The sequence below is a fragment of the Phyllobates terribilis genome, unplaced genomic scaffold, assembly GCF_046119375.1.
Source record: "Phyllobates terribilis strain yellow unplaced genomic scaffold, ASM4611937v1 Scaffold_30__1_contigs__length_15301838, whole genome shotgun sequence".
In the NCBI taxonomy this organism is placed as follows: Eukaryota; Metazoa; Chordata; class Amphibia; order Anura; family Dendrobatidae; genus Phyllobates; species Phyllobates terribilis.
In genome coordinates this window covers 5,537,974-5,610,062 of record NW_027362790.1, presented here as the reverse complement: position 1 = coordinate 5,610,062, position 72,089 = coordinate 5,537,974, and the positions used below count along the sequence as shown (strand labels likewise).

Here is a 72,089-nt window from a genome sequence, read left to right as displayed (position 1 = left end):
AACATTTGGAATGCTTTAGACATTGCTTTTCAGACATTTGTTAAACACCCCCATAGCTGTTGGAACAAACGATCTCCTGTATTTTTCCTTTTTACACCTTAGTTGTATTAGGCGATTGCTGAATTTGCTCTTCTGTTTCGCAAACAGTTCATAAAGCGGGTGTGTGTTGTTGCCCATTATAGCTCTGCACTTCTTCTTAATCCTATCCTCTACCACCTCTTCAAAAGTCCCAAGCTGTAGGCCCACCGTCGCGCTAGCCTTCTTTATAAGTTTGTTGAGCTTGTTGGCGTCAGCAACACGCACACTGTTACCCCAGCATTATGCCCCTTATGCAGAATGTATGATGTCCCCACAGTGTAATGTCCCCATTATACCCCTTATGCCGGATGTATGATGCCCCACACAGTGTAATGCCCCCATTATGCCCCTTATGCAGGATGTATGATGCCCCCCACACAGTGTGATGCCCCCATTATGCCCCTTATGCAGGATGTATGATGCCCCCACACAGTGTAATGCCCCCATTATGCCCCTTATGCTGTATGTATGATGCCCCCACACAGTGTAATACCCCCATTTTGCCCCTTATACAGGATGTGTAATGCCCCCATTATGCCCCTTATACAGGATGTGTAATGCCCCCATTATGCCCCTTATGCAGTATGTATGATGCCCCCACACAGTGTAATACCCCCATTATGCCCCTTATACAGGATGTTTTATGCCCCCACACAGTGTAATGCCCCCATTATGCCCCTTATACAGGATGTATGATGCCCCCACACAGTGTAATGCCCCCATTATGCCCCTTATGCTGTATGTATGATGCCCCCACACAGTGTAATGCCCCCATTATGCCCCTTATGCAGTATGTATGATGCCCCCCACACAGTGTAATGCCCCCATTATGCCCCTAATACATTATGTATGATGCCTCCACACAGTGTAATGCCCCCATTATGCCCCTTAAGCAGTATGTATGATTCCCCCACACAGTGTAATGCCCCCATTACGCCCATTATGCTGGATGTACGATTCCCCCATTATGCCCCTTATGCAGGATGTATGATGCCCTCACACAGTGTAATGTCCCCATTATCCCCCTTATGCAGTATGTATGTTGCCCCCACACAGTGTAATGCCCCCATTATGCCCCTTATACAGGATGTATGATGCCCCCACACATTGTAATGCCCCCATTATGCCCTTTATGCAGAATATATGATGTCCGCAGTGTAATGCCCCCATTATACCCCTTATGCAGTATGTATGATGCCCCCACACAGTGTAATGCCTCTATTATGCCCCTTATGCAGTATGTATGATGCCCCCACACAGTGTAATGCCTCTATTATACCCCTTATGCAGGATGTATGATGCCCCCACACAGTGTAATGCCCCCATTATGCCCCTTATGCAGGATGTATGATGCCCCCACACAGTGCAATGCCCCCATTACGCCACTTATGCAGAATGTATGATGTCCCCACAGTGTAATGCCCCCATTATACCCCTTATGCCGGATGTATGATGCCCCACACAGTGTAATGCCCCCATTATGCTCCTTACGCAGGATGTATGATGCCCCACACAGTGTAATGTTCCCATTATGCCCCTTATACAGTATGTATGATGCCCCCACACAGTGTAATGCCCCCATTATGCTCCTAATGCAGGATATAAGATGCCCCCCACACATTGTAATGCCCCCATTATGCCCTTTATGCAGAATGTATGATATCCCCACAGTGTAATGCCCCCATTATACCCCTTATGCAGTATGTATGATGCCCCCACACAGTGTAATGCCTCTATTATGCCCCTTATGCAGTATGTATGATGCCCCCACACAGTGTAATGCCTCTATTATCCCCTTATGCAGTATGTATGATGCCCCCACACAGTGTAATGCCCCCATTATGCCCCTTATGCAGGATGTATGATGCCCCCACACAGTGTAATGCCCCCATTATGCCCCTTATGCAGGATGTATGATGCCCCCACACAGTGTAATGCCCCCATTATGCCCCTTATACAGGATGTATGATGCCCCCTACAGTGTAATGCCCCCATTATGCCCCTTATGCAGGATGTATGATGCCCCCACACAGTGTAATGCCCCCATTATGCCCCTTATGCAGGATGTATGATGCCCCCACACAGTGTAATGCCCCCATTATGCCCCTTATACAGTATGTATGATGCCCCCACACAGTGTAATGCCCCCATTATGCCCCTTATTCAGGATGTATGATGCCCCCACACAGTGTAATGCCCCCATTATGCCCCTTATGCAGGATGTATGATGCCCCCACACAGTGTAATGCCCCCATTATGCCCCTTATGCAGGATGTATGTTGCCCCCACACAGTGTAATGCCCCCATTATGCCCCTTATGCAGGATGTATGTTGCCCCCACACAGTGTAATGCCCCCATTATGCCCCTTATACAGGATGTATGATGCCCCCACACATTGTAATGCCCCCATTATGCCCTTTATGCAGAATGTATGATGTCCGCACAGTGTAATGCCCCCATTATACCCCTTATGCAGTATGTATGATGCCCCCACACAGTGTAATGCCTCTATTATGCCCCTTATGCAGTATGTATGATGCCCCCACACAGTGTAATGCCTCTATTATACCCCTTATGCAGGATGTATGATGCCCCCACACAGTGTAATGCCCCCATTATGCCCCTTATGCAGGATGTATGATGCCCCCACACAGTGCAATGCCCCCATTATGCCCCTTATGCAGGATGTATGATGCCCCCTCACAGTGCAATGCCCCCATTATGCCCCTTATGCAGAATGTATGATGTCCCCACAGTGTAATGCCCCCATTATACCCCTTATGCCGGATGTATGATGCCCCACACAGTATAATGCCCCCATTATGCTCCTTATGCAGGATGTATGATGCCCCACACAGTGTAATGTTCCCATTATGCCCCTTATACAGTATGTATGATGCCCCCATTATGCTCCTAATGCAGGATATAAGATGCCCCCCACACATTGTAATGCCCCCATTATGCCCTTTATGCAGAATGTATGATATCCCCACAGTGTAATGCCCCCATTATACCCCTTATGCAGTATGTATGATGCCCCCACACAGTGTAATGCCTCTATTATGCCCCTTATGCAGTATGTATGATGCCCCCACACAGTGTAATGCCTCTTTTATCCCCTTATGCAGTATGTATGATGCCCCCACACAGTGTAATGCCCCCATTATGCCCCTTATGCAGGATGTATGATGCCCCCACACAGTGTAATGCCCCCATTATGCCCCTTATGCAGGATGTATGTTGCCCCCACACAGTGTAATGCCCCCATTATGCCCCTTATACAGGATGTATGATGCCCCCACACAGTGTAATGCCCCCATTATGCCCCTTATGCAGGATGTATGATGCCACCACACAGTGTAATGCCCCCATTATGCTCCTTATGCAGTATGTATGATGCCCCCACACAGTGTAATGCCCCCATTATGCCCCTTATGCAGTATGTATGATGCCCCCCACACAGTGTAATGCCCCCATTATGCCCCTAATACATTATGTATGATGCCCCCACACAGTGTAATGCCCCCATTATGCCCCTTATGCAGTATGTATGATTCCCCCACACAGTGTAATGCCCCCATTACGCCCATTATGCACGATGTACGATTCCCCCATTATGACCCTAATACATTATGTATGATGCCCCCACACAGTGTAATGCCCCCATTATGCCCCTTATGCAGGATGTATGATGCCCCCCACACAGTGTGATGCCCCCATTATGCCCCTTATGCAGGATGTATGATGCCCCCACACAGTGTAATGCCCCCATTATGCCCCTTATGCTGTATGTATGATGCCCCCACACAGTGTAATACCCCCATTTTGCCCCTTATACAGGATGTGTAATGCCCCCATTATGCCCCTTATACAGGATGTGTAATGCCCCCATTATGCCCCTTATGCAGTATGTATGATGCCCCCACACAGTGTAATACCCCCATTATGCCCCTTATACAGGATGTATTATGCCCCCACACAGTGTAATGCCCCCATTATGCCCCTTATACAGGATGTATGATGCCCCCACACAGTGTAATGCCCCCATTATGCCCCTTATGCAGTATGTATGATGCCCCCCACACAGTGTAATGCCCCCATTATGCCCCTAATACATTATGTATGATGCCTCCACACAGTGTAATGCCCCCATTATGCCCCTTATGCAGTATGTATGATTCCCCCACACAGTGTAATGCCCCCATTACGCCCATTATGCTGGATGTACGATTCCACCATTATGCCCCTTATGCAGGATGTATGATGCCCTCACACATTGTAATGCCCCCATTATCCCCCTTATGCAGTATGTATGATTCCCCCACACAGTGTAATGCCCCCATTACGCCCATTATGCTGGATGTACGATTCCCCCATTATGCCCCTTGTGCAGGATGTATGATGCCCCCACACAGTGTAATGCCCCCATTATGCCCCTTATGCAGGATGTATGATGCCCCCACACAGTGCAATGCCCCCATTATGCCCCTTATGCAGAATGTATGATGTCCCCACAGTGTAATGCCCCCATTATACCCCTTATGCAGGATGTATGATGCCCCACACAGTGTAATGCCCCCATTATGCTCCTTATGCAGGATGTATGATGCCCCACACAGTGTAATGTTCCCATTGTGCCCCTTATACAGTATGTATGATGCCCCCACACAGTGTAATGCCCCTTATGCAGTATGTATGATTCCCCCACACAGTGTAATGCCCCCATTATGCTCCTAATGCAGGATATAAGATGCCCCCCACACATTGTAATGCCCCCATTATGCCCTTTATGCAGTATGTATGATGCCCCCACACAGTGTAATGCCTCTATTATGCCCCTTATGCAGTATGTATGATGCCCCCACACAGTGTAATGCCTCTATTATGCCCCTTATGCAGGATGTATGATGCTCCCACAAAGTGCAATGCCCCCATTATGCTCCTTATGCAGGATGTATGATGCCCCACACAGTGTAATGTTCCCATTATGCCCCTTATACAGTATGTATGATGCCCCCACACAGTGTAATGCTCCTAATGCAGGATATAAGATGCCCCCCACACATTGTAATGCCCCCATTATGCCCTTTATGCAGGATGTATGATATCCCCACAGTGTAATGCCCCCATCATACCCCTTATGCAGTATGTATGATGCCCCCACACAGTGTAATGCCTCTATTATGCCCCTTATGCAGTATATATGATGCCCCCACACAGTGTAATGCCCCCATTATGCCCCTTATGCAGGATGTATGATGCCCCCACACAGTGTAATGCCCCCATTATGCCCTTTATGCAGGATGTATGATGCCCCCATACAGTGCAATGCCCCCATTATGCCCCTTATGCAGAATGTATGATGTCCCCACAGTGTAATGCCCCCATTATGCCCCTTATGCAGTATGTATGATTCCCCCACACAGTGTAATTCCCCCATTATGCTCCTAATGCAGGATATAAGATGCCCCCCACACATTGTAATGCCCCCATTATGCCCCTTATGCAGTATGTATGATGCCCCCACATAGTGTAATGACCCCATTATGCCCTTTATGCAGAATGTATGATGTCCCCACACAGTGTAATGCCCCCATTATGCCCCTTATGCAGTATGTATGATGCCCCCACACAGTGTAATGCCCCCATTATGCTCCTAATGCAGGATATAAGATGCCCCCCACACAGTGTATTGCCCCCATTATGCCCCTTATGGAGGATGTATGATGCCCCCACACAGTGTAATGCCCCCATTATGCCCCTTATGCAGTATGTATGATGTCCCCACACAGTGTAATGCCCCCATTATGCCCTTTATGCAGTATGTATGATGCCCCCCACACAGTGTAATGCCCCCATTATGCCCCTTATGCAGTATGTATGATGCCCCCCACACAGTGTAATGCCCCCATTATGCCCCTTATGCAAGATGTATGATGCCCCCACACAGTGTAATGCCCCCATTATGCCCCTTATGCAGTATGTATGATGCCCCCCCACACAGTGTAATGCCCCCATTATGCCCCTTATGCAGTATGCATCATGCCCCCCCACACAGTGTAATGCCCCCATTATGCCCCTTAGGCAGGGCGGCTCCATGCTGTGTTCTTCAGACAAGGTGCATTAAATAAACAGTGAGCTGACCTCCCTCTCCATTTTCTCATTATATGCATGTTTTCCTTATAGTGACAAATATTTATTTTTGCTAAAACTGATATTTTCACTTTAAAACTTTTTTTAAACCTTTTTTATAAACTTTTTAAAATAATTCTCATTAGTGCGATGATACAACACCGAAGCCTTTGATTGCTCAGGTGATGCACTATACTACTGTAGTGCCGTGTATTATCACTGCCTGTCAGTGTAATACTAACTGCCCCATACACATGAGATAAGTGTTGGCTGAAGGATCATTTGGCAGATGGCTATCTCTCCAGACTCCCCCATACACAAATATTCCAGCTTTCCTGTGGTTTGTATGACTGACTGCATCTGTAGGGAGGTCCCCAAATACATTATATAGTCGACCAAAATCAGTGCTTCCATGTAACTTTAGTCTAATGTTTATGGAGGCGTTAAAAAGTAAGTTATGGAACTCTGCCTCTGGCCCGGCCTAATAGACTTTTGTACATTACAGGCCCAGTACTTGGGGGAGGAGGGCATTCAGCTGAACTCTGTCACACCTTCTTAGATGCCTTGTTTGCTTTTTGCAGGAGCAAGTGGTTAAACTGCCAGGGATTTTATTGCAGCCGCACCTGTGCCATCCCTGAGGTGTACATCTATGTTCTGGTGCCCAAAAGAGTTCATAACATGTTAAAAAATTACAAAATGTGTCTTCTACTTTTTGCATGTTTTTTCTTTTTACAAGAATTGTTGGTGCAAATTTTCTTTTGAAACCTTTTAATATCTGCTTTTTTTCTGTTTTTTTTCTTGTATTATAAGAAAGCCTAAGGCTAGAAATAGAACCCATAATACACTGTACATGTAGACTTTAGTATCAAATAATTTCTGTCCGCGGCATTTGTGCAAACAAAACAGCTCTTATAAAAGCCTCAAACTTCTGTGTGTGAATCAGACATGAGATCTAACTTGATAGAAGATTACAGTCTGGGGAAGACGGGAAATATTCATACAGACGGCCAGTGGAGATGTAGTCAGTGACGGACTGTCTCCAAATATGGTTTTAGATCCGTAGTAGAAGATGTTGCCTCATCATGAATTAGTTATTTCTCATGTCACGTGAAATAAATATCTCCTGCATTATTGCTAATGCCAATTCCAGTGACGGAAAATGAGACGAGAATTATGGAAGGTGAGTCTATGAGAAACATATTCAGCTGCAGACTTCGAGGAAGAAATCTCTTGTTGTCTGTGGCCTAAAATATATAGGTTTTATTACTAGATGTAAAGAAAAAACTAAATAAAAAATAATAAATCTCCTCATATGTTTCCCTTATTATCTCCAGTAATTGTATTATTATACAGGATTTTTATGATGTTACATCGGCTCATCTTCTTCTCGTTCAGGTGTCTACAATACCGGATCCTCTCAGTGAAGATCGTCTATATAAGAAAATTTTCCTGATTTACCTATCAAAGATGGATATAGACAGGGACAAGATGGTGGAGAGGATATTACACCTCACCCTAGAGATCCTCTTCCGGCTTACTGGAGACGTGAGAGATTCTGATGACGTCACATTACATCATTCTTATCTATGGGAATTACAGATGAACAGAACTGGAGAGGTGAGGACTCTGGAAATGTCTGTAGTGAGATTTATTAATGTGTCTCTCCATAACCAGAGATTAATCACGGGGCCTCCACCTCACCCCCTGATACATGAGGACATCAATGACCAGATCCTAGAACTCACCTACAAGATGATTGAGCTGCTGACTGGAGAGGTGACACTGCTGGGAATGCTGGGACATTATACAGTAACACTATGAAGGGATCGGGGAGATGACGGTATCATTGTATGTGTCAGGTTCCTATAAGGTGTCAGGATGTCGCTGTCTATTTCTCCATGGAGGAGTGGGAGTATTTAGAAGGACACAAAGATGTGTACAAGGACGTCATGATGGAGGTTCCCCAGCCCCTCACATCACCAGGTAATAGACAGGACTAAATACACATGGCCTATAATTATCTGTATGGAAAGAATGAATTCAGTCCCTGTATGTGTTTCCTCCAGATCTATCCAGTAAGAGGACAACACCAGAGAGATGTCCCCGTCCTCTTCTTCCACAGGACTGTAAACAAGAAGATCCCAATGCTCCTCAGGATCATCAGGTAGGTGGAGAGAAGGTGTCATGAGATCTCCCCTATGATGTGTAGACGGCTGTGAAGGTCTTGTGCTCAGTCTTGTTTTATCCACCAGGATTATATGTTCTATACTTGTGTAATGAGACCGGTGGAGATGGCAGGATTAGAGCTGATCATAGATGGGACTTCTCCATCTGTCTGTGAGTTTTACAATATTTGTTTCAGGGTGAAGATCTGACCCATATTAATTCTACAGAAACATATATGAGGGGTGATGAGCGGTGTAAAGAGGAGATTCCTACATATGACTACCCAGGTGAGTAGTAACCACTAAATGCAGAGATGTCACAGATTCTTCTGTCACCGGCTGTGGCTGCTTTATCAGTCGTGTAGTCCGGCCGTATCACAGTCGTGTGATCACCATTTTGCCGCTAGACCTCAACATTCTCCTCCATCCAAAAATATTCAATTTACTTTGTGTAATTGTGAAAGCCCTTTTCTATAGAACTTACAACCTGGAGGATCCACCTGCCCCCTGGGATTAGAAGACGCTGCCCCAATCTGTAAACTACAAAGCCAAATGACAGCGTACGTAGAAAGTGCTGACAAGTGAGAAAATCACTTGAAGAAATGTTCTGATGGGTCTGTAAGAGAAAGCGGAGGGTAATGATGCTGTTGGCTTCCTAGATCCCTGATATCTTATTGGATAAATCTACCTTCTCTCCCTTCTGTGCTGCTGAATATTACCTGCTGTTACCTGCTATTCTGTGGAGTGAGATGGGAAGAAGAATAATCAGGTAGCCGGATCAGAACCAAGAGGGCAGAGAAAATACAAAATCAGAAGACACGAGAGTAGTCAGTAAACTGGCCGAGGTCACAACCGGAAACAAATACACAAGCCTTGAGCTGAGCACAGAGGACTGGACCAGAGGAGAACAAGGCTGGATCTGGCAGCTTCCGGCAATATGCTTCCAGCTTTAATAGGCTTCGGTGCTTTCCATATGGCTGAAACAGGGAGCAGATTACTCCAGCTGGACAGCACACACACCCAGACTGCCAGACTGGATGGTACTACCGGTCCCAGGCTCCCTAATCTTGGTGGCTGGACAGAGCCTGCGCCTTTTACTCCATATTTGGGAGGCAGAATGAACAAACAGCTGAACACGACGCTCTACTGGTTCATCCTATGAGGTTTTCTATTAGATGGTCATTGTCCTGGTGAATAAGTGATTTTTTTTTATATAACTTGCCTTTATTTACAGACAGTTTAAGTAGAAATGTTCAAAAATATAAAATTCAAGTGTTTTTTATTAAAAAATAATAATTGGTTTTATTCTTGGCAGATAACTGTACCAGGAGATCAGAGGGACAGCTGACATCTTCAATTTTCAAATCAGACGGTTTTCAGATCCCACAGGATATAATTGAAGTGAATGACATTTCCCCAGATATACCATCATCCCTTCACAGCAAAGATCTGTCATCTGACCCTATGAAACAGGTCCTGTCTTCTGATTCATTACCGACTACTAAGGAAAATCAAAGTCACAAAATAAGCATTAAAAAACAAACTGCTCCTAATGCAAAGAAGCCATTTTCACATTCAGAATATAGAAATAGTTTTCCTCTCAAAAAGTCTGTTCTTAAACATCAAAAAATTCACACAGCGAAGAATAGATTTTCTTGCTCCAAGTGTGGGAGATGTTTTAACAACATTTGATTTCTGATTAGGCACCAGAGAACTCACACATGAGAGAAACCATTTTCCTGTTCAGAATGTGGGAAATGTTATACAGAGAAATCAACTCTTATTGCACATCAGAGAACCCACACAGCAGAGAAGCCATTTTCATGTTCAGAATGTGGGAAATGTTTTACAGAGAAATCAACTCTTATTGCACATCAGAGAACTCACACAGGGGAGAAGCCATTTTCATGTTCAGATTGTGGGAAATGTTTTGTACAGAAATCATATCTTAATATACATCAGAGAACTCACACAGGGGAGAAGCCATTTTCATGTTCAGAATGTGTGAAATATTTTACAGAGAAATCAACTCTTATTGCTCATCAGAGAACTCACACAGGGGAGAAGACATTTTCTTGTTCAGAATGTGGGAAGTGTTTTGCAAAGAAATCAACTCTTATCACTCATCAGAGAACTCACACAGGGGCGAAGCCTTTTTCCTGTTCAGATTGTGGGAAATGTTTTGTACAGAAATCGTATCTTAATATACATCAGAGAACTCACACAGGGGAGAAGCCATTTTCATGTTCAGAATGTGTGAAATATTTTACAGAGAAATCAACTCTTATTGCACATCAGAGAACTCACACAGGGGAGAAGCCTTTTCCATGTTCAGAATGTGGAAAATGTTTTACAGAGAAATCAACTCTTATCAACCATCAGAGAACTCACACAGGAGAGAAGCCATTTTCATGTTCAGAATGTGGGAAATGTTTTACAGCGATATCAACTCTTATCAAACATCACAAAACTCACACAGTGTAGAAGCCTTTTACATGTTCAGAATGTGGGAAATGTTTTACAGAGAAATCAACTCTTATCAAACATCACAAAACTCACACAGGGGAGAAGCCTTTTCCATGTTCAGAATATGGAAAATATTTTAACCAGAAATCTGATTTTGATAAGCACCAGAGAAGCAACACAGGGGAGAAGCCTTGTTCATGTTCAGATTGTGGGAAATGTTTTGTACAGAAATCACATCTTAATAAACATCAGAGAATTCGCACAGGGTAGAAGCCTTTTTCATGTTCAAAATGTGGGAAATGTTTTATCCAAAAGCACATCTTGATAACCACCGGAGAACCCACACAGGGGAGAATGCCACAACTACACCCAACTAGTCTCTGTACAGACAAGAAAGGCCCTAGCTGCCCAACTAAAAACACCACCACAGACCTAACTCCTTAATAAGCCGTTGAGGAGTTTCTCGTACCTCCTGAGGAACCAGAGGGGAGGCTGCAACACACTGTCAACAAGGGGAAAGAAAAGTATGAAGTACATTACGAAAACCTTGAATGAGAAACAAAAACACATTCATATAGGGCAAAGAAGGCAAGCTAAGGAGAACAAAAAATAGAAGGAACAAGTATAATCTCTCAAAAACCTAACATTATTAGAATGAAAAGGTACTGGGAGAGAAAGCAAACTGACCGGGAGGATAGTTTCACCTTTGTGGTGAAACTTACAAAATTCATCCTCATCCGCTGTATATGTAAAACCTGTCCATTTATAATGACCACGGACAAGATAAAGATCCCAACTTACGCCAGGACCACAATATCCCAGGTACTTTCAGCTTCATCACATCTAATGTACTTAATTATATGTACCAAATGTCCAACTGGGGGTCTGTATGTAGGGGAGACAGGGCAAAAACTTAGAACAAGGATGAATTCTCATCGCCACACAAAAAAAGACAAAAAGAATAGATCTACTTGTGGCCACACATTTTTACGGCCACAACTGCTTCTCCCTTTCCAAAACTGATATTTCTGCTTCACATCACTTGTGTTATCTATTGCATTATTCCTGTGCCATGTTGTGTATAAATATGTGACTCTTCAGATTTTGTGTTATACTATGTCTGATGAAGAGACCTGAGTAGTCTCGAAAGCTTACTGACTAATGGCTAACTGAAAAGATGGCATCAAAAACTGAGGACTCTCAAACTGTAATATTTGTCTCCGTACAGCAATTGTAAGATCTCTCCACAGGTGTTCAATGGGATTTAGATTCAGACTCCTTGCTGGTCAGAACTCTCCAGCACTTTGTTTCCATCCATTTTCTGGGGGCTTCTTGAAGTATGTTTGGGGTCATTGTCATGCTGGAAGACCCATGACCTAGGACGCAAACCCAGCTTTCTGACACTAGGCACTACATTGTGACCCAAAATCCTTTGCTAATCTTCAGATTTCATGATGTCTTGCACACAGTCAAGGCACCTAGTGCCAGAGGCAGCGAACCAACCCCAAAACACCTTTGAACCTCCACCATATTTGACTGTATGGGTTGTAAATTTATTGATTATGCTGCGTACCTTGGACAAAGGAACATGCGGATCCCTAAAGATGGACTTATAACCTTGAAATTGTTGATATTTTTCAACAATTTTGGTTCTCAAATCCTCAGACAGTTCTCCTTTTTCTGTTTTCTCCATGCTTAGTGTGGCACACATATGCACACAATGCAAAGATTGAATCAACTTCTCCCTTTTTTATCTAGTTTTAGTTGTGATTTTCATATTGCCCACACCTGTTACTTGCCACAATTGCGTGTGAACAAGCTTCACATGCTTGAAACAAAGTTGTTTACCTACAATTTTTTCCGGCCTATTTTGTGTGAAATTATGTTCAATTTGCCTTATTTTCTCTGTTTTCTTGTGTTGTTCCAGTACACGCAAAGGAAATAAACGTGTATAACAAAACATGTAATTGCAATAATTTTCTGGGAGAATTACTTCATTTTCTGGAACAATTTCAAGGGATCCAACACTTTTCACCATGACTTGTTTTTGTTGCCTTTTTAATTTGTTGCAGCATTTCATCCTCTACGTGTTCAGCTATATTAGGAGGCTTGTAGCAAACTCCAATTAGCAGCTTTCCATTATTGCCATGTCCATGTACATTTACCCAGACTGATTCTACATCAGGAATGTAAAACTCAAAACATGAAAACTTTGACAAAGTCGTGGGCCAACCAGTATACAGTATAATGGGCCCCACATCCTCCTCCATACATAAGAAACAAGAGGAAAAAACTTCAAGTCAGAGTCCCATATAATAGTGAAAAAATTACAAAATGTTATTAATTATAATTTATACAGGAAAAAATATGAATCGCAGAAACAGAGACAGTTAATAGTAAAACAATGGAGGAGCACTAATGAGGAGCATGAGACAAATTAACATGATTCTTTTCTGATGTAAGTACATAATTGGGCTGCCAAAAATAAAAATATATTGTTAAAATGCAGTGAAGCATTCAATAAAAGTGCAGGTGCTTGTGAGGTAGGTCAGAAGTAGTTGCTATATAAGAGGTTAGTCACACCGCTGTCTATATATAGGTACTAATATAGATAGCTCATACCGGGGACAGCAGATCTTTATAAGTGGTATCAGTGCCCTGACTCTTAGGCTACAGGGTAAAAGTTTATCCAAATACATATTAAAGCCTAGAAAATGCACCTAAGTAGGAAAAAAGATTAAAGAACGGCAGCAAAAAGAGTGTAGCATGAATCCTATAGAATACTTACAGCCACAGTGGATGTGAACGCGCCCCTCAATTGCGCTCACCCTGATGCGTGTTTCGGCACGGCTGTCTTCGTCAGGAGGTGGCGTCAATAAAGGTGGGTAAGGTTTAAAAAGGGCCCTTGAGCTAATAGAAAAGGGGGGGTGTAGTCTCTCTGCCAATGGGTGTGGGGAGGGCGTGGCATGACACATGGCAATCACCGCTACACCGCTGCATCCATGGCAACCGCGTCATATGATCCATCACGCCGCAAGCACGTGGGGAACCACATGATCACGCGTCATGGAGCACAGATTGATACGACCAGCGAGGACACCACAGAGAACAGTGAAGCCATGCATACCGCCCAGTCCACAGACATATAGTCAAATACAACCGGAGAGAAAAAGAAACAAGCATAATGGGGTAAACTGTCAATAATAGCATAGCCCAAATGTATATATGTATCTAAGGGGTATAGGCGATAGCCAGTTCTGTATAAGTCAGAGAAGTTAATTGGCCATGACAAAACAAAGTATATATTTAAGAAAAGCATGAAGTATAACATGATTATATGAGATCATAGTATAAATGCATAATAAGATATAAGAAAATATCTCTCAAAATATCGATCTATAAATGCGAAATATATACAATAATAACTGGACAAAATGCGCACACAGGAAAAAAGTTACAGATCTTGAGAGACAATACAGTGCCAGCAATTATGTCCATATTATCCAATAGCAGAATGGAAGTCCTCAACGTCATTGACAGATAGAAATTATTAACTACTACCCAACCATACTAGATAAAAAGGTAAGACAAATAAAATAGCTAAAACAATGTGGATATAGGTGATCAAAGTCCAAATCCATCGGCTCTCTTTCTGGGCTAATAGTTGGCTCACTCGACCTTCCCTAATATTAGTGGTGATCATGTCAATACCCCGAACTTTAAGTTTAGATGCGTCACACTTATGGTGTATTCTAAAATGCTTGGGAATAGTTTTAACGTAGAAATATCCGTTTCATTTACCGCCGCTTCAATACCTAGGACGTGTTCACGTGTTCTTGTCTTAAGTTATCTAGTTGTGAGCCTTCCATAGATTTTAGGACAGCGGCATGTCGCATAATAGACCACCGCTTTAGAGGTACAAGTTATCAGTTTGGTGATGTAATAGGTCCTAGAGCCCTGGGAATCTGTGAAAGAGTTAGCATGTTCGACATTAGGACACACCACAGATCTACCACATGGTACACATCTATTTACTGGAGGTGGTCTTTTAAAAAAATTAGGGGGAGTGGTAGGATAATAGTGGCTTCTCATAAGATGATCACAGAGATTTTTTGCCTTTCTGAAGGTGATTTGCTATCTCTCTGGTAGATATTTTGCCAATATGGGGTCAGCCATTAAGATGGGCCATGATTTGTTAAGACAGTCACGTAGTTCTGTAGCTTTAGAGTGGAATGTTGTAATGAACCGCAACTAGTAATGAGCCAGCATGCTCGCAACTGCTCGGCGCTCGCCCGAGCATCTCACTGCTCGCAACTGCTCCCCCGAGCTTCTCACTGCTCGCAACTGCTTGCCCGAGCATCTCACTGCTCTCAACTGCTCGGCGCTCGCCCGAGCATCTCACTGCTCGCAACTGCTCGGCGCTCGCCGAGTATTTCCGGGGTTGCTCGGTGGGAGCTCGGGTCCCCTCCCTGCATGTTTGGCGCTCTTTAGAGTGCCAGTCAACATGCAGAGATTGTCTGCCACACACTGTAAAGCCACAGCCATGTTGGTTGTGGCATTACAGTGATTGGCTGGCCACACAGGGTTATCAGGTCTATATCAGACCTAGCGCCCCCATGCTAGGCAGGCAGGGTATATATCAGACTGCAGTGCACATAGCAAAAGGCTCCTTTGCAGTTCTGTCTGCTGGTGCTTTTACAGATATTTGTAGAAATCTCCCCAGGTATTAGGGGCCAGGAATCATTTTTTTATCTTTATCCTGACTATTTGCTTAAAAGTCAATCCAGAGAACACCGTTTTTCTGCGCCATTTGCTTGTTGGCACTGCAGAATACAGCCATATTACAGTGCTAAAAATCCTGCTATTTAAACGGTGGTTTGTCCATCACATGGATCACATATAATTGCGCTCCATTGGCCTCCATTGAAATTTTGTTTCAGTGAGTCAGTGAACTTACTGACACAAGGTCGGTGCTGTTAAAAATAGTTACCTACAGGCCAGCTATTTAAAACTGTGGTTTGTCCGTCACACGGATCACATATAAGTTCGCTCCAAATTCAGCCATTTGTAGTGAGCGTGGAAGATATTGTCCTCCATTTAAAATGGGCAAGGCATGTGGCAACGGACGGGGAACTGGACATGATGGTGCATGCAGAGTGTAATGCACACGTTCGGACTGACTGGCGTGTGCTTGTTTAGTGATTCCACTGTGCCATAAACCGGAGAGTGCCTGGAGGGGCGTAACTAAGTATCTGCCCGATCCGACCAAGGTCGCACGACGGCATACGATGCCAGTGCACCAGGGAGGAACCGAGCAGAGGGACCAGGGTCTACTCCAGGTCAGACTCCGGACACGGCTGTTGACCCACACCGGGGAATACAGGAACAGGCAGGCTAGAGCGCAGGCTGGGTAGGGTCCAGTACAGACTGGGAGATGGGTTCACAGCCGCAGATGCGGTAATCAAGCAGAGTAAAGCAAAACCGCAGACAAGGCTGAGCAGAGCGAAACCGCAGACGCTGTAGACAAGGCTGAGCAGTGCGAAACCGCAGACGCGGTAGACAAGGCTGAGCAGAGCAAAACCCCAGACGCGGTAGACAAGGCTGAGCAGAGCAAAACCGCAGACGCAGTAGACAAGGCTGAGCAGAGCAAAACCGCAGACGTGGTAGACAAGGCTGAGCAGAGCGAAACTGCTGACGCTGTAGACAAGGCTGAGCAGAGCGAAACCGCAGACGCGGTAGACAAGGCTGAGCAGAAGGAAACCGCAGACGCGGTAGACAAGGCTGAGCAGAGCGAAACTGCAGACGCGGTAGACAAGGCTAAGCAGAGCAAAACCGCAGACGTGGTGGACAAAGCTGAGCAGAGCGAAACCGCAGACGCGGTGGACAAGGCTGAGCAAAGCAAAACCGCAGACGCGGTGGACAGGGCTGAGCAGAGCAAAACCGCAGACGCGGTGGACAGGGCTGAGCAGAGCAAAACCGCAGACGCGGTGGACAGGGCTGAGCAGAGCGAAACCGCAGACGCGGTGGACAGGGCTGAGCAGAGCAAAACCGCAGACGCGGTGGACAGGGCTGAGCAGAGCGAAACCGCAGACGCGGTAGACAAAGCTGAGCAGAGCAAAACCGCAGACGCGGTGGACAGGGCTGAACAGAGCGAAACCGCAGATGCGGTAGACAAAGCTGAGCAGAGCAAATCCGCAGACGCGGTGGACAGGGCTGAACAGAGCGAAACCGCAGATGCGGTAGACAAGGCTGAGCAGAGCAAAACCGCAGACGCGGTGGACAGAGCTGAGCAGAGCAAAACCGCAAACGCGGTGGACAAGGCTGAGCGGGCAGGAACCGCCGGAGCGGTAAATAAGACAGGACAAAGATAAATCGCCGAAGCTGTAAACAAAGACAAAGCAAAGGGGACAGGGCTCTGTTCACACAGAACAGACAGGAAGGGAAAGGCAGAACCAGATACACACAAGATAGCTTGTTCAGACTGGCCTGGAAATACAGCCTCCCGGAAGGCGGACAGACAACCGGCTAGGAGATAATTCAGACAGGACCTGGCACAACAGGGGGCAAGAAGCCCTCTGAAGGAACGAGATGCTCCGGCATGGATTCCAAGGAGGAGCTGGTTTAAATACCAGGTGACAGACAGCAATAGGCTGAGGACGCATTAGGGGTGTGTCTGCAGCAGCTACAAGAAACAGGAAATTCAGCGGGCGTCGCCCTAAGCAGCCAGAGCAGAGCAAAGCAGACAGCATGGAAAGAAGCCAGAGTGGCAGTCTGGACTGGAAATCAATGCGCGCTCTTGCACAGTGGGAGATGGACCACTATGCAAGGACGCTGCCAGGTATGTTACACAGAGGCTGAGACCGTGGGCAAGCTGAAATTGTGCCGCAAAAACACCCACATCTTCTCGCTCAACCTTCCTGTCCCAATTAATAGAGGACACCACTATTGAACACAGAGCAGTGTGAAAAGGTTATTGGTTGGATAGCAGATAATGCTTCCAGTCACTTAGCCACCACCACCACCCTGTCTTCCACACGGTCAAGTCTCAGTAGCCATTAGTCTGGACCGCATATTCCTCACCCTGATCCTCCTTCATCCCACCATGCCGATTGCCCAGAGACAACTGATCCCACACTTGGACACTCCGAAGAGCTGTTCACTTTTTCATTTATAAATTCGGGCCTTTTGCCTGGTCCACTTGAAGCAGGGTGTAGCGCCGGCGTCCCTGCCCTCTGCTAGGCAGGGACGCTGTTCCCCTCACCTCTCTACTCCGTGCCCGGCGTCCTCCTCCCGCTCTGCTGGCAGCGCGCGCTCCTTCCCGGCCACTGTGCTTAGGGCGCGCGCGCGCGCTCTCCCTCCCTCTTAAAGGGGCCGCGCGCGCCGTCCTAAGGAGTCCCCGGCCAATGGCTGGAGGACTTCACCATATATAGGGCACCTCCTCCAAAATGGAGGTGCCCGAGCAATGTTGTTGCACTGTTCACTACTCTGCTTCAGCCCTCAGGTCCCGTTGCCAGTTACCTGCCAGTTACCTGCCAGATTCCTGCCTGATTATCTGCTACCTGCCTGCTAGTCTGTGGTCCGACGGTCTGCCTTACTACTCCTGTCAGTCTGTCTAAGGACCAGCCTGTCCGCTCACCTGGGAGCGCACATCAGTTACCTGCCTGCTTGCCTGAGGTCCGACGGTCTGCCTTCCAACTCCTGTCAGTCTGTCTATGGACCAGCTTGCCCGCTCACCTGGGAGCACACATCTGCTACCAGTCTGCTAGCCTACCTGGAGGCCCCGCCGTCACGTGCTGTGACCACCTGCCTGTCCAGTGACTCCTGCCCGCTCACCTGGGAGCGCTCATCTGCTGCCTGTCTGCTAGCCTACCTGGAGGCTCTGCCGTCACGTGCTGTGACCACCCGCCTGTCCAGAGACTTCTGCCCGCTCACCTGGGAGCGCTCATCTGCCGCCTGTCTGTTGGTCTTCCTGGAGGCTCCACCGTCACATGCTGTGACCACCCGTTCATCCTGAGACTCTCGCCTGCTCACCTGGGAGCTCACGTCTATCATCAGCCGCCACAGGTCGTACCAACCCCTTACCTAGAGACTGCCCCGGTTACTTGCCGTGACCATCTGCCCGTTCATTCAGAGACTGCCCCGGCCACTTGCCGTGACCATCTGCCCGTTCATTTAGAGACTGCCCCGGTCACTTGCCGTGACCATCAGCCCGTTCATCCAGAGACTGCCCCGGTCACTTGCCGTGACCTCCAGCCCGTTCACTCAGAGACTGTCCCGGTCACCTGCTGTGACTTCCTGCCCGTCTTCCCTGGTCGCCACCCGCTCCCTTACAAGGACCGCCCCCTTGTATAGTAGCTCAGAGGTTCCGCCTCCCAGACCCGTTACAGTTTGCTCGGGCCATGGAACCCGGTGGCACCCAAGCTCCCTCGCTCTCGGACCTGTGTCATGAACTGTCCCGTCAAAGGTCCCAACAGGAGTCCATCCTGGGTCACCTGCGGAATGTCAATACTCGCCTGGACACTCTGACTGCTCCACCAGCAACCTCCGCCAGTGCCATGTCTCGCAATCCGGCAGCTCCGCTGGCCACTAATACCATGGTATCTTACCCCGGACCCCGGCTTTCCGCACCTCCTCGCTTCGGAGGCGACTCCGCCCAGGCTCGGGGCTTCATAAATCAGTGCACCCTGCACTTTGAACTATTGTCTCACCAGTTTAACTCCGACCGGGCCAAAATTGCATTCATCATGTCCCATCTCACCGGGGAGGCCCTGGCCTGGCTAAATCCTCTATGGGAGAGAGGAGACCCCCTGGTATCCAACTTGCCTGCTTTTCTCACGGCTTTCCGGAAAGTCTTCGACGAACCCGGACGGAAGACCTCATCCGCATCATCACTCCTACGCCTCTGTCAGGGAAGTCTCACCGTGGGCCAATATGCCATACGGTTCCGTACCCTTGCCTCGGAGCTGGCCTGGGATAACGACGCTCTGGTATCCGTCTTCTGGGAGGGTCTGTCCGGCCGTATTAAAGATGAACTTGCCGGTCGGGACATTCCTACCACTCTCGATGACCTAATAACTCTTGCCACCCGGATTGACCTACGGTTCCAGGAGCGTGCCAAAGAGGTCACCCGTGAGAGGAGGTTACCATGTCTAGCTCCTACTTTTCAGAAACCCGTCACTCCTTCCGTCTCTACCCAGGTACACTCTCCTGAGCCTATGCAGGTCGACCAGACCAAGATGCTCAAAACCCGTCAGGACTTACGCCGTGCCGAGGGGAGCTGCTTCTACTGTGGCAGTAAGGAGCACCGGATCCGTGCATGCCCGGAGAGGTCGGGAAACGCCTGTGTCTAGGTTCGCTCAGAGAGGTCGACCTAGACAAGAATAAATCCTCTCCATCTCTGCTGTTGTCAGTCTCAATCGTCTGCGGGGAGAACCGTTATTTCGAACTAGCCCAACTTGACTCTGGAGCAGCCGGGAATCTTATTTCACAGTCCCTGGTAGAGAAATACCGCATCCCCACCAAACCTCTGGCTGTACCCTTGTCTGTTGCTGCCGTGGATGGGGGTCTCTTACCACGCCCCATCCAACTCATCACCGAATCCATTACTCTGCAGGTGGGAATGCTGCATTCTGAGAGCATCTCCTTTCATGTTCTGCCTGGACTCTCTCACGCCCTCTTGCTAGGCCTACCTTGGCTCCAGAGACATGCACCCGTGCTTGACTGGCAGACCGGAGAAGTCCTTCGCTGGGGACAGGACTGCCATAAGACCTGTCTGGTTCCCGTCCATCCCGTCCGTCCTTCTCCTACCCCAGCTAATCTACCTGGACTTCCGATTCCTTATTGGTCTTATGCTGATGTCTTTAATAAAAAGGAGGCAGAGACACTACCCCCTCATAGACCATACGACTGCCCTATCGACCTGTTACCTGGTACTTCTCCTCCCCGTGGGCGTATTTATCCATTATCCGCTGCTGAGACCCGGTCGATGTCCGAATATATTGAGGAGAATCTGGCCAGGGGATTCATCCGGAAATCTAGCTCCCCGGCGGGAGCAGGCTTCTTTTTCGTCAAAAAGAAGGATGGCTCTCTCCGTCCCTGTATAGACTATAGAGGCCTTAACCAGATCACAGTGAAGAATAAGTACCCCCTTCCGCTCATTCCGGAGTTATTTGATCGTCTGAGGGGGGCTAGAATCTTCACCAAACTGGACCTCCGTGGGGCGTACAACCTGGTTCGTATCCGTCAGGGGGATGAATGGAAGACGGCATTCATCACCCGGGACGGCCACTATGAATATCTGGTAATGCCCTTTGGTCTCTGTAACGCTCCTGCCGTCTTTCAAGAGTTGGTCAATGACATCTTCCGGGACCTTCTCTACTCCTGCGTAGTGGTGTACCTGGACGACATCTTGGTCTTCTCTCCGGATCTCCAGACTCACCGGAGGGACGTTCGTCAGGTCCTGCTCAGGCTCAGGCAGAATCACCTCTTCGCTAAATACGAGAAGTGCCTCTTTGAGCAGACCTCGCTTCCGTTTTTGGGCTACATTATTTCTCAGACCGGCCTACGAATGGATCCAGAGAAACTGTCTGCCATCGAGAAATGGCCTCGACCGGAGGGGTTGAAGGCCATTCAGCGATTCCTGGGCTTCGCCAACTACTACCGCCTCTTCATACCACACTTCTCTTCCCGGACTGCCCCAATTTCCGCGCTCACCCGTAAAGGAACTAATCCCAAAGAGTGGCCGCCCGAAGCAGAGGAGGCCTTTCTTTCCCTAAAACAGGCCTTCTCTTCCGCCCCGGTGCTGCATTGCCCAGATGGCAACAAGCAGTTCTTCCTGGAAGTTGACGCCTCCTCCTCTGGAGTCGGAGCGGTACTTACTCAAAAATCATCTTCCGGGAGAATGGTAACTTGTGGCTTCTTCTCTAAACTCTTCTCCTCCTCAGAGCGCAATTATTCCATAGGAGACCGAGAGTTATTGGCCATCAAACTGGCATTGGAGGAGTGGCGTTACCTGCTCGAGGGGGCTCTTCACCCGGTAATAATTTACACTGACCACAAGAACTTGGCTTACCTCCAGCATGCCCAGAGACTTAACCCGCGCCAAGCCCGGTGGTCCTTGTTTTTTGCTCGCTTTGATTTTGTTCTTCATTTTCGCCCGGCTGACAAAAACGTCAAAGCAGACGCCTTGTCCCGATCCTTTCTGGTGTCCGATCTCGAGGAAGAACCTAAACATATCATCGATCCCGCCAGAGTAATGCAGGTGGCTCCCATGAGTCTAAATCGTCTCCCTCCCGGTAAGACGTTTGTTTCAGTACCTGATCGGGAGAAGATCCTACACTGGGGCCATTCGTCTAAACTAGCTGGCCACGCCGGTCAGAAAAAGACCTTCCAGCTTATTGCCCGGCACTACTGGTGGCCTACCCTGCACAAGGACGTAATAGACTTTGTTTCTACCTGTGTGTCCTGCGCCCGCAACAAAGTCCCGAGACACCTGCCAGCCGGTCGCCTCCTTCCGCTTCCTGTGCCTGCTGCCCCCTGGCAGCATATTGCTATGGACTTCATAACTGATCTCCCCGTCTCTGCCGGTTGTACGGTCATTTGGGTGGTCGCTGACCGCTTTTCCAAGATGGCTCACTTTATTCCCCTGCCAGGCCTCCCGTCTGCACCCGAGCTGGCTAAAGACTTTATCCGCCACATCTTCCGTCTTCATGGCCTGCCCCTCCACATCGTGTCGGATCGTGGGGTACAGTTCACCTCACGTTTCTGGAGAGCCACTTGTAAACTGCTAGACGTCACCCTGGACTTCTCTTCCGCTTACCACCCACAGTCCAATGGTCAAGTGGAGCGGATCAATCAGAACCTGACCAGTTACCTCCGGCACTTCGTTAATGCCCATCATTCAGACTGGGTGGACCTCCTACCATGGGCCGAGTTCTCTTATAATAATCACCAGAGCGAATCCTCCTCCAAATCCCCGTTTTTTGTAGTCTTCGGTCAGCATCCTCGGATTCCTTTTCCTGTCTCCACCTCTGTGGACAACCCGGCTGCGGAATCTCTCGTTAGCAAATTTTCCTCCATTTGGGAGAGTACCCGATCCGCACTCCTTCAGTCGTCCGAACGGATGAAAAGACACGCTGACAAAAACCGCCTGGATCCTCCACAATTTCGTCCTGGAGATAAAGTCTGGCTCTCATCTAAATATGTCCGACTCAAGATACCTTCTTACAAGTTAGGGCCTCGGTTCATCGGTCCTCTGGAGGTCATCAGTCAGATCAACCCGGTGGCCTATAAATTGAAACTCCCGGCCAACTTACGGATCCCTAACTCCTTCCATGTATCTCTCCTCAAACCTGTGGTTCTTAACTCTTTTTCCAAGTCTACAGGTACGCCTCCTGCTCCGGTTTCTGCTGAGGACGAGTTTGAGGTAGAGAACATTCTTGCCACCAAAAGGGTAAGAGGAAAGACCTTTTTTCTAGTAGATTGGAAGGGGTTTGGTCCTGAGGAGAGAACGTGGGAGCCCCGGGAGAACATCCATGCCCCTCTTATCCTTGCTAAATTTCTGTCTGGCCTAAAAAAGGGGGGGCCTAAAGGGGGGGGTACTGTAGCGCCGGCGTCCCTGCCCTCTGCTAGGCAGGGACGCTGTTCCCCTCACCTCTCTACTCCGTGCCCGGCGTCCTCCTCCCGCTCTGCTGGCAGCGCGCGCTCCTTCCCGGCCACTGTGCTTAGGGCGCGCGCGCTCTCCCTCCCTCTTAAAGGGGCCGCGCGCGCCGTCCTAAGGAGTCCCCGGCCAATGGCTGGAGGACTTCACCATATATAAGGCACCTCCTCCAAAATGGAGGTGCCCGAGCAATGTTGTTGCACTGTTCACTACTCTGCTTCAGCCCTCAGGTCCCGTTGCCAGTTACCTGCCAGTTACCTGCCAGATTCCTGCCTGATTATCTGCTACCTGCCTGTTAGTCTGTGGTCCGACGGTCTGCCTTACTACTCCTGTCAGTCTGTCTAAGGACCAGCCTGTCCGCTCACCTGGGAGCGCACATCAGCTACCTGCCTGCTTGCCTGAGGTCCGACGGTCTGCCTTCCAACTCCTGTCAGTCTGTCTATGGACCAGCTTGCCCGCTCACCTGGGAGCACACATCTGCTACCAGTCTGCTAGCCTACCTGGAGGCCCCGCCGTCACGTGCTGTGACCACCTGCCTGTCCAGTGACTCCTGCCCGCTCACCTGGGAGCGCTCATCTGCTGCCTGTCTGCTAGCCTACCTGGAGGCTCTGCCGTCACGTGCTGTGACCACCCGCCTGTCCAGAGACTTCTGCCCGCTCACCTGGGAGCGCTCATCTGCCGCCTGTCTGTTGGTCTTCCTGGAGGCTCCACCGTCACATGCTGTGACCACCCGTTCATCCTGAGACTCTCGCCTGCTCACCTGGGAGCTCACGTCTATCATCAGCCGCCACAGGTCGTACCAACCCCTTACCTAGAGACTGCCCCGGTTACTTGCCGTGACCATCTGCCCGTTCATTCAGAGACTGCCCCGGCCACTTGCCGTGACCATCTGCCCGTTCATTTAGAGACTGCCCCGGTCACTTGCCGTGACCATCAGCCCGTTCATCCAGAGACTGCCCCGGTCACTTGCCGTGACCTCCAGCCCGTTCACTCAGAGACTGTCCCGGTCACCTGCTGTGACTTCCTGCCCGTCTTCCCTGGTCGCCACCCGCTCCCTTACAAGGACCGCCCCCTTGTATAGTAGCTCAGAGGTTCCGCCTCCCAGACCCGTTACACAGGGCAAGAGGAGATCGCATGTAGTGATGCCCAAATATTTGAGCAGCCAAGGTCACATGAAGGCGACGGTGGGAAAGTGTCACAAGAGGTGGACAATGATGAGACACAATTGCCAGAAAGTCAGGAGGTGGACCAGGGTGCGGAAGTGGAAGACAAGGCGGTGCATGATATAGTAACTGACCCAACTTGGCAGGAGGACACACAGGGGGAGGGAGGCAGAGCACCCCAACAGGCAGGAAGAAGCAGTGTGGTGGCCACAGACAGAAGGCGGGCAACTGTTCCTCGTAACACCAACACGACGGAAGTTGCCAGTACAACTGTTAGGTCTTCCCGAGTCTGGTTGTTTTTTAAAGATTCTGCCGATAACCCCAAAAAGGCCATTTGCACCACCTGCCAGGCCAGCATCGGCAAGGGTAGCAAAACTACCAGCCTGACCACCACCAACATGATCAGGCACATGGCAGCAAAGCACCCGACTTTGTGGGCCGAACCCCAGGGTCCAGGAACACTGTCTGCGGGTGGCACCATTGCTTTTTCTGCTGTTGTGCGTGCAAGCCAATCCCCTGTCCATAGTGAATGTGAAGATGCCTCCTGCCCTACACCTGTCGTTGCACACTCAGCTAGCACCATCAGCAAACATGTCCTTGTCCCAGCGCAGTGTTCAGTTGTCCATACCCCAATCCTTGGAACGCAAGCGCAAATACGTAGCCAACGCCCCACAGGCCACACTACTATGTTTCCACATTTCGCGACTGGTTTCGCTCGAAATGTTGCCTTTTAGGCTCGTGGAGATGGAAGCTTTCCACAACCTGATGGTGGTGGCCGTCCCTCAGTACTCTGTCCCCAGCCACCACTATTTCTCCCGGTGTGCCATCCGCATTACACCAGCACGTGTCCCACAACATTAGCCGTGCCCTCAACAATGCAGTTACAGGGAAAGTCCACCTAACCATGGACACGTGGACAAGTGCTTGTGGGCAAAGACGGTACATCTTGCTGACGGCACACTGGGTTAACATAGTGGAAGCCGGGACCCAGTCGGACCTTGGGATTGAACACATCCTCCCGATGCCGAGGATTGGGGGCCAAAGGTCAATCAGGGTTGCCCCCACAGTGTACAGCTCCTGCACCTCATCCTCCTCAGCCTCCTTCTACTCTTCAGCCTCCATCTCCAAAATGACCACATCAGTCACAAGCTGGAAGCACTGCCTCGGCCAAGCGGCAACAGGTTGTGCTGAAGCTAATATGCTTAAGTGACAAACCGCACAATGCTGAAGAGTTGTGGGCAGCTCTGGAAGAGCAGGCAGATCTGTGGCTGACACCGCTGAACCTACAGCCAGACATGGTAATGTGTGACAATGGCCGAAACCTGGTGGCAGCACTGAGGCGAGGCGAGCTCACACATGTACCATGCCTGGCCCATGTGTTTAACCTCGGTTCAGCGGTTTCTCAAAAGCTACCCGGAGGTGCCGGATCTGCTTGTCAAAGTACACCACCTGTGTGCCCATTTTAGAAAGTCAGCTACAGCTTCCACCGCCCTTGCCGTGCTTCAGCAGCGTTTGCAGCTTACGGCTCACTGACTGGTGTGTGATGTCCCAACGCATTGGAACTCTACATTGCAGATGTTGGGAAGGATTTGTGACCAGAAGAGTGCAGTTGTTGGGTATACGCTTCCTGATTTGGGCTAATTGCTCTTGTTGTCCTCCTTCTCATCCTCCACCACCATATCACCAGGGTGACCGGTGCAACACCCACATAATTTTTTTAAAGGGTGTTTATGATGCCCGTAAAAAAAAATTTTTGTACAGTCATGGCCAAAAGTTTTGAGAATGACACCAAAATTATATTTTCACATGATCTGCTGGCCTCTGGTTTTTAGTAGTGTTTGTCTGATGTTTATATCACATACAGAAATATAATTGCAATCATATTATGAGTACCAATAGGTTATATTGACAGTTAGAATGAGTTAATGCAGCAAGTCAATATTTGCAGTGTTGCCCCTTCTTCTTCAAGACCTCTGTAATTCTCCCTGGCATGCTCTCAATCAACTTTTGGACCAAATCCTGACTGATAGCAGTCCATTCTTGCATAATCAATGCTTGCATTTTGCCAGAATTTGTTGGTTTTTGTTTGTCCACCCGTCTCTTGATGATTGACCACAAGTTCTCAATGGGATTAAGATCTGGGGAGTTTCCAGGCCATGGACCCAAAATCTCTATGTTTTGTTCCATGAGCCATTTAGTTATCACCTTTGCTTTATGGCAAGGTGCTCCATCATGCTGGAAAAGGCATTGTTGGGCGCCAAACTGCTCTTGGATGGTTGGGAGAAGTTGCTCTTGGAGGACATTCTGGTAACATTCTTTATTCATGGCTGTGTTTTTAGGCAAGACTGTGAGTAAGCCGATTCCCTTGGCTGAGAAGCAACCCCACACATGAATGGTTTCAGGATGCTTTACAGTTGGCATGAGACAAGACTGGTGGTAGCGCTCACCTCTTCTTCTCCGAATAAGCTGTTTTCCAGATGTCCCAAACAATCGAAAAGGGGATTCATCAGAGAAAATGACTTTGCCCCAGTCCTCAGCAGTCCACTCCCTGTACCTTTTGCAGAATATCAGTCGGTCCCTGATGTTTTTTCTGGAGATAAGTGGCTTCTTTGCTGCCCTCCTTGAAACCAGCCCTTGCTCAAAGAGTCTCCGCCTCACAGTGCGTGCAGAAGCACTCACACCAGCCTGCTGCCATTCCTGAGCAAGCTCGGCACTGCTGGTAGTCCGATCCCGCAGCTGAAACAGTTTTAAGATACGGTCCTGGCGCTTGCTGGTCTTTCTTGGGCGCCCTGGAGCCTTTTTGACAACAATGGAAGCTCTCTCCTTGAAGTTCTTGATGATGCGATAGATTGTTGACTGAGGTGCAATCTTTCTAGCTGCGATACTCTTCCCTGTTAGGCCATTTTTGTGCAGTGCAATGATGGCTGCACGTGTTTCTTTAGAGATAACCATGGTTAACTGAAGAGAAACAATGATACCAAGAACCAGCCTCCTTTTAAAGTGTCGAGTGATGTCATTCTTACTTAATCATGACTGATTGATCGCCAGCCCTGTCCTCATCAACACCCACACCTGTGTTAATGGATCAATCACTAAAACGATGTTAGCTGCTCCTTTTAAGGCAGGACTGCAATGATGTTGAAATGTGTTTTGGGGGTTAAAGTTCATTTTCTGGGCAAATATTGACTTTGCAAGTACAGTAATTGCTGTTAAGCTGATCACGCTTTGACATTCAGGAGTATATGGAAATTGCCATTACAAAAAATGAAGCAGTAAACTTTGGAAAAATTACTATTTGTCTCATTCTCAATACTTTTGGCCATGACTGTACAGTATGTTCATGTATACCCCCCAGGGGTAAATGTTTGTCAGCCCATACACTTAGTGCATGGTCATTACAAGTATAGGAGACCAGCTCCTTTCTAATGGGAACATTTTTTTATGATACCCTCCTCCACGCATCTTCCAAGCTGCATTGGAGTGCCTCCCAATTTTTGGCAGCCCTTACATTCACTGCATATGCCAACACTATGGGAGATCCAGTTGCTAATAATGGGAACATTTTTTCATGAGACCCTCCTCTAAGTCTCTTCAAAGAGGTACTGGGGTGCATCCAAAATTTCAAAGGGGTATTGGGGTGCGTCCATCTTTTGCGCAGCCTTGCCACTCACTGCATACGCAATAACAGTATAGGAAACCCACTCTTTAGTAATGGGAACAGCAAAGCATAGCAGGCTGATGGCTCTCTAAGAATAGTGAGGGCCGACTGCTGGCCCTTTAAGAATAGTAAAGGCCGCCTGATGGCCCTATAAAAATAGGCTTTGTGACTTTCAGAGTCCCTCCTTCTTAAATGAAACAGGATGTGTCTGATCATGTCTCACACAGCACATGGCCAGATAATGTTGTAAAATGTTAAAATTACATTTCCCAGTGAATGCATTTGTCACGGTTGAAAGCAATACAAAAGTGCAAAAACGCATCATTATTTTGCCTTATATACAAGTCATTACCCTAGAAAGGATGTTCCTTATCATATTTCCCAGGAAAATCCATTTTGGTTTCGTTTTTTGTATGTTTTATTGTGAGTCCGTAAAAGTGGTGTAATACTCTGACAAAGTTGTTGACAGCAGTGACCTGGCAGTCAGAAATGCTTCCAGGGGTCTTCCCCATGCTGTTCCCATGTCATTTGAGCATTGTTCCCATCGATTTGGGCAATTCCAATGTGCTCGACCTGAGCATCGAGCACCAGAGCATTTTAGTGCTCACCCATCACTAATATTCATGTCTATTAATTCCACATTTTAACTTTAACCCCTTAACAACATTTGACGTACTAATACGCGTCTGTGCCCTGGGACTTAAGAGCCAGACCCGTATTAGTACGTCATGACCATCGCGCGTGCACACAGGCTGTGCAGGCGCGATAACTGCCGGGTGTCAGCTGATTGTCACAGCTGACACCCGATACTATGTGCAGGGAGCGATCCTGCACCGCTCCCAGCACATTAACCCCCGCGATGCTGCGATCGAAGTCGATCGCAGCATTGCGGGGGCAAGGGGAGGTGATCGCAGATACTCACCTCCTCTTCCGGCTTCCAGCTCTGTCTGACGCGGCTTCCCCGGTGTTGAGCCGACAATTTGTTAGCGGACACCATGTTGCATTTGAAGAGTCCCTGTGTGCCCAAACATTGGAGCTCCCCCACAAGTGACCCCATTTTGGAAACTAGACCCCCCAAGGCACCTATCTAGATGCATAGTGAGCACTTGGAATCCCCAGGTGCTTCACAAATTGATTCATAAAAATGAAAAAGTGTTTTTTTTTTCACTTTTTCATTTTTTCGAATCAATTTGTGAAGCACCTGGGGGTTCCAAGTGCTCACTATGCATCTAGATAGGTGCCTTGGGGGGTCTAGTTTCCAAAATGGGGTCACTTGTGGGGGAGCTCCAATGTTTGGGCACACAGGGGCTCTCCAAACGCAACATGGCTTCCGCTAATTATTCAAGCAAATTTTACAATCAAAAAGTCAAATGGCGCTCCTTCCCTTCCGAGCCCTGCCGTGCGCCCAAACAGTGTTTTTTCCCCACATATTGGGTATTTGCATGCTCAGGGGAAATTGCACAACAAATTTTGGGGTCCATTTTTTCTTGTTACCCCTGTGAAAATAAAAAAAATTGGGTCTAAAGTAACATTTTTGTGAAAAAAGTTAAATGTTCATTTTTTTCTTCCACATTCCAAAAATTCCTGTGAAGCACCTGAAGGGTTAATAAAGTTCTTGAATATGGTTTTGAGCACCTTGAGGGGTGCAGTTTTTAGAATGGTGTCACTTTTGGGTATTTTCTGTCATAAAGACCTCTCAAAGTGACTTCAAATGTGATGTGGTCCCTAAAAAAATGGTTTTGTAAATTTTGTTGGAAAAATGAGAAATCACTGGTCAACTTTTAACCCTTATAGCTCCCTAACAAAATAAAATTTTGGTTCCAAAATTGTGCTGATGTAAAGTAGACATGTGGGAAATGTTATTTATTAACTCTTTTGTGTGACATATCTCTCTGATTTAAGGGCATAAAAATTCAAATTTTGAAAATTGCAAAATTTTCAAAATTTTTGCCAAATTTCCATTTTTTTCACAAATAAACGCAAGTGATATCGAAGAAATTTTACCACAATCATGAAGTACAATATGTCATGAAAAAACATTCTCAGAATCAGGGGAATCCGTTGAAGCGTTCCAGAGTAATTACCTCATAAAGTGAAAGTGGTCAGAATTGTAAAAATTGGCCTGGTCATTAACGTGCAAACCACCTTGGGTTGTAAAGGGGTTAAAGGGACCGGTCAGGATCTCCTATTTGTAACCACTTATTTATTGATCCCTTTATACCTTTCTTACAAGGCTTTTTTTTTTACTTATTAATTGCTGCCTATGCATAAAATCAGTTTTATAACAGGGCTTGCAATTTGCTAAGTAGTGGGGGACTAGTTGTGGGGGGCGTTGTTTTCCCCCGACTAATTGCCCCACTAATGACGTTATACCCCTGTGAGCATGAGTCACGTTATTTACAAGAGCGTTGTTACCACTGGCTCTTTGACATTGCGCAGTAAGTCCGGCGTACGCACCCCAAGTTTATCGCCGCACTGTGTATTAACTAGAGGCAGTGATGACAGGACACAGTCCGCCTTCACAGATGGTTCTCTGCAAATTCCGCAGCTGGCTGTGTCCTGCGTCCATGCTGTATACCCGGCCATGCACAGTGTACCTGGCTTACTGTGCATTATCAGAGATGCTGAAATTTACAAAGAGCTGTTAGTGGCACCGCTCTTGCAAATAATGTCACTCAAACCCACAGGGCATGATAACATGATTAGTGGGACTGTGGAACAATTAGTCTAAGGAAAACAAACCCCACCAGACCAGTCACCCATTAGTTATCATATTTCAAGCCCAGTTACAAAACTGATTTCTTGGGTATGCAGCAGCAGATAAAAGATATAAAAGTGTCATTGGATTTAGTTTTCAAGGATCTGCATGTCTATATATGTGGTTTGGGCCAGGTTCATATTATTAAACGATTCCCTTTAAAGAGGAACTGGTTACTTTACATTCAGGTGCCTGAAGATATGAATAAAACACGGTTTCTTTTATTTCTCATCTCCATTGCAGAGATATTAACTTGTAAACTTTTACGCCAATTTCCCCTTCAACTAAGGGGGCATTTACTTTTCCCCTGTATGACGTTGTCCAATAATATGCAGGAGGTGTCAGGCAGAGGATAAAGAGCACACCCCCAGAGAATATCAGAACTGGCTTTCTTTGTATCTGATATAATACTTATGTCTCACTTCCAGGGATTACTATGCAGAGATGTGTGATTCCATATACTGCTCTGCATCCGTCCCAGGCTTTGGGGAATAACTTCCCGGTACCTGGGATAAATGCTGATCGCACACTGCAGCTCTAGTCTCACAGCAGCAGGGCAGCACTGGGATGAGAGCTGCAGTGTCCGATCAGCATTTACTCCAGGTCCCAGGACATTATTCCACAATTTGAAGGTCAAATTAACCAATAAAATGTAACAAGTAACAAGCCCAAAACTATCTGGTGTGCTTGAGTTTAGGTTTAGAGAGAGGACACTTTGCTTCTACAGTTTATGGTTCTGGCAGCTTTTGAAATATATATATGTTTATTTTAAGTTCTACATTTTGACACTTTGTTATTGATATAATGACTGATGTTTCTATTGCAATGGAAATGTGATACTCTAAATGTTTTCTACAGTATTCTGTGTTTGTGCTGCACTATTGATAGGAAAACCTTGTGAAAATTGGAAAGTGACTTGTTTACATATTAAAATTGATCTGCTCAATACTGTAGCTTAAAGTCTTTTTAACTGAAGGTAAATTGTAGTTTAATGGATTTTTTTTAGGTTATAGTTTTTCAGAAATAATCTGTTTCAGGTATATGGTGACCCGTCGGGGGTCCAAACTATTTTTGTGATGAAGTTGTTCATTTTTCCTGTCTTTTCCATCTTGTCTGGGCCAATATCACGCCTTCTCCAGCCAAGACTCGTCTGCAGAGGTTACAACAAAGACACATATGACTTCTTACATTTCCTGTCCCGTCCCCATCTGTTCCCAACCTGCACAAACTCCTCATCCTGCTGTCACCCCAATACCGAGCCACTGTGTCCCTATTTCTGATTCTCTTAATACCCCACATAATAATGACACCACTGTGCCACTTACAAAGTAAGACACCTCCTTTCCGCCCTTAGATGGTAAAATTGTGCCCTAGAAATCACTGCCCACACTTTTCCCCTAGAAAGTAATAATTCCTCCACTAAACCCATCTGACAATCACAATACCCTGAGTGCCCTTATAACAGTTATGCATCTTAAGGTCCTCCTTAAAATGTAATAATGTCCCGAGTCCCCCCATATATAGTTCTCCTGTATACAGCATGATACCCCACACCTCTCACATACCCGCAACTCCTTATACACAGTATGATGGGCCCCACAGTAGCCCCTCCCACACTGTATGATGGCCCCCAGTAGTACCAACACACTGTAAATGGCCCCCAGTAATCCCCCACACTGTATGAAGGTCTCCTATAGTCCTCCCACACCGTATATTGGCCCCCAGTAGTTCCCCCACACTGTAAATGGCCCCCAGTGTTTCCCCTACACTGTATGGATAGTACCCAGTAGTCCGGTAGCCTCCCTTCACTATGGATGGCCCCCAGTCTTCCCCCACATTGCATGGATGGCCCCCAGCAGTCCAGTTGCCCCTACACTGTGTGGATAGCCCCCAGTCTTCCCCCACACACTGTATGATGGCCCCAGTAGTCCCCTCACACTGTGTGGATGGTCCCCAGTAGTCCCCCATGAGCGCTATTAAAATAAAAAGAAACATGTTATACTCACCTAAATATGGATCCTGAGAAGTCCGCCGACAGAAAGGACAAGGCATGGGAGGACCAACGCGGTGATATCATGGGAGGCACAGTGAGGGCATCATACATATTACATGGGAGGCACAGTGGGGACATCATACATATTACATGGGAGGCACAGTGGGGGCATCATACATATTACACGGGAGGCACAGTGGGGGCATCATACATATTACACAGGAGGCACAGTGGGGGCATCATACATATTACATGGGAGGCACAGTGGGGGCATCATACATATTTCACGGGAGGCACAGTGGGGGAGCATCATAGATATTACATGGGAGGCACAGTGGGGGCATCATACATATTACACGGGAGGCACAGTGGGGGCATCATACATATTACATGGGAGGCACAGTGGGGGCATCATACATATTACACAGGAGGCACAGTGGGGGGGCATCATACATATTACACGGGAGGCACAGTGGGGGCATCATACATATTACACGAGAGGCACAGTGGGGGCATCATACACATTACACGGGAGGCACAGTGGGGGCATCATACATATTACCCGGGAGGCACAGTGGGGGCATCATACAGTGGGTACGGAAAGTATTCAGACCCCTTTAAATTTTTCACTCTTTGTTTCATTGCAGCCATTTGGTAAATCCTAAAAAGTTCATTTTTTTTCTTATTAAAGTACACTCTACACCCCATCTTGACTGGAAAAAAACAGAAATGTAGAAATGTTTGCAAATTTATTAAAAAAGAAAAACTGAAATATCACATGGTCATAAGTATTCAGACCCTTTGCTCAGACACTCATATTTAAGTCACATGCTGTCCATTTCCTTGTGATCCTCCTTGAGATGGTTCTCCTCCTTCATTGGAGTCCAGCTGTGTTTAATTAAACTGATAGGACTTGATTTGGAAAGGCACACACCTGTCTATATAAGACCTCACAGCTCACAGTGCATGTCAGACCAAATGACAATCATGAGCTCAAAGGAACTGCCCAAGGCGCTCAGAGACAGAATTGTGGCAAGGCACAGATCTGGCCAAGGTTACAAAAGAATTTCTGCATTACTCAAGGTTCCTAAGAGCACAGTAGCCTCCATAATCCTTAAATGGAAGAAGTTTGGGACCACCAGAAGTCTTCCTAGACCTGGCTGTCCAGCCAAACTGAGCAATCATGGGAGAAGAGCCTTGGCGAGAGAGGTAAAAAAGAACCCCAAGATCACTGTGGCTGAGCTCCAGCGATGCAGTAGGGAGATGGGAGAAAGTTCCACAAAGTCAACTATCACTGCTGCCCTCCACCAGTCGGGCCTTTATGGCAGAGTGACTCGACGGAAGTCTCTCCTCAGTGCAAGACATATGAAAGCCCGCATAGAGTTTGCTCAAAAATACATGAAGGACTCCCAGACTATGAGAAATAAGATTCTCTGGTCTGATGAGACGAAGATAGAACTTTTTGGTGATAATTCTAAGCGGTATGTGTGGAGAAAACCAGGCACTGCTCATCACCTGCCCAATACAATCCCAACAGTGAAACATGGTGGTGGCAGCATCATGCTATGGGGGTGTTTTCAGCTGCAGGGACAGAACGACTTGTTGCAATTGAAGGAAACATGAATGCGGCCAAGTACAGAGATATCCTGGATGAAAACCTCTTCCAGAGTGCTGTGGACCTCAGACTTGTCCGAAGGTTAACCTTCCAACAAGACAATGACCCTAAGCACAGAGCTAAAATAACAAAGGAGTGGCTTCAGAACAACTCTGTGACCATTCTTGACTGGCCCAGCCAGAGCCCTGACCTAAACCCAATTGAACATCTCTGGAGAGACCTGAAAATGGCTGTCCACCAACGTTCACCATCCAACCTGATGGAGCTGGAGAGGATCTGCAAGGAAGAATGGCAGAGGATCCCCAAATCCAGGTGTGAGAAACTTGTATCATTCCCAAGAAGACTCATGGCTGTACTAGCTCAAAAGGGGGCTTCTACTCAATACTGAGCAAAGAGTCTGAATACTTATGATCATGTGATATTTCAGTTTTTCTTTTTTAATAAATTAGCAAAAATTTCTACATTTTTTTTTTCAGTCAAGATGGGGTGCAGAGTGTACTTTAATGAGAAAAAAATGAACTTTTTAGAATTTACCAAATGCCTGCAATGAAACAAAGAGTGAAAAATGTAAAGGGTCTGAATACTTTCCGTACCCACTGTAGTGATTCTTCCCTTCCCAGCCGTGGAAGCGAGATCTTCTGCCACATTCTGGTGTCGCCTTATTGTTGAGAAACTGCTTTAAAAATTGTATAGCCCCCTATAAGCTATTCCTGCCCACAGTGCCCCCATCCAGCGAGTGTTTGAGAAAGGTTATTACACTGAAACGTCCCGATATTCACAACCAAGGATCACAATCTCATTTATCATTGCTGCGCGCTGCTTACTGCATCAATGGAGGGAACAGCTGAGATTCTCCAGACTCCACTCGCTCCTCACACTCAGCAAATGTCTGCACTGCAGACTATATACCCGAAGCATCGCACACACGGCATCGTACACTAACTACATCTGTTATATACGTTCTGCTCCGTACACACACGGCTCCGCTCTGTACGCCTCGTACACACGGCTCCGCTCCGTACACCTCGTACACACACGGCTCCGCTCTGTACACCTCGTACACACACGCAGCTCCGTACACCTCGTACACACGCAGCTCCTCTCCATACACTTGATACACACGCTGCTCCGCTCCGTACACCTCGTACACAAGCGGCTCTGTTCCATACGCCTCGTATACACGTGGCTACGCTCCGTACACCTCGTACACAGTGCTACGCTCCGTTCACCTCGTACACACGCGGCTCCGCTCCATACATACGCGGCTCCGCACACCTCATACACACGCGGTTCCGCTCCGTACACATCGTACACACGTGGCTCCGCTCCGTATGTCTCGCTCACGCGTGGCTCCGCTCACCTCGTACACACGTGGCTCCGTTCCGTACACGTGCGGCTCCGCTCCGTACGCCTCGTACACGCGCGGCTCCGCTCCGTACGCCTCGTACACGCGCGGCTCCGCTCCGTACGCCTCGTACACGCGCGGCTCTGCTCCGTACAACTCGTACACGCACGGCTCCGCTCCGTACGCCTCGTACACGCGCGGCTCTGCTCCGTACGCCTCGTACACGCGCGGCTCCGCTCCGTACGCCTCGTACACGCGCGGCTCCGCTCCGTACGCCTCGTCCACGCGCGGCTCCGCTCCGTACACCTCGTACACACACGGCTCCGCTCCGTACACCTCGTACACGTGCGGCTCCGCTCCGTACACCTCGTACACACGCGGCTCCGCTCCGTACACCTCGTACACGCGAGGCTCCGCTCCGTACACCTCGTACACAAGCGGCTCTGTTCCATACGCCTCGTACACACGCGGCTACGCTCCGTACACCTCGTACACAGTGCTACGCTCCGTTCACCTCGTACACACGCGGCTCCGCTCCATACATACGCGGCTCCGCACACCTCATACACACGCGGTTCCGCTCCGTACACATCGTACACACGTGGCTCCGCTCCGTATGTCTCGCTCACGCGTGGCTCCCAGCTCACCTCGTGCACACGCGGCTCCATTCCGTACACCTCGTACACGCGCGGCTCCGCTCCGTACGCCTCGTACACGCGTGGCTCCGCTCCGTACGCCTCGTACACACGCGGCTCTGCTCCGTACACCTCGTACACACGCGGCTCCGCACACCTCGTACATGCGCGGCTCCGCTCCGTACACCTCGTACACGCGCGGCTCCGCTCCGTAAACCTCGCACACACGCGGCTCCGCTCCGTACACCTCGTACACGTGCGGCTCCGCTCCGTAGACCTCGTACATACGTGGCTCCGCTCCGTATGTCTCGCTCACGCGTGGCTCCGCTCACCTCGTACACACGCGGCTCCGTTCCGTACACCTCGTACACACGCGGCTCCGCTCCGTACGCCTCGTACACACACGGCTCTGCTCCGTACACCTCGTACACGCGCGGCTCCGCTCCATACACCTCGTACACGCGCGGCTCCACACACCTCGTACACGCGCGGCTCTGCTCCGTACACCTCGTACACACGCGGCTCCGCTCCGTACACCTCGTACACAAGCGGCTCTGTTCCATATGCCTCGTACACACGCGGCTACGCTCCGTACACCTCGTACACAGTGCTACGCTCCGTTCACCTCGTACACACGCGGTTCCGCTCCGTACACATCGTACACACGTGGTTCCGCTCCGTATGTCTCGCTCACGCGTAGCTCCGCTCACCTCTTACACACGCGGCTCCGTTCCGTACACCTCGTACACGCGCGGCTCCGCTCCGTACGCCTCGTACACGCACGGCCCCGCGCGGCTCCGCTCCGTACGCCTCGTACACACACGGCTCTGCTCCGTACACCTCGTACACGCGCTGCGCTGCTCCGCACACCTCGTACACGCGCGGCTCCGCTCCGTACGCCTCGTACACACACGGCTCTGCTCCGTACACCTCGTACACACACGGCTCTGCTCCGTACACCTCGTACACGCGCTGCGCTGCTCCGCTCCGTACGCCTCGTACACACACGGCTCTGCTCCATACGCCTCGTACATGCGCGGCTCCGCTCCGTATGCCTCGTACACACACGGCTCTGCTCCGTACACCTCGTACACGCGCTGCTCTGCTCCGTACGCCTCGTACACACACGGCTCCGCTCCGCACGCCTCGTACACACACGGCTCCGCTCCGCACGCCTCGTACACACACGGCTCCGCTCCGTACACCTCGTACACACACGGCTCTGCTCCGTACACCTCGTACACGCGCTGCGCTGCTCCGCTCCGTACACCTCGTACACACGTGGCTCCGCTCCGTACACCTCGTACACGCGCGGCTCCGCTCCGTACACCTCGTACACACACGGCTCTGCTCCGTACACCTCGTACACACGCGACTCCTCTCTGTACACCTCGTACACGCGCGGCTCTGCTCCGTACACCTTGTACATGCGCTGCTCCGCTCCATACACCTCGTACACACGTGGCTCCGCTCCGTACACCTCGTACACGCGCGGCTCCGCTCCGTACACCTCCTACATGCGTGGCTCCACTCCGTACGCCTCGTACACACGCGGCTCCGCTCCGTACACACACGGCTCCGCTCCGTACACCTCGTACACACACGGCTCCGCTCCGTACACCTCGTACACGCGCGGCTCTGCTCCGTACACCTCGTACACACGCGGCTCCGCTCCGTACACGCGCGGCTCTGCTCCGTACAGCTCGTACACACACGGCTCCGCTCCGTACACCTCGTACACACGGCTCTGCTCCGTACACCTCGTACACACGCGGCTCTGCTCCGTACGCCTCGTACACACACGGCTCTGCTCCGTACACCTCGTACACACACGGCTCTGCTCCGTACACCTCGTACACACACGGCTCTGCTCCGTACACCTCGTACACACACGGCTCTGCTCCGTACACCTCGTACACATGCGGCTCTGCTACATCCACACTGTAAACCCCTCCTGACCCCACACATAAACTTCCCCTCATCCAGCACCATGACAACCAGCACAGCAGAGTCCTGCATCCACTGAGGCCCCTGATCATGTGACCCCTGACTCCTCCCTCCTGTGACCTCATCACAGCTCCTGTGCGCACACAACAGCCATATATGTGGTGGCGGCTCTGCAGGGGGATGTATGAGGAGACCCCATTACTGGGCGCAGGGGGCATTAACCCCTTCAGCACGGAGGCTCTTTGGGGGTCTTGTGTTTCCCCTTTATAAGAATCATAAGGTTTCTGTTCTGTTTCCTGTAATAGATACATACGACCCAACTATGGAGACAGGAAGGGAGGAAACGTCTTGTTCTCAGAGTACAGGACCCCCACAGTGTAATGCCCCCATTATGCCCCTTATGCAGGATGTATGATGCCCCCCACAGTGTAATGCCTCTATTATGCCCCTTATGCAGTATGTATGATGCCCCCCACAGTGTAATGCCCCCATTATGCCCCTTATGCAGGATGTATGATGCCCCCCACAGTGTAATGCCCCCATTATACCCCTTATACAGGATGTATGATGCCCCCCACAGTGTAATGCCCCCATTATACCCCTTATACAGGATGTATGATGCCCCCACACAGTGTAATGCCCCCATTATGCCCCTTATGCAGGATGTATGATGCCCCCACACAGTGTAATGCCCCCATTATGCCCCTTATGCAGGATGTATGATGCCCCCACACAGTGTAATGCCCCCATTATGCCCCTTATGCAGGATGTATGATGCCCCCACACAGTGTAATGCCTCCATTATGCCCCTTATGCAGTATGTATGATGCCCCCCACACAGTGTAATGCCCCTTATGCAGTATGTATGATGCCCCCCACACAGTGTAATGCCCCCATTATGCCCCTTATGCAGTATGTATGATGCCCCCCACACAGTGTAATGCCCCTTATGCAGTATGTATGATGCCCCCCACACAGTGTAATGCCCCCATTATGCCCCTTATGCAGGATGTATGGTGCCCCCACACAGTGTAATACCCCCATTATACCCCTTATGCAGGATGTATGATGCCCCCACACAGTGTAATGCCCCCATTATGCCCCTTATGCAGGATGTATGATGCCCCCACACAGTGTAATGCCCCCATTATGCCCCTTATTCAGGATGTATGATGCCCCCCACACAGTGTACTGCCCCCATTATGCCCCTTATGCAGGATGTATGATGACCCCCCACACAGTGTAATGCCTCCATTATGCCCCTTATGCAGGATGTATCTTGCCCCCACACAGTGTGATGCCCCTTATGCAGTATGTATGATTCCCCCACACAGTGTAATGCTCCATTATGCCCCTTATGCAGGATGTATGTTGCCCCCACACAGTGTGATGCCCCAATTATGCCCCTTATGCAGTATGTATGTATGCAGTGGTTCTGCAGGTGGGGACCACAGACCACATCTCAGTACCAATGCTTTCTGGCTGATGTTTTCGTCACTTTTGAATGTTGGTTGTGCTTTCACACTCGTGGTGGCATGAGACGGACTCTACAACCCACAGAAGTTACTCAGGTAGTGCAGCTCATCCAGGATGGCACATCAATGCGAGCTGTGGCAAGAAGATTTGCTGTGTCTGTCAGCGTAGTGTCCAGAGGCTGGAGGCGCTACCAGGAGACAGGCCAGTACACCAGGAGACGTGGAGGGGGCCGTAGGAGGGCAACAACCCAGCAGCAGGACCGCTGCCTCCGCCTTTGTGCAAGGAGGAACAGGAGGAGCACTGCCAGAGCCCTGCAAAATGACCTCCAGCAGGCCACAAATGTGCATGTGTCTGCACAAACGGTTAGAAACCGACTCCATGAGGGTGGTATGAGGGCCCGACGTCCACAGATAGGGGTTGTGCTCACAGCCCAACACCGTGCAGGACGCTTGGCATTTGCCACATAACACCAGGATTGGCAAAGTCGCCACTGGCGCCCTGTGCTCTTCACAGATGAAAGCAGGTTCACACTGAGCACATGTGACAGACGTAACAGAGTCTGGAGACGCCGTCGAGAGCGATCTGCTGCCTGCAACATCCTTCAGCATGACCGGTTTGGCAGTGGGTCAGTAATGGTGTGGGGTGGCATTTCTTTGAAGGGCCGCACAGCCCTCCATGTGCTCGCCAGACGTAGCCTGACTGCCATTAGGTACCGAGATGAGATCCTCAGACCCCTTGTGAGACCATATGCTGGTGCGGTTGGCCCTGTGTTCCTCCTAATGCAGGACAATGTCAGACCTCATGTGGCTGGAGTGTGTCAGCAGTTCCTGCAATATGAAGGCATTGAAGCTATGGACTGGCCGCCCGTTCCGCAGACCTGAATCCGATTGAGCACATCTGGGACATCATGTCTCGCTCCATCCACCAACGTCACGTTACACCACAGACTGTCCAGGAGTTGGCGGATGCTTTAGTCCAGTCTGGGAGGAGATCCCACAGGAGACCATTCGCAACCTCATCAGGAGCATGCCCAGGCGTTGTAGGGAGGTCATACTGGCACATGGAGGCCACACACAATACTGAGCCTCATTTTGACTTGTTTTAAGGACATTACATCAAAGTTGGATCAGCCTCATAAAGTGACACTGGTCAGAATTGTAAAATTTAGCTTGGTCATTAAGGTCAAAATTGGATCCGTCACTAAGGGGTTAAACAAATCTCCTCAGTGCGATCATACAGCATACATGCCTCTGATTGCTCAGGTGATGCACTGTAATTATAATCTTTATTTATATAGCGCCAACATATTCCGCAGCGCTTAACAATTCACAGGTTCGTATACAACAGTCATAAGTAACATAGCTAAAGATAATACAATAATTACAGCAAAAATGACGACCCTGCTCGTAAGAGCTTGCAGTCTACAATGAGGTGGGGGTGACACAAAGTACAATGGCTTATTTACAAGGATGGTCCAGCCATCTTGAAGGGATGAGGGATAGATAAAGGCTGCATGAGCTCATCACCAGCCAGTATCTGTAGTGCTTTTTGGTTCGGTGGAGAGTTATGCTTAGAGAAATAAGGGATGGGCTATAAGAAGATAAAAGGACTTCGATTAGGGAAGGTGTTAGGCTGCCCTAAACAGGTGTGTTTTTAGGGAGCGCCTAAAACTGTGTAAGTTGTGATTCATCCTAATTTCTTGGGGTAGAGCATTTCAAAGAATAGGTGCAGCTCGGGAGAAGTCTTGGAGCCAGGAGTGGGAGGTACGGATTAGTGCAGATGTTAGTCGAAAGTTGCTTGTGGAGTGTAGAGAACGGGTAGGCCGATAAACAGAAATGAGGGAAGAGATGTAAAGGGGTGCTACACTGTGGAGAGCTTTGTGGGTCAGAACGTGAGAACAAGCAATTTAACCCCTTTAAAGCCCATGACGTACTAAAACGCGTCAGTGCCCTGGGCTTTAAGAGCCTGACCCGTATTAGTACGTCATGGCGATCGCGCGCGCACACAGGCTGTGCGGGCGCGATCGCCGCCGGGTGTCAGCTGATTGTCACAGCTGACACCCGATACTATGTGCAGGGAGCGGTCCTGCACCGCTCCCAGCACATTAACCCCCGCAATGCTGCGATCGAAGTCGATCGCAGCATTGCGGAGGCAAGGGGAGGTGATCGCCGATACTCACCTCCTCTTCCGGCTTCCAGCGCTGTCTGCAAAGGCTTCCCGGGTGTTGCCATGACGACCCGATGTCGTCATGACAACATCCGGGTCACCAGACAGCGGGAAGATTGTTTGGACATGCGCAGTGCATCTCCAAACAATCTTCTCCCTGTCCAGCGCTGATAGCCTGCATGGCACAGGGATGGTGCTGCATTCCTGTGCCATGCAGGCGATCAGAATAAAAAAAGTGAAAGTCCCATAGTGGGACAAAGTAAAAAAGTAAAAAAAACTGTCTGAAAGTGAAAAAAAAAAAAAAAAAAAAATTGTAAAAATATAAAAAAAAAATAAAAAAAATAATCCACTAAAAATAAAAATATAATGTACCCATCAATAAATATTATTATGAAAAAAAAAAAAACAATAAAAGTACACATATTTGGTATCGCCGTGTCCGTAATGACCTGACCTAGAAAACTGTTCCACTAGTTAACCCCTTCAGTGAACACGGTAAAAAAAAACAAAGCAAAAAACAATGCTTTATCATCATACCGCCAAACAAAAAATGGAATAACACGCGATCAAAAAGACGAATATAAATAAAAATGGTACCGATGAAAACGTCATCTCGTCCCCAAAAAACAAGCCGCCATACAGCTCCATCATCCGAAAAATCAAAATGTTAAATCTCTCAGAATAAAGCGATGCAAAAAAATAATTTTTTCTTTAAAACAGCTTTTACTGTGTAAAAGCGCCAAAACATAGAAAAACTATATAAATGTGGTACCGCTGTAAACGTACTGACCTGAAAAATAAAGCTGCCTTATCAATTTTACCACACCCGGATCAGAATAAAAAAATGTAAAAAAAACACAATTCCTCAATTGTTGGTTTTTGTTTATTCTGCCTCCCAAAAATAGGAATAGAAAGCGATCAAAAAATGTCACGTGCCTGAAAATGGCACCAATAAAAACGTCAACTCATCCCCGCAAAAAACAAGCTGTCACATGACTCTGTCTGCCAAAATATGGTGATGCAAAAACTAGATTTTACAAAATATGTGTCTTTTAGTGTGTGACAGCTGTCAATCATAAAAACCTGATATGATTCTGGTATCGCTGTAATCGCACTGACCCGAAGAATAAAGTAATCTCATCACTTATACCGCATGAGGAACGGCGTAAAAAATAAACGCTAAGGCTGGGGTTGGGGTTGTGCTAATGTTAGGGTTGGGGTTGGTTTTTTTTTCCAATGTAAAAAAAAAAAAAAAAAGATGACGATATGGCGACTAGTGTTGAGCGCAAGTGCTCGCTACTTGAGTTTGCAACGGGTGCTCTGGTATGCACTGAGTATCGCGGGTGCTCGAGTCTCCACCCCATATGCTTCGCGGCCAAAAAAACCTCGCGGGGATTGCCTGCCATGCACGAGCGATCCCCGCATGTTTTTTGGGAGTGTCTAATAACCGTGAAACATGCGGGCGGGGACTCGAGCATTTCACTCAGGTATGCACCCGTGATACATGGTGCATACCTGAGTACCCGATGCAAACTCAAGTAGCGAGCACTTGCGCTCAAGAGTAATGACAACTTATTCAATATGATGACCTAATGTTATCAAATTCTGTGTCGTACCTCTGGGTTCAAAATGTTCGCTATACCCCTTAATAAAATCCTTGAGGGGTATAGTTTCCAAAATGGGGTCACTTGTGGGGGAGCTCCACTGTTTAGGCACATCAGGGGCTCTCCAAACGCGACATGGTGTCTGCTAACTAATTGAATGGAAAATCGGCTCAAATTGTTAGCGGACACCATGTTGCGTTTGGAGAACCCCTGATGTGCCTAAACAGTGGAGCTCCCCCACAAGTGACCCCATTTTGGAAACTAGACCCCCCAAGGCACCTATCTAGATGCATAGTGAGCACTTGGAACCCTCAGGTGCTTCACAAATTGATTCGTAAAAATGAAAAAGTGGAAAAAAAAAAACTTTTTCATTTTTACGAATCAATTTGTGAAGCACCTAGGGGTTCCAAGTTCTCACTATGCATCTAGATAGGTGCCTTTGGGGGTCTAATTTCCAAAATGGGGTCACTTGTGAGGGGTTTCCACTGTTTAGGCACATCAGGGGCTCTCCAAACGCAACATGGCGTCCCCTAATTATTCAATCAAATTTTACAATCAAAAAGTCAAATGGCGCTCCTTCCCTTCCGAGCCCTGCCATGCGCCCAAACAGTCGTTTTTCCCCACATCTGGGGTATCTGCGTGCCCAAGGGAAATTGCACAACAAATTTTGGGCTCCATTTTTTCCTGTTACCCCTGCGAAAATAAAAAATATTGGGTCTAAAGTAACATTTTTGTGAAAAAAGTTAAATGTTCATTTTTTTCTTCCACATTCCAAAAATTCCTGTGAAGCACCTGAAGGGTGAATAAAGTTCTTGAATGTGGTTTTAAGCACCTTGAGGGGTGCAGTTTTTAGAATGGTGTCACTTTTGGGTATTTTCTGTCATAAAGACCTCTCAAAGTGACTTCAAATGTGATGTGGTCCCTAAAAAAATGGTTTTGTAAATTTTGTTGGAAAAATGAGAAATCGCTGGTCAACTTTTAACCCTTATAGCTCCCTAACAAAAAAAAATTTTGGTTCCAAAATTGTGCTGATGTAAAGTAGACATGTGGGAAATGTTATTTATTAACTCTTTTGTGTGACATATCTCTCTGATTTAAGGGCATAAAAATTCAAATTTTGAAAATTGCAAAATTTTCGCCAAATTTCCGTTTTTTTCACAAATAAATGCAAGTGATGTCAAAGAAATTTTACCACAATCATGAAGTACAATATGTCACGAAAAAGCAATCTCAGAATCAGGGGGATCCGTTGAAGCGTTCCAGAGTAATTACCTTATAAAGTGACAGTGGTCAGAATTGTAAAAATTGGCCTGGTCATTAACGTGCAAACCACCTTGGCTTGTAAAGGGGCTAAATTGGATCCTATAATTCATTGGCAGCCAGTTCAATGACTGGCACAGAGCGGAGGAGTCTGAGTAACGGTTAGCCAAATAGATGACCCTGGCTGCAGCATTAAGGATGGACTGGAGGGGGGAAAGTCGAGTGAGGGGGAGGCCAATTAATAGAGAGTTACAGTAGTCAAGGTGGGAGTGGATCAGGGCAACAGTGAGGGTTTTTTTGTTTCCAAGGTGAAAAAGGGGCGGATTCTAGAGATGTTCTTCAGGTGCAAGCGACAAGAGTGGGCAAGAGATTGTATGTGGAAGGTGAAGGAGAGATTGGTGTCAAACACAACGCCCAGACAATGCGCCTGCTGGCTCGGCATTATTGTGGTGCCACACACGGAGAGAGAGATGTCAGATTTAGAGAGGTGAGTAGACGGTGGGAGCAGAAGAAGTTCAGTTTTGGAAAGGTTGAGTTTCAGGTAGAGAGCGGACATGATGTTAGAAACTGCGGTCAGACAGTCACTGGTGTTCTGTAGTACAGCGGGGGTAAGGTCAGGGGATGAGGTGTATAGTTGTGTGTCATCAGCATAAAGATGGTACTGAAAACCAAATTTGCTGATGGTCTGTCCAATTGGGGCTGTGTAAAGAGAGGGAAGAGAAGAGGGCCAAGGACTGAACCCTGCGGAACCCCAATAGTGAGAGAAAGGGGGGAAGAAGTGGAGCCTGCGAACGATACACTGAAAGAGCGGTCAGATAGGTAGGAGGAGAACCAGGAGAGAGCAGTGTCCTTTATGCCGATTGAGTGGAGCATAGAGAGTAGGAGGTGGTGGTCAACGGTGTCAAAGGCTGCAGAGAGGTCAAGAAGAATAAGCAGAGAGTGGTCACCATTACGTTTTGCTGTCAGAAGGTCATTGGTTACTTTGATGAGTGCAGTTTCTGTAGAATGTAGGGGGCGGAAGCCGGACTGTGATGGGTCTAGAGGAGAGAGTGTGGAGAGGTAACTGGTAAGGCGGGAGTAGACCAGGCGCTCCAAGAGTTTAGAGATGAAGGGAAGATTGGAGACTGGTCTGTAGTTGTTTGTGCAGGAAGGGTCAAGAGAGGGCTTTTTTAATAATGGAGTAATGATGGAGTGTTTGAAGGAGGAGGGGAAGATACCAGAAGAGAGGGAGAGGTTGAAGATTTTGGTTAGGTGAGTAGTGACGACTGAAGAAAGAGACTGGAGTAGATGTGAGGGGATGGGGTCAGTGGTGCATGTAGTGGGATGAGAAGAAAAGCGGAGCCTGGAGACTTCGTCTTCTGTGACTGGGTCCAATGTGGAGAGTGATCCAGAGGGGATGTGGGGAGGGATGGGAGTCGCGGCACTTGGGGGCTGGGAGCTGATTTCCTGATGGATGGTGTCTATTTTCTCTGTGAAGTAGGAGGCCAAGTCCTCGGCACCAATGTCCGTGATGGGGGCCTGCGCTGTAGGATTGAGGAGGGAGTAAAAGATATCGGAGTTTTTTGGGGTTGTTGGATAGTGAGGAGATCAGGGTGGTGAAGTAGGTCTGTTTGTCGAGGTGAAGGGCAGAGTTATAGGTTTTTAACATAAATTTGTAGTGGATAAAGTTTTCTAGTGTGCGAGTTTTCCTCCAAAGGCGTTCGGCAATTCTAGAACAACGCTGGAGAAATCGGGTTTGCGGTGTGAACCAGGGCTGTTTTACTCTGTGTTTAGAGGTTCTGAGGGTGAGGGGCGCTACTTGGTCCAGTGTGCTTCTGAGTGTGTCATTGTAGTGGTTTACAGCCAGATCAGGACAGGAAAAAGAGGAGATTGGGGACAGTGATGAATGAAGGGCGTCTGTAAGTGTATGAGGGTTGATTGCTTGTAGATTTCTGAATCTGTGATAGGTAGGAGTGTGCTGGGGCGGACGAGGATTTGTGAGCATGAAGGAGAGAATGTTATAATCAGAGAGGGGAAGAGGGGAGTTATTTAGGTGGGGGATTGAACTAAGCCGGACAAAGACCAGATCAAGGGTGTTTCCATATTTGTGTGTCTCAGAGGTTGAAAGCTGTGAGAGGCCAAGAGAAGTGGTTAAAGATAGAAGCTGGGATGCGAATGAGGAGGTGGGGCTGTTTATGGGGATGTTGAAGTCTCCCAAGATAAGGGTTGGTAAATCTGAGGACATGAAGTGCGGCAGCCAGGCAGAAAAATGGTCAAGAAAATGCATGGGTGAGCCTGGGGGATGGTATACGACCTCTACTCTGAGGGAGAGGGGATGGAAGACCCTGATGGTGTGGACCTCAAAAGAAGGGAATGAGAGTGATGGTACTGGGGGGATGACCTGGAAGGTGCAATGTGGGGACAGGAGTAAGCCGACCCCACCACCAAGTCTGTTTGCAGTAACTAGGAAGCCTCATACTATCGAGTACTTAGGGGATGAGGGGCATTGAGCCGAACTCTGTCAAATTTTCTTAGATGCCATGTTTGCTTTTGACAGCAACAACTGGTTAGACTGCCAGGGTTGGTGTAGCAGCCGTACCTGTCCCATCCCTGCGTTGTACACCTGTTCTGGTGCCCAAAAGAGTTAATTTCTTTTAAAACAAATGTTTAATATGTTAAGTAACAAAATGTGTCTTGTGCTTTTTGCATGTTTTTTTCTTATTACAAGAATTTGTTGTTGCCAATTTTCTTTTGAAACATTTTAATATTTGCTTTTTCTCTAATAACTCCCCACGACAGCACACCGGAGGATGTAACCCCACCCTAATAGGGACAGGAAACATGAAAAGGTTAAATAGCCCTTACCACATCCTCCCTCCAGTGTTTTTTCCTGTCCCTATCAGGAATGAAGGGGTTCCTCCTCGTTGTGCTGTGTCCATCTCCTCCTCCCTTCCTCTCTAGAGCAAGCAGAGTGAGACACTGGAGACTCCGCTCCAGGGAGTCCCACGGTCCATGTGGGGTGCGCACGATCTCTGCACCGGAAGTGACGTCGAATGCCGGGTGGTGGGATGATGAAGTCACTTCCGGCGGATTTGCTTTCCACTTTGGAACGCATCAGCATATAGAGAATGGTGGCAGATGACCGCCGGTGAACGCCTGTACCTTCACCTGGACTACATGGGGAGGAGCCCCCCCAGATGAGAGGGAGGGCGCTGCATCTGATCGCCCATAAAGGAGCCCTGGATATTAAGACGCCTGAGGTAGGACAAACTGTGTCTGTTCTGGATGGGTTAGAGTCTTCCCACTCAGCATCTGTGGAGCCCAGCACCATTCCAGTCCCTGTAAGTATGGCACTGGCAGTCCATCTCCAGAATGCAGGTAATGGATATTATAGCCCCTATTCCTTCTGTCTCTTATAGGGGGACAAGGAATCTGCTACTGGAGACAGAACTAAGACATCTGCAGATGTCCAATTTGTTCAAACAGATTGTCTTCCTCCCATAAGAAGCCGTTATGTCAGGAATGTACATAGAAAATCATCAGGAAGGAACAGCCTTCCTTAATGAAAGAGATAAAGGGTATAGTGCGCCAGGAAATCAAATCCTCCTTTGCCTCATTTTCCCACCGTACACACTCACCCAGCCAAGACACTGCGTCCACTCTCGGCTGCAAAGAAAAGAAAGATCAGCCTGCTAGAAGAAGGGGACGAGGATCCTCTGGATGAGATATCTCAGAAGAACCTCCAGAAGAGGGCGAGCGGAGTCCAGGCCCTGAGGAATCCCAATGGAAAAAATATTATTTCTCAGTGGATAGCATGGAAGAACTCCTTATGGCAGTAAGGAATACTATGGAGGTGGAGGAAGAAAAGGTTTCCCAAACAGTGCAGGAGGAAATGTTTGGAGGTGTACGCTCTAGGAAAAAATTTGTTTTTACTATTCACCAAAGTATTCGGGATCTGGTTTCTAGAAGAATGGGATTCCCCTGAAAAAAGGTTGAATTCCCCTGCAGACCTAGGGGATAGGTTTCTGGTTGATGACGAAACAGCAGAATGCTGGTCAGAAATTCCAAAGGTTGACATCCAGATTGCGTGGGTGGCAAAGAAAACAACCTTGCCATTTGAGGATTCCTCCCAGCTAAAATACCTGTTGGAACACAAAATGGAGGGGCTATTGAGGAAGTCATGGGAAACCTCTGCAACACTATTGAACACAAATGCCATCTCCATGTGTTGCCCGATCGATGTCTTGTTTGTCAAGTCAGCTGGAGGAACACCTGGCCTCAGGCACTCCCAGAGAAGACATTCTGGCATCTTTGCCACTCCTCCACAAAGCTACAGGACTCCTGGCGGATGCCTCCGCAGAGTCAGAAAGAGTAGCAGCAAGGGCATCTGGGCTATCCCAATTCTGTGAGAGCTCCCTGTGGTTGAAATCCTGGAGTGGGGATGTCACATCAAAAATGAAATTATGCTCCATTCCCTTTAAAAGAAAATACATGTTTGGGCCAGCCCTAGATGATTTACTTGAAAAAGCTTTGGATAAAAAGAAATCCCTCCCTTAACTTAGCTCAAAAAGAGGACCCTTTTGACCTCCCCAGGAAAAAACTCCTCAATATAGTAGGAAAGGGAAGTCAGGTCGGTTGAGCTACCCAAAGGGAGGAATATTTTTCTTTCCCAGAACCAGCATCAGAACAAACGATGACGCCAAGATAATCGGGGGCTGCATTTCGAGCTTTCTTCCCCAGTGGCGGGGCGGAAGATCTCTAGAGACCTTTTTTTTTTTGGAGGTGCATTGAGGTGAAGGGTGCATTGCTGGAAAGGGAAAAGGGAACTCTTTGGGTCTCTTGGTTTGCGAGTGTGGGCGAGCTGCGTGTGTCCGGAGCGTGGGTGCGAACGAGAGTGAGTGTGTGACTTGTTTTTCAGTGAAGAGGTATTGGGAATCCTGCAGAAAATACCTGTGTGAATTGCGGTGAGTGCTGCATTGTGACCTGCTGAGTGCTTTTCTACCTGTTTAGATTTATTGGGCTTTTTAAAATCTATTTTCTCACTACAGTTTTAGTTTCTTAGTTTACTACCTGTGTATTTAAGGGTTAACTACATTGCACTAAAATCCTGAGGTGTAGATTTACTCACAAGGGGTTAATTAAGGGGAAGGGGTCATAATTAAGGGTTTATAAGGGGCAGCTGGTTGGGCATCAAGTCCTTTGGAGGTGCATTGAGGTGAAGGGTGCGTTGCTGGAAAGGGAGAGAAAAGGGAAGGCTCTTTGGGTCTCTTGGTTTGCGGGTGTGGGCGAGCTGCGTGTGTCCGGGGCGTGGGTGCGGGCGGGGGTGGGTGTGTGACTTGTTTTTCGGTGGCTTTGGATTCGGGGAGTTTGGGGGGGGACGACTTGGGACTGAATTGCTGACTGTGTTTCATTCTTTCTTTACTTTACTTTTTACTTGATTAATCCACCTGACCTACTTATCTGATTCCCCCGTCCATACTTGATACTTAATTGATCCCCCGTCCATACTTAACTGATCCCCCGCTGATATCTAATTGATACACTTGCACATCCCTAATTGATCCCCGTCCATACACCTATATATAAATAATTGTGTTTTGTACTTGTGTATATATATACTGACTGTATCCCCATATTTAGAATGATGTCCATGTTGGCCGGAGCCGTGCAGTGTACATCTTGCGCAATGTATGCATTCCGTGAGCAACCACTCGAGGATCCATACTGCTGCGAGAGATGTGAGCATATCGTGCACTTGGAAGCCCAAATTCTGGATCTAAGTGCTCAGATAGCGGTACTGAGGAGCATCAACAACATGGAACGGAGTTTGCTGCTCACCGAGCAGACACTCAATGGGTCAATACTGGGGGTGGAGCATAGAGGGGAAGTGCAGGCTGAACAGGCAGGGAGCTGGATAACAGTTAGGAGGGATAGAGGGAAGAAGTATAGGAAGGCTGGTTTAGAACCGGCATTATTGGAGCACGACAGATCCTCTGACCGCCGGGGGAGTGTATGCTCCAGTAATGAGGGGGAGGGGGGAAGTGTAGGGCAGGCAAGACAGGTTCTGGTAGTGGGTGACTCTATTATTAGGGGGACAGACAGGGCAATCTGTCACAAAGACCGTGATCGCCGAATGGTGTGCTGCCTCCCTGGCGCTCGAGTCCGGCACATCGCGGATTGGGTTGACAGGTTACTGGGTGGGGCTGGCGAAGACCCAGCGGTCATGGTCCACATCGGCACCAATGACAAAGTGAGTGGTAGATGGAGGGTCCTTAAAAATGATTTCAGGGACCTAGGTAGGAAGCTTAGGGCAAGGACCTCCAAGGTAGTTTTCTCAGAAATACTACCAATCCCGCGAGCCACACAGGAGCGCCAACGGGAGGTTAGGGAGGTGAATAAGTGGCTAAAGAGTTGGTGCAAGGCAGAAGGGTTTGGGTTCATGGGGAACTGGGCCGACTTCGCGGTCGGCTACAGGCTCTACCGTAGGGACGGGCTGCACCTCAATGGGGAGGGTGCAGCGGTGCTGGGGAAGAAGATGGCTAATAGGTTGGAGGAGTTTTTAAACTAGAGACGGGGGGGGGGAACCAAGGAAATAGGTGGCATGTGAGGCAAGCAAGGGGGAAGGGGAGAAGTGAATATAATGAGGGTGGAGAGGGGGGTGAGGATAGTACAGTTAGATCGTTAGAGAAGAATAGGATGCTAAATAACCCCAAAGTTTTATCTTGCATGCTGACCAACGCAAGAAGCCTGACCAATAAGGCGGATGAGCTGCGGGCTCTTATATCGGAGAAGTATGACATCGTAGGTATAACAGAGACTTGGCTAGACGATAGCTACGACTGGGCGGTAAATTTATTAGATTATAGTTTATTTAGAAGGGACCGGAAACAGGGGAAAGGCGGAGGAGTCTGCTTATATGTAAAGTCATGTCTAAACCCCAGACTAAGGGAAGATATAGGAGAGGGAGAAGAGGGGGTCGAGTCCATGTAGGTAGAGATAGAGGGGGCAAAAAATAATAATAAAATATTACTGGAGGTCTGCTATAAGCCACCAAATATAACAGAGGAGAATGAGAATCTGCTATTAGGACAAATAGACAAAGTAGCAAAACATAATGAAGTGATTGTTATGGGGGACTTCAACTACCCGGATATTGACTGGGAAACAGAAACCTGTAGATCTCAGAAAGGAAAAAGGTTCTTGACAAATATTAAGGATAATTATCTCTCCCAACTAGTGCAGGAACCAACGAGAGGGAAGGCCGTGTTGGACTTAATATTGACTAATAGGCCTGATAGAATAACTGTGGTACAGATAGGGGGGCACCTAGGTAATAGCGACCATAATATTATCGACTTCAAAATGCCCTTCAGTAGGGTTATCAATAAGGGAACAACAAAAACATTAAACTTTAGGAGGGCGAAGTTTGAGCAGCTGAAAGAAAGCCTTCAACTTATTGACTGGGACAAAGTTCTTAATCAAAGGAATACGAATTGTAAATGGGAAACCTTCAAAAGAATTCTGAATACTCAGTGCGAAAGGTATATACCGTATGGGAATAAAAGGGCCAGAAATAAGAGGAAACCAATATGGTTGAACAAGAACGTAAAAGGGGCGTTAAATAGCAAAAAAGAGGCATTCAAGAGATTAAAACAGGAAAACAGTAAGGAAAAAACGATAACCTGTAAAAAACAAATAAAAATAGCGAAGGAGGAAACAGAGAGACGTATTGCTAGGGAAAGTAGATCAAATCCCAAACTGTTCTTTACGTATATAAATAGTAAAAGGATTAAATCGGATAATATTGGACCGATAAAAAGTGAGGAAGGCAAAATCATAGAGAAAGATGAGGATAAAGCTAATCTATTAAATAATTTTTTTTCGACAACTTTCACAAAGGAAATAGAACTTACAGGAGAAATGAGAAGTGACAAACTTAATCCTCCACTAAGTATGACTAATCTAACCCAAGCTGGGGTACAGAAACGCCTCAGTAACATTAAAATAAACAAATCACCAGGACCTGATGGCATACACCCACGGGTACTAAGGGAACTAAGTAATGTGATAGACAGACCGTTATATCTTATATTTAAGGACTCTGTTGAGACTGGGTCTGTGCCACTTGATTGGCGACAGGCGAATGTAGTGCCAATATTCAAAAAGGGAGCGAAAAGTGACGCCGGAAACTATCGGCCGGTGAGTCTGACGTCCGTTGTGGGCAAAATTTTTGAAAGCTTCATTAAAGAGGCAATTACGGAGCATCTTGATGCTAATAATCTTTTAATCCTGAACCAACATGGATTCATGAGGAATCGCTCCTGCCAAACAAACCTGATTGACTTCTACGAGGAGGTTAGCTCTCGAGTAGATCAGGGGGAACCAGTGGATGTCGTGTATCTCGACTTCTCAAAAGCGTTCGATAGCGTGCCACATAATAGGTTGGTATACAAAATGAGAATGATGGGGCTGGGGGAAAATGTCTGCAAGTGGGTAGCTAACTGGCTAAAGGATAGAAGGCAGAGGGTGGTTATAAATGGAATATACTCAGATTGGGTAAGCGTCACTAGTGGGGTACCACAGGGGTCTGTACTAGGCCCAATGTTATTTAATATCTGTATTAACGACATAGTCAACGGGATAAATAGTAAAATATCAATATTTGCAGATGACACAAAGTTATGTAAAACAATTAATACAAAAGAGGACAGTGCAGACCTACAGAGGGATTTGGATAAGCTGGGTAGGTGGAGCATTAAATGGCAAATGAGGTTTAACGAGGAGAAATGTAAGGTCATACATATGGGAAGGAAAAATGGAAGTCACCAGTACTCACTGAATGGGAAATCATTGGGGAATTCAGAGATGGAGAAGGACTTGGGCATCTTGATTGATAGCAAACTAAATTGGAGTGCCCAAAGTCAGGCCGCTGCTGTAAGGGCAAACAGGGTAATGGGATGTATCAGAAGAGGTATAGCTGCAAAGGATGAGAACATTGTTCTTCCACTGTACAAAGCACTGGTCAGACCACACTTGGAATACTGTGCTCAGTTATGGGCCCCAATATATAGAAAGGATATAAACGAGCTTGAAAAGGTACAAAGGAGGGCAACAAAATTAATAAAGGGAATGGAGGGACTGCAATACCCAGAGAGGTTGGCAAAACTAGGACTATTCAGCCTGGAAAAGAGAAGGTTGAGGGGGGACATAATAAATGTGTACAAATATGTTAGGGGACAGTATAGAGACCTTGCCAGGGATTTGTTCAAAAGGAGGAATATTACGGTAACAAGAGGGCATTCACTAAGACTGGAAGAGAAAAGGTTTCAGCACCAGCATAGGAAGGGGTTCTTTACGGTAAGAGCAGTGAGAATATGGAATTCACTGAGTGAAGAGACGGTAATGTCAGATTCACTACACCAGTTCAAGCGGGGACTGGATGCATTTCTAGATACCAGGCAGATTTCAGCATATACTTAAAAATAGAATAAAATAGTAGGTTGATACAGGGATTTATTCTGACTGCTGGTTTCAGAGTCGGGAGGGAATTTTTCCTCAGGTGAAGATTGGCCAAATCATTTGGGGTTTTTGCCCTCCTCTGGATCAACTTTAGCAATTACAGAACTAACAGGTCGAACTTGATGGACGCAAGTCTTTATTCGGCTTTACAAACTATGTTACTATGACCTGTGGATCCTAAGATCGGTCGATTCTGGGGTAAAAATAGAGCTCTCCTCCTATCCTCCACGGAGAGTGAAAACAACACGGCTCTCCTCTCCGGAGCTACAAGCCACCTTAATATCTTGTATGGGAGAACTACTATCTTCAGAGGTAATCTCTCTAGTTCCAACAAAGGAGAGATGCAGAGGACACTACTCCAAACTCTTCTTGATAAAAAAAAATGGGGGGATCCCATCGGATCACAATCAATCTGAAACCTCTGAATCAACACATACTTTACATAAGGTTCAAGATAGAATCGATCAAATCAACAGTTCCTCTGATAGGACAAGATTATGTCATGGCTACGATCGATCTCCAAGATGCATATTACCACGCCCCGATTCATCCAACTTATCGGGAGTTTCTAAGATTCGCGATCTTCTAAAGGTCCTAGAAGATCGTCTCATTTTTCGTCTGGACTGATCATTTCTATCTAAAGTAGTCTCATACTTCCACAGATCTCAGGATATAATTCTCCCATCCTTCTGTGACAATCCGAGAGAGAAGAGTTCCAGACTCTGGATGTTCAAAGGATAGTCCTGCATTATCTTCAGGAAACACAAGAAGGGAGAAGAGACAAAAATCTATTTGTCCATTCTTAAGGCCAAAATAAGGGGAAGAAAGCGTCTAAATCTACAATCGCCAACTGGGTTAAGAAAGCAGTTATTGAAACTTATCAGATCCAAAACCTTTCACCTCCAGAGAAGCTCAAAGCTCACTCTAGAAAAGTGGTATCTGTCTCCTGGGCTGAGAAAGCCAACGCCTCCATCGAGCAGATTTGCAGAGCTGCTACCTGGTCCTCACTCCATACCTTCTCCAGACACTACAGATTGGACCTAGTGTCCATTAGAAGAGATTTAGCCTTTGAAAGGAAGGTCCTCCAGGCTATTGTCCCTCCCTAAATATATCTTGGGTATACCTCCAGTGTGCTGTCGTGGGGGGTTATTAGAGAAAATAGAATTAGACTTACCTGTAATTTGGTTTCTAATAACCCACCACGACAGCACGAGTAATTCCCTCCCTTTTGCTTATTATTTCTTACATGATCATATCAGTGAGAATAAAATATAATTTGAAGCATTCATTCTCTTGTGGTCCTTTATAATAACACTGGAGGGAGGATGTGTGAGGGGCTATTTCACCTCTTCATGTTTCCTGTCCCTATTAGGGTGGGGTTACATCCTCCGGTGTGCTGTCATGGTGGGTTATTATAAACCAAATTACCGGTAAGTCTAATTCTATTTTTATGGATTTTTCTTGTAATATATAGGAAAGCCTATGGCCAGAAATAAACCCCATAAAACACTGTACATAGAGACATTGGTATCAAGTAACCCCTGTCTTGGTGTTCTTACAAACAAACTTTTATAAATGCCTCAAACTTCTGTGTGTGAATCAGACCTGAGATCTAACGTGATAGAAGATGACAGTCTGGTGAAGACGAGAAACATATAGACGGGCTCTGGCCATATATGTTTATACAGCCATAGTAGAAGATGAAGATTTGGTCCTCATCATGAAGTAGTTATTTCTCATGTCACGAGTAATGAATATCTCCTGCAGTATTGCTAATTCCAGTGTTGGTAAATGAGATGAGAATTAGCAATAAGGAAGATGAGTCTATGAGAAAGGTATTCTCCTGCAGATTCCGAGGAAGAAATTGCTTGTTGTCTGTGGCCTAAAATATATAGGTTTTATTAGTAGATGTAAAGAAGAAAACTAGATACTGTAAATGAATAAATCTCCTCATATGTTTCCCATATTATCTCCAGTAATTGTATTATTACACAGGATTCTTTATGATGTTACATCGGCTCATCTTCTTCTCATTCAGGTCTCTACAATATCGGATCCTCTCGGTGAATATCTTCTATATAAGAGAATTTTCCTGATTTACCTATCAAAGATGAATATGGACAGAGACAAGATGGCTGAGAAAATATTACACCTCACCCTAGAGATCCTCTTCCGGCTTACTGGAGAGGTGAGAGATTTTGATAACGTCACATTACATAATTCTTATCTATGGGAATAACAGATGGTCCGAACTGGAGAGGTGAGGACTCTGGAAATGTCTGTAGTGAGATTTATTAATGTGTCTCTCCATAACTAGGATTACATAGTAGTGAAGAAGACCTCTAGTGAGCGCTGTCAGGACCCTGTGTCTGAGGGATGGGGAAGACCCCTAAGCCCAATCACGGAGCTTCCACCTCACCACCTGATACATGAGGACATCAATGACCAGAAGATCCTAGAATTCAGCTACAAGATGATTGAGCTGCTGACTGGAGAGGTGACACTGCTGGGAATGCTGGGACATTATACAGTATCGCTGTGAAGGGATCTGGGGGATGACTATATCATTGTATGTGTCAGGTTCCTATAAGGTGTCAGGATGTCGCTGTCTATTTCTCCATGGAGGAGTGGGAGTATTTAGAAGGACACAAAGATCTGTATAAGGACGTCATGATGGAGGTTCCCCAGCATCTCACATCACCAGGTAATAGGATTAAATACACACGGCCTATAATTATCTGTATGTAAAGAATGAATTCAGTCCCTGTATGTGTTTCCTCCAGATCTATCCAGTAAGAAGACAGCACCAGAAATATGTCCCCGTCCTCTTCTTCCACAGGACTGTAAACAAGAAGATCCCAATGTTCCTCAGGGTCATCAGGTAGATAGAGAGAAGGTGTCATGAGATCTCCCCTATGATGTGTAGACGGCTGTGAAGGTCTTGTGTTCAGTCTTGTTTTATCCACCAGTATTATATGTTTTATACTTGTATAATGAGAACGGTGGAGATGACAGGATTAGAGCTGATCATAGATGGGACTTCTCCATCTGTCTTTGACTTGTACAATATTTGTTTCAGGGTGAAGATCTGACCCATATTAATACTACAGAGACATGTGTGAGGGGTGATGAGCAGTGTAAAGAGGAGATTCCTACATATGACCGCCCAGGTGAGTAGTAACCACTAAATACAGAGAAGTCACAGATTCTTCTCAGTCATCAGCTGTGGCTGCTTTATCGGTGGTGTAGTCCGGCTTTATCACAATCGTCTGATCACCATTTTGCATCTAGACCAAAACATTCTCCTCCATCCAAAACTGTACAAATGACTTTGGGCGTTGAAACCCCTTAGAACTTACAACCTGGAGAATCCACTTACCAACTGAAATTAGAAGATCCTGACTCTTACCTGACCAGATCTGCAAACTACCAATCCAAATGACAGCGTACGTAGAAAGTGCTGACAAGTTAGAAAATCGCTTGAAGAAAAATATTATGATGGGTCTGAGAGAAAGCGGAGGGTGATGATGCTGTTGACTTCCTAGATCCCTGATATCTTATTGGATGAATCTACCTTCTCTCCCTGCTGTGCTGCTGAATGTGCTCATTTGAACCCTACAAGACCAGGTCCAGTCTTTATGACCAAACATCGCTTTTAAGATCGACAACATTAAATGTGCAGTGAGGGCCAAGTGTGAATTTCTGTACAATAACAACAGTGTTGCCAGCTGTTTTGTTGAGTGAGATGGGAAGAAGAATAGTCAGGTAGCCGGGTCAGAACCAGGAGGGCAGAGAAAATACAAAATCAGAAGACACAAGAGTAGACAGTAAACGGGCCGAGGTCACAAGAAGAAACTAAGAAGAAAAACAGAACACGGGAGCTGAACACAGAGAACTTAACCAGCAGAGAGCAAGGCTGTATCTGGCAGCATCCGGCATTATGCATGAGCTTTAGTAGGGTGGGATGCTTTACATTTGACAAGGCGAAGCAAAATAGTGTTAAAGAGGTTAAAACGTAACCTTTAATAAGTAAATGCATAACAAAATCTAAATGGGTACTAAAAAGTCACATGGACCATAAGTCAAAATGGTGCCTGCGAATGGTAGAAAAGTGTCACTACCCAAGACGAATCTAACCTCATTCATACCAAGGATTATATGGGATAGTAACTAAGTACATCCCACCTGCACACCAAACGAGATCATGGCAGATAATAATGGAGCGGTTACTAAGAGCATCACCAAACATGAACCGTATAAGACAATCAGTGGTTTAACATGAGAGTTCACACTTTACACATAATAATGGAACAATCTCACCATTTTCAGTGTCCGTTCACATTCTTGCTCTAGATAGCTTATTATTATTTGCTGCCACTACCAACCCAATTGAAATATAATACAAGCCTGGTCGGACGCCTGCGTTCTGATAGCGTATGGCTTCGGAGGAGGGAACAATCACAGAACAAAAGAAACAGGATTATTAAATTTTATATTTAATCCAAAAGAGAGGCATTGTTTAGGAAAAATATACAAAAGGTTTTACAAAAGGAGACAATACAATACATATGCAGTTACACAAAATAAGGATTAAAGAACTTATTATAAGGTCTCAGAGATGATTAAGTATAGCTGGAGGGGGGGGCGCCTCACTTTGATTTGACCATTATCGAACGTGATCCTTAGCTTATGGTCTCTATACCCCCCGGCAATTAACACTGACCCATCCTCAGTGGGGTCTTTTATGTCGAAGGTGGAGACCTGCCCACACACCCCCTGGGATGACATCACGTGGGCTGGGCTCCAGCCTTCACATTTTTACTAAAATAGCTGGCTCTGATGATCACTTAACGCTTGTTGATCGCAGAAGCCTGAAAGTGATAACATATTTTCCATTATGAATTTACCTCTCTTTAGAGACCACAATTGACCTAGCTCCGGTCTGTTATTTTGTACTTTTGCGTCACCGCTCCCCGGGGGGGCGTACCTCTATGGAAAATTATGCATATTGTTCCTTGGCTGACCCTAAAAATATGGGTCCCATTATTATCGGACTTATGGAACTTTATATATTCCATATTTCATGTCGGCATCGCTAAATCTTCCTTAGCTAGATGTACATTTATTGCAGGTCTCTGTTAATTGGGTTTGCCATCTCTCTGGGTACTGGCATCTGCCTACAAGCTACTCCGCCTGTGCGTGCTAATTAGTGGATTATTGGTCGATAAGGGAAGAGGAAAGAACGGCTTGGGGGAGCGGAGAAAATGTTTTCTTAATTTTTATGACAGGAGAGAAGAGAGAATTTTCAATATTTCCAAGAGCCTTTGAGCCACTAATGATGTGGAAACCTTTTGTTTTTCCATTGACAAATTATGGACCTGAGTGAGGGCTTGTTTTTGTGAGATGAGTAGAAATTTTTATTGGTAGCATTTTTGCATATGTAATATTTGGGAGTCAGAATGAACAAACAGTTGAGCACCACGCTCTACTGGTTCATGCTATAAGGTTTTCTATTAGACTGTGAACTGTCATTGTCTTGGTGAATAATTCAATATTTTTTATAGAACTTGCCATTTGTACCAGCATTTTTAGTAGAAATGTTCAAAAATATAAATTTCAAGTATATTTTATTCAAATATAGTATTTTTTTTTACTTATCAGATGACTCTACCAGGAGATCAGAGGGACAGCTGACCTCTTCAATTTTCAAATCAGATGAGTTTGAAATCACACAGGATACAATTAATGGGAATGCCATTTCTCCAGATATACCATCATCCCTTCACAACAAAGATGTGCCATCTGATCTTTTGAAACAGGTCCTATCTTGTAATTCATTACCGACTACTAAGGAAAATCAAAGTCACAAAATAAGCATTAAAAAACTAATGGCTCTCAAAGCTAAGAAGCCATTTTCACAGACGGAATATGGAAATAGTTTTACACTCAAAAAGTTTTTTCTTAAGCATCAAAAAATTCACACGGCAAAGAATAGATTTTCTTGTTCCAAGTGTATGAAATGTTTTACAAAGAATTCAGATCTTGTTAAGCACCAGAGAACTCACACAGGGGAGAACCCTTTTTCATGTTCAGAATGTGGGAAATGTTTTAATGATAAATCAAATCTTCTTAGTCACCAGAGAATTCACACAGGGGAGAAGCCTTTTTCCTGTTCAGAATGTGGGAAATGTTTTACAGTGAGATCATCTCTTGTTACACATCTTCGAACTCACACAGGGGAGAAGCCTTTTTCATGTTCAGAATGTGAGAAATGTTTTAACAAGAAATCAGCTCTTGTTACACACCAGAGAACTCACACAGGGGAGAAGCCTTTTTCCTGTTCAGAATGTGGGAAATGTTTTAACAAGAAATTAGATCATCTAAGTCACCAGAGAACTCACACAGGGGAGAAGGCTTTTTCCTGTTCAGAATGTGGGAAATGTTTTAACCGGAAATGGAATCTTGTTATACACCAAAGAACTCACACAGGGAAGATGCCTTTTTCCTGTTCAGAATGTGGGAAATGTTTTAACCAGAAAACAGATCTTGTTACACATCAGAGAACTCACACAGGAGAGAAGCCTTTTTCCTGTTCAGAATGTGGGAAATGTTTTAACAAGAAATCAGCTCTTGTTGGACATAAGATAACTCACACAGGGGAGAAGCCTTTTTCTTGTTCAGAATGTGGGAAATATTTTAACAAGAAATCAAATCTTCTTAGTCACCAGAGAACTCACACGGGGGAGAAGCATTTTTCGTGTTCAGAATGTGGGAAATGTTTTAACCACAAATTAGTTCTTGTTACACACCAGAGCACTCACACAGGGGAGAAGGCTTTTTCCTGTTCAGAATGTGGGAAATGTTTTAACCGGAAATTAGATCTTGTTACACATCAGAGAACTCACACAGGGGAAAAGCCTTTTTCATGTTCAGAATGTGGGAAATCTTTTACAGGGAAATCAAATCTTATTAGGCACCAGAGAACTCACACAGGAGAGAGGCCTTTTTCATGTTCAGAATGTGGGAAATATTTTACATGGAAAACAAATCTTGTTAAGCACCAGAGAATTCACACAGGGGAGAAGCCTTTTTCATGTTCAGAATGTGGGAAATGTTTTAATCAGAAATCGCATCTTGATAGACATCAGAGAAGTCACATAGGGGAGAAGCCTTTTTTATGTCCTTAATGTGGAAAATTTTACTTGAAAAAACACACTTTTATCAAGAAAAAATCTTGCTTATAAGCGAGTGCGTCCTATAGACTGGAGGTAGCTTTCTGTGACCGAGAACAATGAGGCCGTGTCCTTCCTGATCAGTGAGAGAACTGCTCTCTTCTCCAGTTCCACACTTATCTAACTGATTGGTGCAGAGCAGGAAGGTACCGGGACCTGTGCAGAGGCTGCACTTCCTGACTGAGCAGCTGAAGAACCTTCCACCCGACTAGCTCAAGGATCTTTCAGATAATGTAACACTGTTTTTACTTTTAAAAGTTATCAGATTCCGCTATGAACTGAGCCATTTCTTAACGAGTTTGACCTCCTGAATTTAAATTGGACAATGAGTTTTCCTTTTACTGCTACATATAATTAATGATAAAAGTTTCAGTACCTTGAAACATTATTATTTTTGTAAATATACAGATGCAGAATATCTTGTTATTCCAATTTTCTGATATTTATTTAGAGAAAACTTAGCAACAATTCAAATAACTAAAACCTGTCTTAACACTATTGCAAATTATAATCAATTACAGAAATTGCACTACAAAACTTGGTCCTCATTCAGTAACAACTGATTTTTGCTTGTTTCTTGTACTCCTGCATCAGATCATCTCTTAAAATTATGCAACAGTAATCTGCAAGCATTGAGGGATTCCATTTTCCTTGATATCTTTTCTCCATAGGTATAATATCTTTGTTACATCTCTCACCATCTTCGTATCTCACTACTCCGCAGCTTGTTGGAAGAAAAGTCTAAAATGTAAGAAATTAATCGTTAAGGACATGTTACAGCGAAGATCCTTACTGTATATGTTTTGAGGAGAAATAAAACCAACTCTTCAAAGTTATTGTATCTGCTCATGAGTTTCCCAAAAAGTTAGTTACCACAAATGCAAATGTAGACCATACTGCCTTTTCCTTGCCCTGCGACAAACAAAGAAACTCATCATCTTGAAGAAGCTTACGAATCTGAGGTCCAATAGAGACTCCTTGTTCTATATTTGCTTCACTTAACCTTGTAAAGTTATCAATCAGATGCATGAATGCTTTTACATTTTTATCCATTGCCTTTACAAAGTTCTTCATTACAGTGGTGGCCAAAAGTATTGGCACCCCTGCAATTCTGTCAGATAATACTCAGTTTCTTCCTGAAAATGATTGCAATTACAAATTGTTTGGTTTTATTATCTTCATTTAATTTGCTTGCAAGGAAAAAACACAAAAGAGAATGAAGCGAAAATCAAATCATTTGTGTGAAATGATCAAACTCCAAAAATGGGCCTGACAAAAGTATTGGCACCCTCAGCCTAATACTTGGTTGCACAACCTTTAGCCAAAATAACTGCGAACAACCGCTTCCGGTAACCATCAATGAGTTTCTTACAATGCTCTGCTGGAATTGTAGACCATTCTTCTTTGGCAAACTGCTCCAGGTCCCTGATATTTGAAGGGTGCCTTCTCCAAACTGCCATTTTGAGATCTCTCCACAGGTGTTCTATGGGATTCAGGTCTGGACTCATTGCTGGCCACCTTAGAAGTCTCCAGTGCTTTCTCTCAAACCATTTTATAGTGCTTTTGGAAGTGTGTTTTGCGTCATTGTCCTGCTGGAAGACCCATGACCTCTGAGGGAGACCCAGCTTTCTCACACTGTGCCCTACATTATGCTGCAAAATTTGTTGGTAGTCTTCAGACTTCATAATGCCATGCATACGGTCAAGCAGTCCAGTGCCAGAGGCAGCAAAGCAACCCCAAAACATCAGGGAACCTCCACCATGTTTGACTGTAGGGACCGTGTTCTTTTCTTTGAATGCCTCTTTTTTTTTTTTCCTGTACACTCTATGTTGATGCTTTTTGCCAAAAAGCTCTACTTTTGTTTCATCTGACCAGAGAACATTCTTCCAAAACGTTTTAGGCTTTCTCAGGTAAGTTTTGGCAAACTCCAGCCTGGCTTTTTTATGTCTCGGGGTAAGAAGTGGGGTCTTCCTGGGTATCCTACCATACAGTCCCTTTTCATTCAGACGCTGACGGATAGTACGGGTTGACACTGTTGTACCCTCGGACTGCAGGGCAGCTTGAACTTGTTTGGATGTTAGTCGAGGTTCTTTATCCACCATCCGCACTATCTTGCATTGAAATCTCTTGTCAATTTTTCTTTTCCGTCCACAGCTAGGGAGGTTAGCCACAGTGCCATGTGCTTTAAACTTCTTGATGACGCTACGCACGGAAGACACAGGAACATTCAGGTCTTTGGAGATGGACTTGTAGCCTTGAGATTGCTCATGCTTCCTCACAATTTGGTTTCTCAAGTCCTCAGACAGTTCTTTGGTCTTCTTTCTTTTCTCCATGCTCAATGTGGTACACACAAGGACACAGGACAGAGGTTGAGTCAACTTTAATCCATGTTAACTGGCTGCAAGTGTGATTTAGTTATTGCCAACACCTGTTAGGTACCACAGGTAAGTTACAGGTGCTGTTAATTACACGAATTAGAGAAGCATCACATGATTTTTCAAAGGGTGCCAATACTTTTGTCCACCCCCTTTTTTAGGTTTGGTGTGGAATTATATCCAATTTGGCTTTAGGACAATTCTTTTTGTGTTTTTTCATTAAAGACAAATTAAATGAAGATAATAATACCAAAGAATTTGTGATTGCAATCATTTTCAGGAAGAAACTGAGTATTATCTGACAGAATTGCAGGGGTGCCAATACTTTTGGCCACCACTGTATGCCCAACTTGATAAGATTTTGTTACCACCATTGCCTAGGTGGGTCGTCATCTTCTGGATGCAGGACAGTTTACTCCCTGGCTGAAGTGAATGTCGGAGAGGCCAGTCACTTTTTTTGTAGCAATATTCTCTTGCACGACTATCCCACGCACACAGAAAGTAGCAGTACTTTTGTGTATCCTCACTGGAGACCAAATAAGAGGACAACAACCTTGATGAAATATGTGAAAAAGCAGGTGTAGGAGCTCCGGCCGAGCATCTAGCACAATACTCCCTGCCCCACGGCCTAATCTGCACCAATAGGACTGAGGAACCTACTTTAAAATACGTTTTCATTGCAGTGGTACATTGTACATTTGCTCTATCTGCTTTGAATGTACATTTTGGTGTTCTTAAAGATGAGATAGCAGGTATATGACACAAACTGCAGAAAATAGAGCAGGGGCAGTGGAAGTCAGTCAGCGCCATTGAGGATCAGATAGCCGATACAAGCAATGAGAACAGGCTTGCCGCACAGAAAATATCAGCACTGGTTGCAGAAACAGATGATCTTGAAAATAGGTCAAGGCTCAATGATATACCACTTATTGACGTGCCTGAAAAAATGGAAGGCTCCTTTCCTACTGAATTCTTTCAAAACTGGCTGAAATTAATAATCAGGCTTGAAACCTTAACCCCCTATAGGCTGTAGAACGAGCTCATAGGATGCCTACCCATCCTCTTCCTCCTGGGCTTCCACAAAGACCTGTGCTGGCTAAAGTTTTACACTACCGGGACAGAGATATTATCCTGCGACAGGCAAGGGATCACCCAGATGTAACAATCAATGGGTCCAAAATCTCCATCTTTCCAGATTATTCTATAGAAGTGCAGAGACAAAGAGCCAGATTCATTGATGTAAAAAAAAATCTCAGATCTGCACGTTTCATATTCAATTATTTTATATTTAATAAACCTTTCTGAATTGACGTCTTCAATAAACCAGCAGCGCGGGAAGTATCCACAAATTTCTCCAGATCCTGATATTCATCGATTTTGACAAATCCATGGATCCGCAGCAGCTGAACATCAGACTTAAAATGCCAAAGAAAAGAATACGGATCAGGTTAGCACAATCTGATACAAATACTCATAAATGTTTGTTGGATAAGACCCTATTTGCGCTACTTTCTCCCTCGTGTTTTATCTTGGATACAGAAGCAATACCTTGGAACCGTCACCGGGTCTGGCAATTGTCAAAGGAGAGCCCGACTGCAGATTGAATTATCTATATATCTACATCATGGAATACTTTTACAATCGACTATCATCAAGGGAATGGCTCATGTTACAAACTATTGGGCAAGCAGGAGGATCCATTATGGACATGGACAGTTCTACAAACTCATTCAGTGAGGAGGACACAAACGTTTTAAAGGAAAAAAAAACTTTTATCACTTCAAAGATGCATTAAAAGAGGAACTTCATTTTGGTCTGGATGTCCGGTTTTTAACTATTTATATGGATGAAAAAATATGTCTGAGGGGCCTCAGGTTGGTACATACTTCTCCATTTTCTAAGGACAATACATTTACACTTGAATGAGACTCTAATTTAAATAATTGTATGCACATTATGTGTTAACATGTTTACATAAAAAGAGAACATAATTGTTTGAAACTGCAACTGAAAAAGTCCTATCATTAGCTAAGGACTGTGAAGACCTGGGGTCTTCCGTGGGCATAATACTACTCAGATAACACAGGGCGAGGGTAAAGCAGTGTGCCAACATTTTATTGAACAACTAAACTGACATTAAACAGAACAATCCCAGCAAATACCCAAGATGGTACAACATTACACAGTTTCACCCTTCCGCTGACCCACCAGGGATAGAACAACTGCGACTTTGGGACTTCCAGGGCCAACTACCTCAACCAGTGGACCCCGCTTTTGGCGGGCCCCCACAGAGCGGAGATAGCAGCAAGCTTAAGAAGCTGACAGTCCATCAAGGTACAAGACCAGGAGACCCAAGGGTCCCACCCTGGCCTGTCTGGGAGTTTCCATGGGTTCCAGGCGACTAGAGGGTTCCACCTGGCAGCCCCAAACAACATATACATGGAGCCAGATAACTTCATGATTCCAACCTGGTCTCCCAAAATGTATCCATGGGTTCTCTGATGGTAAATGGAGCAGATCCGTATCCTTCCAGTCAGGGCCGTATACTCTTAGGCAGGAATAATGTAGAATCCAAATCTGTGTCGCTCTGGATCAAGCCATGCTACCAAGCTTTTGCCCTGAAGACTCTGACTGATTTTTGATTCTCTTTCAATTCTCACTGCTACAGAGGCATATGTGCCTTAAATAGTTAGTTGTCCTTTCAAGTATGCATCCACAGGTCAAGGATTAGGGAGGGTATTATTCCACAGGGCTCATGTCTCATTGTTTGAGCATTTAATCAATTTATATAGTTGGTATAACAGTGGGTTCTTGTAAATCTACATCTAGATGGCTTTAGTACAATATGCAATTAGCATAGCAACAAACATCATTGTTTAAAAACCAAGAGAAGTCACATTCACATAATCTTATCTCCTTCTTGACCAGCCACAGAAATACACTCACAAGTCAACACACACTCAATAGTGTATTTCTCTTGGCTGAACAAATCTAGACTTCTGGCTGATTAAGATAAAAAGCTGTTTTGTCACAAGGACCTATTAAGGTTTGAATCTCATCCATAGTATAAAAAAATTAATTACAACACTATCACATCCATATTACAATTAAAAAATGGAGCAATAATGAAAAAAATCGAAAAAACTGCATTGAGGCAGGGATTATCGTACTATAAAAAAGAAAGAAACACAAAGTGTGCCCCGAGTGACATAACAAAAATCTAAAAATTCTCTACCTATACAATTAAAGGACAAGGCTAATGAATGTACTGATACAAATAAAAACATATTGCAAATAATAAGATCGAACCGAAGATAACAAATAACAAAATAATTGAGAAAGTCCTACCAAATAGAATTGAACCTTTATCAATTGCAACAGTTGAATCTACAAAAAGTACTGTGGGCAGGAGCACAGATTTGACAAACACTCCTCTTATACAAAATTCAAATATACTACTTCCATCCTCTGAGTGGAAAACCTCTACCTTCATTTTGGTTCTTAATGCAAAAAAACATCTTGACAACATTAGACTACAAATAAATAGACTCAATGAAGAAAGGGAAAGAGCTTGTCTAAGTAAAAATAAAATAAAGACAACTAGTGTCAATAAATGAAATATAAGTCTAATTTCACCTAATGAAATTGAATCTCTTGTTCTACTCGAATTCTCAGATCCCATTTCTACTCCACTACTGGACCTCTCAATATATGACACTACATCAGACCTTGTTTCCTCTACTAAAAAAACAAGCAATATTATAATAGTGGATGTCAGGAATTTCAACACACACAGAGGGACGACACCGAGGAGATCACGCAATATCTCACTGTGCCGTCACGCTGTCCGTATTTCGTCTGTAGTTGCGAGCACACGATCCAGACTACTCTACGTAGGTATCTGTAAGCGACCAATGAGCGTATGGCGTCACACCTCGGGGATTTCAAAGCCTGGAATCCGTGTTTAACGCCCTCCGTACAGTCACTGTCAGCTTCACGATAGCCCAATTATTATTCTCTGCCACCACCGGCCGAGTTTGAAATATAATACAGGCCTGGCCTGACGCCTGCGTTTTGGTAGCGTATATGGCTTCGGTGGAAGGGAACGATTACAGAACAAAAGAAACAGAACTATTAAATTTTATGTTTAATCCAAAAGGGAGGCAGTGTTTAGGAAAAATATATACATAAGGATGTTACAAAGGAGACATTAAAATACATACGCAGTTCCATAAAATAAATAGGATGAAAGAAGTTAACTTACACTATACGATCGCGGAGATGATTCAATATAGGTGGAGGAGGGATTCCCCAGCTGGATTGTGCTGTAATTGAACAGGACCCTTTGCTTATAATTCTTATTCCCCCCTGGCAATGAGTGCTCCTGTCTTCTCCATGGATTCTCTTATACCTAAGGGGAGATCTGGCTACATGCCCCTGGTGGTGACATCATGTGGGCCGATCTCCAGCCTGTACATTTTTATTAAAAACGCTAACTTCTGCAATAGCTCATCGCTCGTTGATCGCAGAAGCTTGCAAACTACGCCATTTTTTCCCTTATGATTTTATCTTCATTTAGAGACCACACATCACATAGCTGCAGTCTGCTATTCTGGTGTTTTTGCGCTACAGCTCCCTGATTTTGCTTACAGCCCTGGAAAACTACATATACATTCCTGGGCTGATTTGATCAGTACACATATGGGTCCCATTACTGTCGGACGTATGGAACTCACAATATTTCATAGTTCATATCGGAGTCAGCTCGTCTGCAAATTTCCCTTTGAAGCTCGGGAAGCAGCCTCATGGTTACAAGCAAATTAGTGCAAGTCAGCATTTTAATTACCTCCTGCGTCTTTCAGAGACAAGATGCTTGCTTCCTAACGAAGTTATAACACTCCTTGGCTGGCTTGTTTGCATAAGCTATTTCTCAGGCGTGCTCTAATTGGGACTTTTGTGCTGAGCAGAAGGGGAATAAGGGAGGGGGGCGAACATCTATGTCAGGCAGATGTGGGAGAACATTTTCCTGATATTAATATTTCCCTGACAGTGGACAATACCACAACTGGTACTAAAGGTCTGGTACCTTTTTTTTCCTTGGGCTGTGTCTCCTAAGAAAGGGCAATTAACCAATACTTCTTCCCCAAACCAGGGAAAAGAAAAAACCTACTAGAGGAACGCAAGGAGGAAGAAAAAATGGAAAATAAACCTACCCCAAGCCTCAAACAATAATACTCACAAATATTTTTAATCTGTCAGACTGCCTTTTATAAAATGATGAGAAATTAATATTATCAAAAGGACTTTGCTTTTGTGCCACAAACAAACCCAAAGACTTTGATCTGTTTTTAAATCTTCAGGTATTTACGAGGAACATGACACTGAAAAGACATAAAAGTGATATTCATAGGCAATTTCTCGCTTATGCATTAAGTGCACCCTATCTTTTACCATATGTGTTTCAGAAATACATAGTATAGCTGGATGGAACTGTTTTAAATATGTAAAAAACCGCACATCTCTTAGTGGCTTCCCCCATCAGCCGGACATTCCACGCTATCACATCTAATATTAATGTCATAGTGATATTCTTGTGTGTGTAATAAGATGTTGTACCTTAACAATATGTCTATAAGCACTTTTGAATGTGATGTAAGATAAATAAATTGGCAAATAAAGAGATAAGAAAAAAAACAAAGGGGAGGGGTGGAAAAGAAAAACATGGTGGAAGAAGTTAAAAACAACCATAAACAACCAACTTAACAATCTTGACATTTCTCTCAAATGGAGAGAAGTGGGGCTATCTAACAGCCTTAGTCCACATAAGGCAGAGACCAACGTGTCTTGCATCTTGCATAACAGGAATGCTCTGAGAAGCGCTCCGCTTTCATGACCACATTAGGACACCAAAGGTATGTATACTAGTATAAGTATTATGTTCCATATTTCAGTATGAAGGATATACGGATCAAGTGTCTCCCCTGTGCACAATCTTCTCATTTGTATCTAAACACTGTGCAAAGACCCCACATTATCTCTCTCACTGTATGATGGCCCCCACACCATACAAACGCCCCATTATCTCCCACACTGTATGATGGTCCCCACACTATACAAACACCCCACAATATCTCCCACACTGTATGATGGCCCCCACACTGTGCAAAGACCCCACATCATCTCCCACACTGTACGATGGCCCTACACTATACAAAGACCCCACATTATCTCCCACACTGTATGATGGCCCCCACACTATACAAACACCCCACAATATCTCCCACACTGTATGATGGCCCCCACACTGTGCAAAGACCCCACATTATCTCCCACACTGTATGATGGCCCCTACACTATACAAAGACCCCACATTATCTTCCACACTGTATGACCCTAACTGTAATCCCCACACTGTATATATAGCTTACATATAGTATAATGCACCAGATAGTCCTCAATATAGTATAATGATCCCCCCATAGGCAGAGTCTGTAGCATAATCCCCCCCATAGGCAGATTCTGTAGGATATTCCCCCCATAGGCAGAGTCTGTAGGATATTTCCCCCCATAGGCAGAGTCTATAGTATAATCCCCCCATTGGCAGAGTCTATAGTATAATCCCTCCATAGGCAGAGTCTGTAGCATAATCCCCCCGTTGGCCGTGTCTGTAGTATAATCCCCCCATAGGCAGAGTCTGTAGCATCCCCCCATAGGAAACAAATAAACACAATATTCACCTCTCCTCCTCGTTCCCCCGCTACTACGAGCGCCCGCACATCTTCAGAACAATGGGCCGGGAGCCAAGTGATGACGTCAGTGACGTCAGACGCAGAGGGGACTGATGGGAGCGGGAGCGTTGTCGCACTCCCTCTCTCATCACTGAACTTGCGGTGATGGGCGGGAACGGCCTGATGCTGGCACCGGGGGCCCTCTTCCTGCTCAAGGGCCCCATAGCAGCCACCGGGCAGTGGAGTCTCCCTGCTCTGCCTATACAGTTACAATAGCGTAGCTCCTGGTGGGCCCCTGAGAACGTGGGGCCCGGGGTCACCGCCCCCTGGTAGCTACGCTACTAATTCAGAATGAACGAATAGCTCTTTACGGAAAATATTGTCCTACGGTTTCCGACAGCGACCAAGCTGGCTATTTCATGTCTTTTATGACACTGTTGTTATGTATTGTGATGCAGCCCTATGCTTTTGCTTTATTTGATTTTTTTCACAGTCCTATGGCTTCCCATCTAAGATTTCTGTCTTGGAGCGTAAGGGGTCTCGGTTACCCTGGTAAGAGGATGAAAGTTTTTTCACAAATTAAGAAACACTAACCCCATATAATAAGTCTGGTAGAGACACACATCACCCTGGATTCGGCAAGGTGATTGAAAAAACCCTGGGTTCAATGGGCGGTCCACTCCTTCCATACCAGCTATTCTAGGGGCAAATCGTTTCCAAGGCACTAGAGAGATGATTGTTTTCCTTTATTCATCCAAATGCATCATAAAAGCAATGTTTCAGACCGCTTTCATGAAGCTTCATCTGCCATTTTGTTTATGCTTGAAAAAGGACACTTGCTGGTCGAAATATTGCTTTAGTGATGCATTTGGATGAATAAAGGAATACAATAATCTCTCTAGTACTTGGAAACGATTTGGCTCTGAATTTGCTGGTAACTTGGTGGAAAATTGCTCCAAGGAAGCACAGAGCCTGTGGAGTGGTGCAAAGGGAACTACCATTATGGACACAGCTATTCTAGGGGGGTTACATTACTGGTACACAAATCGGTCAGGTGGGAAGCGAAGGTAACATGTAGGGATCCGGAAGGCCATTTTGTTTTTATATATGCATCAATAGACTCCAAAGAAATGCAA

General features: G+C 46.2%; 2 protein-coding genes across 2 annotated transcripts; both read left to right on the top strand.

The window, feature by feature from the left end:
• Positions 1 to 7,795: 7,795 nt before the first annotated feature.
• On the top strand, positions 7,796 to 8,399 carry LOC141178786 (gastrula zinc finger protein XlCGF66.1-like). Its single transcript, XM_073660626.1, has 3 exons — positions 7,796 to 7,987; positions 8,071 to 8,194; positions 8,278 to 8,399. Exons 1-3 carry the CDS (start codon positions 7,811 to 7,813, stop codon positions 8,397 to 8,399), a joined length of 423 nt encoding a protein of 140 aa, XP_073516727.1. The 5' UTR covers positions 7,796 to 7,810.
• Positions 8,400 to 48,296: 39,897 nt separating this feature from the next.
• On the top strand, positions 48,297 to 62,747 carry LOC141178785 (uncharacterized). Its single transcript, XM_073660625.1, has 4 exons — positions 48,297 to 48,359; positions 57,402 to 57,410; positions 57,698 to 57,788; positions 60,280 to 62,747. The coding sequence occupies exons 1-4, from the start codon at positions 48,297 to 48,299 to the stop codon at positions 61,803 to 61,805; spliced, it is 1,689 nt and encodes a 562-aa protein (XP_073516726.1). The 3' UTR covers positions 61,806 to 62,747.
• Positions 62,748 to 72,089: the final 9,342 nt, after the last annotated feature.

What these genes read in the sequence shown, in the direction of transcription:
- LOC141178786 (XM_073660626.1), top strand. Translation starts at nt 7,811, where the DNA reads ATGAACAGAACTGGAGAGGTGAGGACTCTGGAAATGTCTGTAGTGAGA. An exon ending in TTGAGCTGCTGACTGGAGAG is followed by an intron (nt 7,988 to 8,070) that starts GTGACACTGCTG and finishes TGTATGTGTCAG; the next exon opens with GTTCCTATAAGGTGTCAGGA. An exon ending in CCAGCCCCTCACATCACCAG is followed by an intron (nt 8,195 to 8,277) that starts GTAATAGACAGG and finishes TGTTTCCTCCAG; the next exon opens with ATCTATCCAGTAAGAGGACA.
- LOC141178785 (XM_073660625.1), top strand. Translation starts at nt 48,297, where the DNA reads ATGAGAGGGAGGGCGCTGCATCTGATCGCCCATAAAGGAGCCCTGGAT. An exon ending in TCCTACATATGACCGCCCAG is followed by an intron (nt 57,789 to 60,279) that starts GTGAGTAGTAAC and finishes TTTACTTATCAG; the next exon opens with ATGACTCTACCAGGAGATCA.